The sequence below is a fragment of the Thalia democratica genome, chromosome 2 (assembly GCF_965202585.1).
Source record: "Thalia democratica chromosome 2, ktThaDemo2.hap1.1, whole genome shotgun sequence".
NCBI lineage: Eukaryota > Metazoa > Chordata > Thaliacea > Salpida > Salpidae > Thalia > Thalia democratica.
In genome coordinates, this window is record NC_139166.1 from 37,598,327 (window position 1) to 37,659,274 (window position 60,948).

Below are 60,948 nucleotides of genomic sequence, written 5' to 3' on the forward strand. Positions count from 1 at the left end.
TTAGTTTATTTAATTTTTTTTCTTGTACCTTATTTACTTTAATAAACCTCATTAATTTTCAGCTTAATTTTTTAAAAACTATTTCATACATCTTGCTTAAAAGTTTCTAAACTTTTTTTTTATTATAATTAACTGATATAAAAGTTTATTACTTTTCTCTTACGAGTTTAGGTTATAAACCAACTTTTATTAGACGGATTTTTAGGTAATTTAAATATAAACTTAGTTTTAGGGACAGATTTTAAGTCTGAGTAAAAAATAAAACGGTTGAAACTAAGCCGGTTCCAAGTAGTAACCTTTAGTTTAAAATTATTGAACAAAACTCATATAAAACAATTGTACTGCTTTGCATATATCACATTTGTTATTTAGTCTAAAGAAAACCAAAGTAAAAGTAATTTTGTAGTTCATTTGAAAGTAATGTGCCTTTATATGTACAGTACAAAAAGTTATTTTCTTAACTATTTTACTCATTTTTTTTTATTATTACATCATTATAGAAATGCTAGTATTTCCGGTTTATCATATACTAAGTGTTAAATAAAAGCTATATCTTTTAAAAACTTACTTGTCTCAAGTAACAGAAATGAAAAAGGATTCACCTATATCTAGACTTTTTAAGTCTAACAGGTCTATATTTGTTGATGCTGCAACAGAAGCAATGTTTTTTAGAAAATTTGAAAGTAAATGAGAATGACGCTTTTAATATGTATTTGAATAACATTTACAAAAATCGAACATGGACAAAAAAGCTAAAATATGATTATGTTAAATGTCTCAAGATTATATGGAAAAAAAACAAAGATAGTTTAACAAATGAAGTTAATCAGAAAAAAAAGAGAAAAAAATTCTGTAGCTGGCACCAAAGTAGTAGAAGAGATAAAGTATGTTAAAAATAATTCTATAATTATTAGAGAATGGGATTTAGTAGAACAAGAAAGTAATCTTAATAATACAAATGAAATGGACAAGTTTTCATACAAAAAAAGCTTTTGTAGAATAGAAAGCAACAATGATATTGAAATGGTAACTACTGAACTAGAGGAAATTAAAAAAAGCAAAACTAGTGATGATAATTCTTCAGAATATCAAAGCACTTCTGAATCTGAAAGTCTAACTATAACAAGCAAAAGTGAAATAGAGCAGGAAAATATAGAAAATTTATTTTTAAGCTTTAAAAATTTTAGGGCCATTGATAGTATAAAAAAATGGTCAGTTTCTAAAGATCAACTAAAAAAGTTTTCAATTTAAAAATTAATGATGTAAAGGAAGATTGGTGTAATATTGTTTTTGATAGTTTTATAGTTAAGCACAACCCGTATTGTGTTCTAGTTTTCAAATATAAACATGTAAAAGTAGAAAATTCAAGAAAAAAAAAGTTATTTTTTCGAGCAACGGCTCGTGGCAAACATTCGAGTTGCAAAACAAATTACACATTCACAATGAGAAAATTGTAAGTTTTTGTTTTTTGTTTTTTATTTTTTTAATACTTCATTAAGCAGTTGTATATTTGCACAGAAAAATTGATGGTAAAACCTACATTGAATGTGTTTACACCTACAAAGGAAAACATGGAACGACTAAGCTGTAAAAACGAATCAATTTTTTTTTACAAAACAAACTTGTTAAATAAAACAACTTAGTTAAATAACGACAAACCTTGAATGTTTAATATTTTTTAGATACAATGTGAAATATGTTAATAAATTCAAAGATAAAGATTTTTAAACATAAAATATATAGTTTTTATTTTTTTAAACTTGTTATGAATTAATAATACAACTATACATTTGTTCAAATAAATAGTACTAACTTATTCTTTTTAATCTTAGATTGAAAAAGTTGTATAAAACTTATTTTAAAACTTTTTATCAAACATAGATTAAAGAATTAAACTGATATATTTTTTAAATTTAGTAAACCACTCTAAAATTTATAAACTTATTTCAAAACCACAGATACAATCCATATTCTTGAAACATTTAAAGAAAATATAAAATACAAAAATCTTCATATTGTAAACAACAACGCTTGTAGATAAATAAAATTTACAGTAATATTTTAAAACAAGTTGAATCAAACTTTATATTTTACATAGTTGTCTGAAAACATCATTCAATGAGCTTTTTCTTGAAGTACTTATCTGGATCTCATTGTAACAAACTGAACTTCAGATTGATTGACTTTGTTAATAGCTTTGAGTGTCAATGGTATCAAGTGGGTGGTGTTACTTTCAAATGATAATTGCATAATTTTAACCTTAGAAAACTTAACTTTTAAACTGAGTTTTAAAAATCTGTGAAACAACTAAATTTGTTAAAATCCACACATAGTGTACCAAGTTTACAGTAGTAATACAATTTAAACTCAAAAACAATTTTCAAAATGTAAATCTAACTAGAAAATACAAATGTACTAATTTATTTTTTTGTAATTTTGTAAACTACTTAAAAATTGTTAATATAGAGATGAAAAAAAAACAGAGATAATGAAAAACCTTTTAAAGTTGGGAATAAAACCAAAAACTCTGAAAAAATCTTCATGTAATAAAGCAATATGCATAGAAATCAAAATTATTGTAAACAAATAATATAACAATACAATTAAAAAAGGTATTAACAACAGCTCTACCCTATGACCAACACTAATTCCAGGATTTTACTTTAGAATTTTTCTTCTTAATTTTTAAATAAGACTAACTTTTCAAGTTTTTCAATGTTTTTTTACAAAATTGGTTATAAAATAAAAAATTATTAAAACTAGCTAGCAAAATCTCATTCGAATCTAGAAAAACATCTGTTATGACATTATGACAAACCTAAAATGTCCTTAGTTTTTTATTGATAAAAAAAAACTATACTGAGTCAGCCTTAGTTCAAAAATAAAACTCTAAATATCCTAGAGTTATCCAGAATACATTAAGTGTGTGGCTACAATATACAATTTAAATCTATTAACTTTGCTAAAAAATGAAATAAAAATTTTAAGTAAGCATATATAAAATCTTTAAAACCAGTTTTAATTAAAAAAAAAAGTTCTAAAATACAATAAAAAAACTATAATTTGTTTATATTAATCTTGAAAAATAAAAACTTTTACTTACTAAGCATATATAAAATCTTTAAAATAAGTTTTAATTAAAAAATAAAGTTCTAAAATATTTATAAAAAATAATTTGTTTATATTACTCTAAACATTTTTTTATATTATTAAGTTTTTCAATTTTTCTTCTTGTTGCAAGCTATTTGTCTTATTGTGTTATTTTTCTGATTTAATAGATTCAACTCAGAGAGTCAATTTGATTTAAAACAAAAGTTAATTCTTCATGTTACTTTACTTTGAGGTTCATCTCTTCTAAAATTTATCTTTTCATCTTCTATCTGTATTTGCTCTTTTGAAAGACAAAAAAAAGTAAATTTCAAAAAATTTAAAGTTCTTTCTGACTCACCACAAATATTTCAGTAGTACAAGATCCTCTCTCACACTTACTTTTTTTTTTTTTTTCACATCATTTAAACCAAATCTACAAGCCTCGAAATGGATTTATTTACAACAGTTTGCTATTTGATAATAGATTTTTACACCAAGCTATTTGTATACAATTTAGATGTATTCAATTTGTTTAATATTTACGACACTAAAAGTGCTAGAGAGTTCATAAAAGTTAAATTATTTCTCAGGAGTGCAAAACTAAGTATAAACGAATACTTGAAGCTAAAGAAACAAGGTCTTAAAAACTGAATAATCGAAAAAAACGAGTTTTTTCGCACAAATTTTTACGTTTCTGTAGATTTGCAGAAACGTACCAAGCTACGTGCCTGATGTAAACCAGTATGAACAGTCTTGCAAAACGTGAACTTTTATCCTTTAAATATATACCAGTTTTTACGGGTTCACTAAGCATCACTGAGCACAAAATATGCAGTTAAGTACTATTTTTCGAAGTTCAACTTAAACTAATTAAAGACAATATGTAAATTAATAAGTCAATTGTGCAACAAAAAAGAAAAGAAAGTTAATTATAAAAGATTGTGAATTTTTGAACTAACTAAAGAAGGTATGCAAATAAATAAGCTACTAAATTAAAAAAGATAATAACTATAAAAAATATTAAACTTTTTAGTATAAATTTCAATTTGAAAAAACGATTATGTTTAATGTATATTTCTTACAAAATAATTAATTTACTTAATATTTCTATTTATTTTTGCTATGTTGTTTTAAATAAAATTAAACTTTTATGTTTTACTAATGGAAAAGTGTAAATTTAGTGATAATTTTTTTTAATCTTTTTTTTTTAATTAGTTTTAAATCAGAACGATTTAGCTTAATTTCTTAGAAACTGTGTTGATTTTTAAATAAAAATTTTGGTTATTTATAATAGTTTCACTTAGTAAACAAGAACGACTGAACCGAACCTTTAATTTATTTTGTAACTGGTTACTAAATTGATTGAAATTTAATTCAAATTATTTTATTTAAAAAGCATATACTTTTAATTTTTTACGATTATTTGTAAAGTAGATATCATCTAAAAAAAATTTGTGTTAGTTAGTAAATTTTATAATTTTTGTTCAGTTTTTACTTAACTTAAAACTACCTGACTAATAAAAACATTAATCTAATTATGTACTTAAAATTAATATTTCAAATAAAAAACTCTTAAGCATAAATACTTGAAATAATAAACAGATTAAGTATTTAAAAGGCTAGATAGATAAAAACATTTGTTCAGACTTAAGTAGTTTTTATTAAAATTGTATGTTATTAGAAATATTCTTCATAATAAAAGAATCCAACTTCATTCAATCGGTGATTATAAAATTAGATTCTAATAACTATTTGATACATATAATAAGTAGTTAGATTAAATGCTAAAAACTTATTTTTTTTGAGCATAGTAATATCATTTAATACATACTACTAGTACCACAAAACGTGGGTAAATTTTGATAAACACAATCTTACGAAAAACTTAAATATTATGTTTCAGTTTATTAAATCAACGAAGTTCCATTTAACAGAACTTAATTCATATTTTCTGTAATTAAGACCTTATATTTACTTATATAACAGACAATTAAACATTTAACCCAAAAGAGTAATCAAATATATAGCTTTATCAAAATAGTAAGTTAAGTAACAAAAACAAACTGAATTTTTTTTGTGGTTAATCAAACATAGAATTTATTTTTAATGTTTTTGGTTTACTAAACAGCTTCTTAGTTTGCGATGTTAAGGTTTGATGACAATAATCTATAAAGATGTAGAAAAAAAAAACTTATTATCTTTACATTCGTATTTATTTAGTATTAGCAGTAACTCACAAGGAGAAAAGTCCACTCTGCAGCATATACCCCTTACAATTAACTTCCCTAACTAATTATACCAATCTCAGCAACCAGTTTTTATTGGTATGCAACTTCTAGTGAACTAATTAATTGAGTTATGATTTAAATGTGAAGATAATAGTATAAAATAAGAACTGTTATAAACATAGAAATTATTACAAGATTTTATACTAGTTCCAATAGTATGTCTTAGATTAGGGGTGGGCAATGTTTTTCAATCAACGGGCCGGATCCGGAAAAATAAAGTCTTTTGCGGGCCGGAGATTTCGAACTAGTGATTTACTGGATCCAGCCGAAATATGACTTTTTAGATCCGAATCCGACTGGATACTAATTTTAAGTCGAGATCCGGATCCGGTCGGATTTTAATTTTTTTTAAAGTTTTGGATCCTGCCGGATTCTAATTTTATGGATACAGTTGATCACTTTTTTGAATCCTTTAAGTTCACAAAATTTTCTCAAGTCTGAAAACTTAAGTTATAGATTGAGAAGTGTCAGACGTTTAAATTATGTCTATAAATAGAATTGACATTGTAATTGACAAATATCGTACTTAAAAAACACTTTGCTTGGGGTAATTTGGCAAAACGATATTCAAACTAAGCTAGAACAACACAAAATATTAGGACACATTGGTGTATTTATTAGCACACATTAATTTATAAAGTCATTTTTAGGATGTTTTTAAAGTCAAATTCTTACAGTTTTGTTTTGTAAAAGTATTATAATAAGTTTTCTGAAAATTTTGTTTTATTGACCCTTCGCGGGTTTGTCACTTTGCTCATTTGCGGGCCATTCCCATTAAAGCTTAAAAAACGGTCAGGGACCGGTCATTTTCAATCTGCGGGCCGGATCTTAGATTAAGTTTATTGTATTTTATTTACAAGCAACAAAAATTGATTTATAACATATATCTTGAAATAATAGTTGTGTATAAAGCTTAAAAACAATAAATAACTCTGTTATCAAAGAGCAAAAATAATTAAAAATATAAACGCAAAACCTGTAATTCAAATAAATCACAATGGCCGAATGGACTAGTGCACCAGAGTAGATATTTCTTATTCTTCAGTTAATGGGTTCAAACCTGGACAGTGGTACATTTTTATCATAGTTTATTCTAATTACTTAACTTTTTATTTCAATTATGGCTACAAAATACTGTTGATTATGTGTTTTTAATTGTATGACTGTTTGAAAGTAGTTTTTTTTAATTAGTAAAAAAACTATTTACAACAAATCAGTTAGCATCAACCACAGAAAATGGATATTATTTTATTCTTTATATTAAAAAAGCAAACAAACAGCTGCCTTATAAAAATATTTTGTTCTACAGTTTTTGAACAATAGTTCTTTAACTTTTTTTTCTTAATTCTTTTTCTCAAAACAACATAACCATCTACTTTTATTTTAGGGTTACAAAATATTGTTGATTGTGTGATTGTAACTTTATGACTGTTGATCAAAGTTTAGTTTTTTGGGAAAAAGTAAATTTTTCAAAAATTTATTTCCAGGGTGAAATATAAAATTATTTCTTGTACATTACTTTGAATATTTTAGGATATTTTTAACTTCAAACTTTAGAATATTTTCATTTTCTTTTAGAAGTTTTTTGCTTTATAGTTGTTTGTTTTTAATTTATACTGCTTAATGGTATTTGCTACTTAAATTTTAACAGCTAATTGTAGAATCACTTTGGTGGCAGTGATATCATAATTGGATTGTTATTGTTGTTTTGTTCAAAACGTCGGCGGCACTTGCTTGGGGATTTGAGCTTCATGATTTTCCCAGAACCGTTCATTTCCAACCCGCGCACAATTCCCACCCGCACAATTCCCACCCGAATCAAATCCCACCTGATCATTTCCCACCCGATAATTTCCACCCAAATCAATTCCCACCCGATCATTTCCCATCCACATAATTCCTACCCGGTCAATTCCCACTATATTATCAAACCCGATTATATTTATTCTTTCACGAGTTAAGAATTTTAATACGTTTGGAACTCCCATTAAAATTTTTGTTTTTTGTATTTTTTAAATCATTTAAAATATGAAATTAGTAAGGTAAAAACGATTTTTTTATTTATGCTAAAATTGTTACTGTTGCTTATTTTATCATGTTATTAGTTTAATGTCAGCTTTGTTTGTTGTTAACTACGATAATTAAATAATTACGACTTGCGAGCAACGTCGTTACTTGTAAAATGCTATCATTGTTACTAAAGTTTAATCCAGATCAGGTTTAAATAATAATTAAGTTTTTAGTATCGGAACCATATTCTATCATGGTAACTAATTTATGTCCAATTATTTTTTTTGTACGAGTTTTAACTATCGTACACTCATGGACGATACTTGTCCAGTGGGACAAGACCTGTCACGGAGTGCAGAGCATTGCGGATCAATAGGCCGGGGCTCGACGCCTTGGTCTCGCAGTCGGTTACTGACTCGTCTTGTAAAGTTAAGCTCACTCTCATTACTATTACTGGCCATGATGGAAGTTATTTAGGGAATAGGGGTGCTAAAGCCACACTATTGAATTGACCTGATGATATTATTTAAACAGGGTATAGGGGTGCTAAGCCGCACTATTGAACCACCAGTATCAAATTGATATAATTAAGTTTGATAGAAAAATGTTAACAAGTGAGAGAGACTGCTTGCAAATTATTTACTAAAATCATAATGATTTACACTTATGGATAATGGTAGCAAAAACTAAAACTTATTTAATTATAGCAACAACCAAATATAAATTAACTAACGGTTGTTTAACTATAACAAATCTTCTAACTATAAATAAAAGTTGTCTTTTAAATATATAAGCATCTACTCAACTGTTAACATATATGTTAACCATAGTATTTAAATACATAATGTTAAACTATCAATAACGTTTTTCAGTCAAATATCTATAATTTTTTTTGTCTATTTCTTAAATAGTTTCTCACCTAATAACGTTGTTAGTTTAAATAAATTTAAAAACTATTTAACTCATTTAGTTTATCAAATGTTGTTAATACTTCATTATCTAATAGCAAAACATAAAAAAAAGACAATATTGGTCTATTATATAAAAGAACACGAGATAATTGAAGTTAAATGGCAAATTAAAGAACATGTAGTAATGTCACTTTATAGAGGTCGTGTTTGAATAGTTTAGTAAAGTCTAAGGTCTTTTTAATGAATAAAAATCAAAACTGGAATAATAATAATAAAAACACGTTATAAATATAACATGCTAAAAGATGTGATTGAATTGGCATGTATAACTTTAATAAATATGTAGCTAGAAGTAAAGTTGCAATATATAGTTGTAAATAACGCATAAGTTAATGAAAAGTCTTCTTTACAAACAAAGTTTCAAATGTTATAAGCCGTTTATGACACAATGAAAAGAAAGTAAAGCTTTTAATTATTAGCGCATATCACAAAAACAAACCTTTTTTACGATAAAATAAAATGTTTGCATTTTGTTATTGCATTTAGTTGTTAAAGCATTTTTAATACACGTTGATTTAACATTTACAATTTTGGAAAGAAAGCACAAGCGAAACAAGAAAATTATGAACAAACAGCTTTTTTGGTTAATAAACGAAACTTTCTTTTTCGTCTTTTTTCATGGTCGCACAGGCTCTAGGTAACCAGCCTAAACACACCCTTGCAGTTAGGTACAGCTTATTGAAAATGAAAACAATAAAAATTTGTTAAATTAATAATTTCTCTCATTATAAGTTATTATGAAAAAAATTTAGTTGTTAAACGTTATTAAAGAAAACTTTTTTGGTCGAAATATATGAGGTAACATGAAATTTTAAACTTAAAAAGAATGGAAATTGACTGAAACTTATAATCAATCTTTCTTCTAAACTTTACATGTACAAAAATTAAACAGATTAGAATTTATGCATAAAACTATTGATCTGAACTAACCGTATAACATATATAAAGGTTGATAATTATTTTATTTGAAATATTTATGAACTGGATTAAGTCGAATGAGAATTCATTCGAGTGATAATTTACCTGGATGGAATTGAACGTGAGGAAATTGATCGGTTGGGATTTTATTTGGTCGGTATTTGATTCGTTTTGAAATTGTGCGGGTTGAATTTGATTTGGTTGGGATTTGATCGGGTGGGATTTGATTTAGGTGGGAATTGATTGGGTTGGAATTGATCCGGGTGGGATTTGATCGGGTTGGAATTGATTCGGGTGGGAATTGATTCGGGTGGGAATTAAGCGGGTTGCAATCGTGTGGGTGGGAATTGAGCGCGAGTTGGAAATGTTAGTATACCGATTTTCCCACACTTTGTGGTTTTTAGTGTTGAGCTTTTAACCTTGTGAGTGTTTACCAAATGACGTGTCACCAGTTTTTTTTTCAAAAAAGGGTTAAGATTAGTTTTTATTTTGGTTGGTCAAAAACAAAAGTTTTGCATTTTTTTCTTTATAAGTAGATTTAGTTTTATTTTTTAATTAAAAGGTGATGTTTTTTTGATGAATTTAGGGATAGGGCAGATGGAATAACACATGATGAGCTTAAACTCACTCGCTTGACCTTTAGAAAACGTTTATAATTGCCGAAGAGAGAGTGAGTTCTTCTGATGTCTTTGTACCTTAAAAAAATTTGTTTTTGAACTTGGTTGTTATTACTGTAATGCTAAAACAATATTATTTTGTGCTCAGTAAACCATTAAACCTGCAATAAAATCTGGTGCATATTTAAAGAAAAAAAGTTCACGTAAAAATTGATAGATATTTAAAGGAAAAAAGTTCACGTTTGGCAAGACATTCGAAAAAACAAGGGTCACAAAACCAAGCCTTATAACACCCCTGCCTTGACGCTTTCACAAGTTGATGTATACGCTGCAATATCTACAAACAATTGACATAATTGCTTTATATTGTAAAATAAAAGTGATTAAATGTTTAAGTTTTATTAGTTTATGATAAACAAGTTTAATTTTACTTATGTATTTATAAAATATAAACTTTAGCCTAAAATTGTGGTTGAAAAAGACATAGAATATACTATAATGTTAGCTTGATATTGATTCAACATCATCCTAAGTAAAAAATAATTTAAAGTGATTGTATCGTGCTAATAAATTGCAGATTTTTTATAGAGCGTTAACTCAGCTCGATTAGCATTTTTTGCAATTAAAAAAAAAGACCAAACTTTAGGTTCAATTATATTTCTTATCTTTAAAGCTAATTGAGATTGTTTTTTTATTATTCTAAAAAACAGTCCTTTGTCTTTGATTTCAAGAAAAAATCCATTGGATTTGGATTTGAATTTTTAAGTAAGGCCGCTTAGACAAAATATATAATTTTTTTAATAATTTTATTTCAACATTCTTACTTTGCTGTGTTCTCAGGGTTGTTTTTTTTTAAATGTTTTAATAATATATACAAATATGCCCGATAGTAAAATTCAAAAACCTTCAAATCAAAAAAATTTCACATCGACTTTCATGTGGAACAAAAAAAAAAACTGAAAGGCATACTAGAACAAGAATCAGTACATACATTCTACAACAAATAACTTTTAAGTTGTACGTTAGTTTGAGCTTGTAAGACATAAAGTTATTATAATAAAAATGTATAACAGTATTTACATTGGAATCTTGGTAAAAATTTATTAAAAATAAATATTTATTTAATCTATTGCTTAAAACTGCTCTAACACACGATACGGGGCAAATACTGACAAACTAATAAATACCTTAAACTATTTTTTAGACTAAACTTTAATTTTATGTTAAAATACTAATAAAAACTAATAGTTTTAGATTAAGTCTAAAAAAGTTGTAACGTGCATTAACATATAAGTTTAAGCAAATTTTAAAGCTGTAATGATAAATTAAACGTTCAAAAAAAATCTACTATTACTATATTATCAAACTAGCTAAAAAAAGATAAAAATATCAAACTGTTGTTTCACTTTACCAAAAAAAAAGTTTTCAATTTGAAATATTTTTTAGAGACTTTTGAAATTTGTACAATTAAGCTTAAAAGATTATAGCTTAACATAATTTCAAATATTCTAGTTCGTGCGTTTTTTTGTGCGTCTATGTATTTTGGGTAGCTGTCAAATTTGCTCGAGCGTACAAAATTGCATGAGGGGACAAAATTGCACGAGTGTACAAAACTGTAAGAAGACAATTTTGCACAAAGGGTCACTTTTGCACGAAGACACTTTTGCAGTAGCAGACATTTTTGCACAGAGACATTTTTGCACGGATTGAGTTTTATTTTTTAATTCTAATTTCTTTTTATATGTAATTATAATTGTTTTTCATATTTTTTTTTACTATAACTGTTACCCCTAACCCTTACCCTCGGTCGTTAACTTATTCTGATTTTTTTATTTTATTATTATTTTTTTTTATATACACTTTTTTCATTTTTTATTTTTACTATCACTGTTACCCCTAACCCTTACCCTCGGTCGGTAGCTTTAAAAAAAAAAATTTCAAATAATATTTCTATTAATTATTTTTTTATTACTATTACTGTTACCCCTAACCTTTACCCTCGATTGGTAGCTTTATTCTTTATTTTAGTTTTTTTTCTGTTTTTTTTTTCACTTTCGTTCAAAAATGTAACTCGTGCAAAACTGTCTTCGTGCAATTTTGTTCCCTCGTGCAGTTTTGTGCCCTCTTGTAAATTTGTCTTCGTGCAAAAGTATCTTCGTGCAATTTTGTGCATTCTTGCAATTTTGTTCTCGTTCAAACTAACCCCTGGCGCAATTAAGTAACTTTGTGCAATTTTGTCTTAGTGCAATTTAGACCTGTTCCCATGTATTTTATGTTGTACTTTTGACTTTTAACCAAGTCAAAGTCTTTTTTTTTTTGATTTCTATAAAAAAAAAATAATTAAATCAGCAAAAATTTTATGATTTTTTAAAAAGTTTTACTTAAAAATAAACTTAAATTAGCAATAAAAACATCTTTAAGTTTAGTTTCAGAATGAGCTTATTTTGATTTCTCTACATTTTGTACTGAATTATAAATTTTATTAACGATATAATACTTTTTTGAAAATCCGTAGATCTGTTCTTAAATTTATTTGAGAGCAGTGAAACGCCGTTAGTCGGAATAAAGTTTTAACACAAAAACATCTGTGGTAGTTTTAGATTTATGAAATTTAAATTAAACTTAGTTAAATTTATTTTAAACATAGTTAATATATTGATAAAGTTTTAAACTGTGCAAAATAGATGACTTGTTAAAAAGTGACTTCATGCAAAAAGTGATACTCGTCAAAAAGTGACGCTTTGTGCAAAAAAGAAACCCTTGTGAAAATGACGCCGTGCAAAAAATATCCTTGCAAAAGTGACGAATAACTTCGGTGGGAATTAATCGGATGGGATTTGATTCGGGAGGGAAATGATTCGGGTTGGATTTGATCGGGTAGTAATTGTGCGGGTGGGAATTGTGCGCTGGTGGAAAATATTAGTATACCGTGAATATCAGTAAGAGTTTTTTCTGCTTAGATGTAACAAAAAAAGGAGTCTTAATATTATAAAAAACTTTGAATTAAACAAGGTAAATAGTTATGATAATATCTCAGTTAAAGTTTTTTTAAAATTATCAATTTTGTCTCTATATTTATAAGTGTATTGATCAATGAAGCTCATTGTAAAAATTAATGTCAAAATAGTTTAAAGTTAGCAAAAATAACTCCAATATTAAAATCAGGATCTAAAATATTACCAGGTAGTTATAGGCTAATTTTAATAGTATTCAAATTAAATAAACTAATTGAAAATGTAATATAAAACCGTTTATAAAGTTTTTTAACTGAAAATAGTACTTCAAACAGTTGACAGTTTGGTTTCCGAGAGGGTTATTCTACCACCATGGCTTTATCTGAATTTGTAGAAGGGGTATTGAACAGGTTTGATCAGGGAGAAGCAATATGTGCAGTATTACTTGATTTAAGAAAAGCACTTGACATTGTTATAGAAAGATTTTACAATTTATTTTGCTTTTTTGTTTATGTTATATACTATATTTTGATAAACAGGATTTTACAAAACAAATTAGGATGTTATGGCGTAACAGGGTAAATGCAATTGTTAATTAAATCATACTTAGCTGAATGGAAAAAGTATGTTAATTTTTGTGGATGTGAATCAACATGAGAAAAACTTACGTAGGAGTAACACAAGGTTCAGTCTTAGGACTTCTTTTGTGTCTTATACTCATTAATGACCTACAAAACAATACTAGCTTAAAAGTTTTAAATTTCGCAGATGATAACTTACTATACAGAATATTAAAAAAAACACATATTTACAAGACAGTGACAAACATAATTTTCAACTTGAAAAGTCTTAAGTTGGCTTGAAAAGAATCTTAAATTAGATATAGACAAAACTAGACGTATACTATTTCATGTTGTTTTGTTAGAAAAATATATGTTTTGAAGTAGACAAATAGGTCTGAAAATAGGTATAACAGTTGTAAAAGTAGTAAAATGTTACAAGTACTTAGGAGTAAAAATAGATAACTATTTAAGCTGGGCAGAACACGCTAAAATCATAAAAAGTAAATTATCAAAGGCAATTGGTGTTCTTTATAAAAAAAGGATACTTTTTAAATGAAATATCTTTATACTTAATTTTTAATCAACTTTTTATGAGTCATATAAGTTATGGTCTGTTATACTGGGGCAGAACTGATAAAACAAAAGTTTATAAAATCAATTTAATCATAAATAAAGCGGTATACTATCAAAATCCACCCGCGTTCAAAATCTATCCGAATGTTTTTTACATTTTCTTTATTCACTATTTTTTTTATATATTTTTTGAATTTTGTAAATTTATTTTTCTCTATCACCCCTAACCCTAATCCTCGTTCGGTAAGCGGTTCTCGAATTTGATTGGGTGGATTTTGAACGCGGGTGAACTTTGATCGCAGGTGGACTTTGAACGTGTCCCAAATAAAGCACACATGTGCATTCTCTATAAAAATTACAACGAGAGAGTAAGTAATTCAAAAATAACAAAAAAAGTATTAAATGTTGAAAATTTGTTCAAATACGTGTTAGAAATTTTTATGTTCAAATTTATAAATAATTTTTTAATTATTCAAAATATAAATTATTAATAGTTAAAATTAGCATATTAATTAAATCAAAAACGACTATTTTCGGTTTATTTTATAATTAAAACATGAGATTTTAAACCGTAAGTTGTTATATTAACGTAACGTTGCTGTTTTTGTTAAAAACTGTTTAAAAATTATTGAAATTAAAAAAGAATATATTACTTTTGACGGTTTTGAATTTATATGCTTTGATTTAATTCTCAACGGATTAAAGTTAAGATTTCTATGTATTTATATCCCTCCAAATCTTTCTAAATCTATAAAAATTGTAATAGACATGATTGACCTAATTAAACATTTCACACCAAAAAATGTTTCTTTCTATATTATTGGTGACTTTAATTTTTCAAATATTGATTGAAGTATTCCAATTATTAATGTTAATAAGAGCATGAAATCAGCTACTGTGATACTTTACCCAGATTTTTACAGAGCGGATTTTAAGTGTATTAACGAATATTTGTTAAGTATAGATTGAAAATTTATTTATAATAAATCAGAAAATTTACAGAAGTTTATGATAAATTTGTTAACATTATTAATCTTGCAATCAAAAAATGTGCACCCTTGAAGAAAAAAAATAGAAAGAGAAAAACATATCCTTCTAATTTAAAAAAGCTACTAATAGTAAAGCAAAAGCTATACAATAAATGCAAGTTAGATCAGCAGATTACTAAAAAATACAAGCTAGTTTCAAAAGCATACGAAAAAGCTGTAAAAAATTTTGACAAACAACATGAAAAAAGCTTTTGTCAAAATACAAATTCAAAAAAATTTTACTCTTTTGTAAAATCAAAGCTAAATCTATCACCTTCTTTTCCTCTTTTACTTAATGAAAATAATTTGCCAATAATTTCTGACTTTGATAAAACCTCTTGTTTTAACATATCATTCCAAAAAGCATTTAGTAAAGATTATGAAGATGAACATTTAAAACTTATTGATAAAAGTTGTCCTGAAATGCAGGATTTTTTTATTAGTAATAATGAAAAAATCGAGTCTGTAAATCATCTAAAAGATAAAATACTTAGAACAGCAGATAATATACCTTCATTATTTTTTAGAACGAACTATTTGCTCTAATTTTTCCAATCTCGTTAATTTTTAATTGCTTTTTAGCTTTATCTTTCATACCAAAACAATATTGTAACTTGTTTTAAATTAAACAATTTAAAGTTTCCGACTTAAATGTCTTTCAGGAGATTTTTATCCAATATTTATTTTAACAGTTTATTACTAACAAAACAATGTTTTACTCATATACTTGCATATATGAGATCCTCAGTTGTTGTAAATAGGTCTGAAAAAATTTTTGAACAAAATAAATGGAAGTGAAACAAAATTAAAAGCTAATGGTTTAATAACAAAAGTATATCTTAAATATACTAAACTTGAGTAAAATTTTTTTTAAATACTTATGTTACGCTTTTAAGAATTTTGTTGGTAAGATAGAGTAGAAAAATAAAATTATACTGTTATATACGTTAAAATAGTTAAACATGACTCACACATACATACAGATATAGAATACAAAACACAACATTTGCAATTGATAGTGTTATAAACAGACTGTTGAAACGTAAAGTCAAAATTTATAACTTAGATTTATGACGTAACTATATTGTTGTTTAAATTGGCGCACAATTTGAATTACAGTACACTACCGCTTAAGTACGCAAATTGAACCCGACCAAAAAGTGCGTACTTAGCACGGGTAGTGCGTACTTTTTAAAGACATAGTATAAACAAATTTAAGTCTAAAACAAATTTAAGTCTACTGTATTCTAAGATTTAATATTATTATTTTTAATCTATCAGGGTAAGACGTACAAGAAATATTGTAGTGATTGAAGATTAATCTGGTATATTTTCTTTGAACACATTCTATATGATCAATATCCTTTTACAAGTATGGAGACCAGATTCTTTATAAATAACCTAGAGAACTTTTTTTTCAAGATTAACTTGTACAGTTGTGGAATAATCTTTTTTATAAACAAAACATCTACATGTACCTACAAGCTTTTAAAACATAGAACTTATTAAAATACTATTTCAACTTTAATTATTTTTAAGTTAACCTATTTAAAAAAAAAGCATAGCGTAAAAATATTTTAGTAAGCTCTCACTTTACGTCTTATAACTTACGTTTAAATATAATTTACAACTCTACAAATATACTTGATTTTTCATTTATTTGAAGTGTAAAACAATAATAAACAAAGAATCTGAGGCTTCATGAAGTTTAATTTCTTTGGCAATGATATTTTTGTCAAATAATAAATAATTTATGTTTAGTACACAAAAACTAACTATATAACTTGTACAGCTGTTTCTTACAAAACTACGTACGTACTGCATATATTAACAGTTAAAAATTGGAATTTCAATTTTTTTAAAGGAAACGTTAAGTTTGTCTTTAAAGGAACTATAGTACACTTAAAGATCAGTCTAGTTTGCATGTTTACTGAGTGAGCAAAAAATAAGCTTTTATTCATGCTATTTTTAATTTAATTATTAAAACTTAACTTTTTGTTAAATTCTTAAGATGTTTGGGTAAGGTGGGTTAAGCGATAAGAATTTAACCGAAAAATAAGGAGATGCTGACTCAGCAAATATTCAAACCAGTCTGACTTTAAGTGTACTTTCCGTCTTTAAATTATCATTACAACATAACTAGTTTTAAATTTATTGAAAAGAGTAAATATTTTTATATGCTTATAAAAATATTTTTTCATCTATCATAAAAAAGAATCATTTTAATCCTAGTATAACTAAACTCACAAGTTTGCTAAAAGTTTAGTATGAAAAGCAAGATAACATTTAATCAGTAACTTATAAAATCATATCAATGTTTGTAGTAATACTTAGCAAAACTAATTTGTATCACAAAAAATTCAAATTGAATATAATCCTGTTGAAAAGAAAACTTTATTAACATTGCATTTTACGTTGTGTATAAAATTTTGAGGAGTAAATAAATAAAATGTTGGTCATAAACTTGCGGTTAAAATATAAAATAACTGCTTTTAAAAGATTAATAGAACTTGAAATATACACACTAAAATGGTAATGTTTTAAAACGATAAAAAATGTTTCTATAAAAAGATATCTGAAATCTATTAAAAAAAGAGTAGATAATGTATATTTCAATATATGGATTATTTAAATATAGATCTGTTAAATACAAAACTTGAGCAAAGATGTCATAAAAACTCAAGACCTTCATATTTATGAGTTTCGGAAATAATTGTATCAGGAAGCAAAACTTTTCCATTAATTTTAAATACAGTAATAAAAGATTTCGTAGTCCCCTTATACTCAAGAGTTTTTAGCGCAATAATTACTTCATCATTTAATTCAGGTATAAACTTAAATGACGAAAAACCTCGCTTCCTATCAGTCAAATCACCTAAAAAAAATTGTTATAAAATTGCAAAAACTTATTGTAAAAAAAATCCTTAGTCAGTTACAGAGTTTCCCAAAGTAAGTAAAAAAATTAATTGCCTAATTAATTATAAAAAGGGCGATATATTTTCTAAATATCATTACAAAAATGAGTTTGCGGAAACCCTGGTCTATACGAATATTTGACTGCATTGTTTTCACTTACTAATAACAGAATAAGTCAGGTTTTCAATAAACATAAAGATTGGCGACTAGATGTATTAATAAATAATAAACATTTATTCAAAACAAAACACTTTTATTAAACAAACTAACCTATATGTTCATACTGCACAACTTCGAAATTCTCAGAGCACTTAAACAATAAATTAGTACCCCTTTCTTCATCGACAATGTCATTGTACTGTTCTGTTGATGCCCTTCTAGGAAGAAAAAACCAAGAGTTGTGCAAATCACTCCACGCTCCACTTTCGTGTATTATGTAACCTATACATTAATCAGATTACTTTAGAAAGTTGAAAAAAATATTTAGGTATTACTTTAGTTTTTTATTTACGTAAATAATTATGCTACCAGTTACTTTTTACCGACTTTAAAATTTAAAGTTTTTTTTTATATAGGAACTAAGTTTTAGAGTTTTACAGGTTAATTATTGAAGACGCAAACTTTTTGACCGATCTTTTAAAAATTTTAAAAGTTTAACTTTTATAAAATGAAGAAAAAAAAATTGGAAGGCACGTTTATTAAATTAATAAAGTAAGGTAAGTTTTTTTTTTTAATTCTACAAAAATATCTTTTAAAGTTTACAAAAATTTAGATCTTTAGCTAAAAAAAGTTTTTTGTGAAATTCTAAATTTCCAAAAAGATTGCGGTTCATAAATTTGGATTCTGATGTTTTTTAGAAAAATTACTACATCTCAAATTCTAATTAAACTTTTTATGTTCTATAAAAGTTCACTTATACTTTAACTTTATGTTTATGTATTTTAAGCTTTTATTTAACAGCCAATGTTGATTTTGTAAAAAAAAATTTGACACTACCTATGCGCTTTATTTATTATAGTGAAAAAATAGCTATAAATTTTTTAAAATTAGAAACTGTTTAATCTAATTTTTCAAATTTACCTGGATCAGGAAAACCAGCCACTTCTTGCATTTTCATATATAATTCTGTCCAGTTTTTATGTTCAATTTTTCCCTTAAAAAAAGTTTAACTTAAAAATGTGAATAAAACTTCCTCAATTAAATGATTCAAAAACATTGCGTTTAGGCTAGGTTACATAGTATGTTTACGGTACCGATACAGATAAATAACAAGATTATGAAGTACATTATATTAACAAAATTTGAAAAGTTTATTATATACTAGTTTTATTCTGTATATGAGGCTAATAATTTTGACAAAACATAATAACGCTTATAAAAGTTATTATCTACAATTTGAAAAACAACTACTACCAATATATATCGTCGGCTTTAATTAATTATGAAAATAAGTTAAGAAGAAGTTGAAAATTCCAAAAAATCACATAGCTTATTTTTGTAAATAAATGCTAAAATAATGTAAAAACAGGGAAAGTGAAAAAATTTCTAGCAAACAATTTCAATATTTTGATTTTCTGTAAACTAATGAACCAAACTCTTGTAAAACAGATAAAATATTTTTCAGATTTACGAAACGCATGCGAAATCCATGGAAAATTGTATTTCACAGTTCAGAAAAACAAATGAGCAAATAACTGATTTAATAATTTTACAAGTAAAAAAAAATTGAAATAACTTATTAAAGCTTAAATCAACAGTTTAAAACCACCTGAGTACGGATATAATAGTAAATTGACATATAATCAGGGTTGCCACTGATTTTTGGAAAATTTTGTCCAGGTTTTTTAAGTTTCTTCCAGGTGTTTAAAAGTATACGTTTTTGGGTCTATTTTTAGTTTAAAATTAAGTTCAAGGTAAAATACTGTGTTAAATAGTATAACAACATTGAAAAGATACTGTAAAGCTACTTAAAATTTGTTTTTAAATTAAATAATTTTTGACAAAAACAATTTTTTTTGTGATAGATTTCTTTCAAACCATAATTTTACTACTTCAGATGTAAAAACTGGGAACGGGTCTAAATTGCACGAAGACTAAATTGCACGAAGACGATTTTGCACCAAGGGTTAATTTTGCACGAGAGTAAAAAAATTGAAAAAAGTAAAAACTAACTTAATAAAAAAAAAAAAAAAAAAAAAAAAAATTACTTACCGAGGGTAACAGTGATAGTAAAAAAAAAAACTACCGACCGAGGGTAAGGGACAACAGTGATAGGAAAAAAATTATCGACCGAGGGTAAGTGTTAGGGGTAACAATGATAGTAAAAATAAACTAAAATAAAAAAATTAATTAATCTAAACTAAAAATGAAAAACAATTTAACTCGTGTAAAATTGTCTTCGTACAAAATTGTATGCTCGTGCAAAAGTGTCTTTGTGAAATTTTGTCCCCTCGTGCAATTTAGACAGCTACCCGTAAAAACTATATATAATTCTAAGTTTTTCCAGGCTTTAGTGATTTTCCTTCAAAATTCCAGGGTTTTCCTTTTTTTTTCAAAATTTCAGGTTTTTTTGAGCTTAAATTGTCAAATTCCAGGATTCTAGGTTTTGTGGCAACCTGTATAATACATGGTAGCTGGTTTCACAAATAATAGTTACATTGACGGATATTTCCACTACTGCTAAAGTTGGCCACACTTTAAAACAAAACAATCTAGCTAAGTCATTAAACATTAGCTTAAGTATTCGATTTATCTAAAAAAATATTATTGTAACTCTGTGGGTGTTTACTTTTAACCTTAGATCTCTAACAACTTACTCATTATTGTACAATTACCAAGTGCAAGACTGACAGTATATGAATAACTCTGCAAGCTAGCAAGAAAAATTAATTATGTTAAAAGTGTAACATGCTTTACAAACCAAAAACTTATGGTCATTTTAAATATTTAATTGCAAGGTGTTAAGAGTAAATATGAGTATTTGATGTATATATAACGGGCACGAATAACAAACTTGATTGAAATATAAGTAATCTTAATTTTTATAACGTACATTGGGATCGATTATTTTTACAAACTGAGGATTGTGATGAAGTACTTGACCGCTTGGTGTTGTCCAAACTTTTCCAATTCCCCCAATCACCATATTTTCACCTTTTTTTACCATCCATTCGCCTTTGAAACCTAAATCAAAATTAATTTTAATACTTAGCACAAACAAGCAAAACTAATATTCAAATAAAGGAATAACACTTTATTTAGTTTTATTTCAAAAACATTTTAGTTCAGTTCATAAAATATGTAGAAGTTAAAGAAAAAAAAAAAATTAAACATACAAAACTTAAATATATAACAACTATTCATCAGAAGTATAAAATTATAAAAATAAAACAGTTAGTTATAAATCTTCAGCGATTTGAATAATTTACATAAAATCATAAAACTTGAAGTTAAGACAAAAGCTGCTATCAAATCACTTATAGCAACACTTAGTGTTAATTGTTTTTTGTTATGTCAAAACGACTTCAAAATGTATCTTATTTATAGATTGTAATTTTATAATAAACAATTTTTTTTACTAGTTGAAAAAGAATCTGATACCAATATTTTCTGCCAAAATTAGGCAAATACTCAAAATATTTTTTTTTATATGATAGCACAACTACAATTAATATGTGCATACTTTTTTTAAACTTAATGTGAAAAGTTGACATAATTTTAATTAGCTTTTAAATTATACAATTTTTTAATCTACTTATATTTCATTAAACAAAAAGAAGAGGCAAAATGCTTTTATTTTAAGAGAGGATATAAATTATATAACAAATTTAAACAGTACTCTTTCTTTATTACACTAACACATGTTTCTGTGTATTAACAAGTTCTACTATAATAAAATAACATATATTCTTATTTTTAATAAACACATATACATAATACACCTACTTAAGCTTCTGTTCTTTTCTACAGTATTTATTATTTTACAGAGCTCCGCTGAAGTATGTTAACTTGTTAAGACACAGAAACATGTCTTAGTGTAATAAAGAAAGAGTACTGTTTAAATTTGTTATTTTTTATACATTTCAGTGGACTTGTTTCGCTAGGATCTTTATTAGCAAACGCTTAAATTTATATTTTGAATAGTTGTAATATATATATGTGTATCTACTATAATAACAAAATTTTTCGGACGGACTATGCAGAAGTTAGGAGTTGGAATGTCGTAAAACGTTTTACTAGAACTTGTACTCCCTGCGATACTGAAAGCGATCAAAAAACTTTGCAAAACCTTTTACTGCTTTTAGTTATCTAGGTAACTGAGTATCGAAAGCTACAAAAAGTTCAAAAAGTTCAACAGCGTTAAAAATTATTGTCCAGTTTACCTAAATTATCTTACCTTGGCAATATTTCTAAGGGCTGTGCAGGCGTTTGGCTCAGTTCGTGTAAGATAAAGGTGGTCAACGTACAACCCGCTAACAAAAATATTTTACTTGCGACGTATATTTAGATGAGAAAGAACTTGAGCAAAAAAAGGCTTTTTTATAAAATTTATTTTGAAAATATTTATTTTACTTCTTTCTTTGTAATGCTATTAAACAACTATTTAAATTCAACTTTGCTTAAAAAGCCACTTTGATATTACTTACCTAGAAAATTTTTAAAAACTAAATAGCTAATAGATACATTTTTGCTTAAAGTCCGGCCCGCGCCGACTACAAAGACTACCCACCCCTGGTATAAGATCTATATATTGTACACTAATCGATCAGTTGAATATACAAAAAAGTAACTACAATTAAAGAAAGAAGTGTAATATAATTAATATTAAAAGTTATAACTGTGGTACTCACTACGTGGAAAAAAGAAGGATGAAGACTTTTCTCCTTTGTTGTAACTTTTTTTAGCTACATATTCTGGAAGCATGGTATACACAAGTTTTAAAAATTAGCTTATGACAAAAACTATTTTTTACTATATCAGTGGTCTTCACGGTAATTAAGATCTGTATATTTAAGATGATAATTTGTTTTCTTATATAACAAGAAAGCATGTTATTTCCTGAAGTATATTTTACAATGCTGTTAACTAAGTTAATGAAAGGTTAAAGAGTTTTAGTTTATCAAAATGAAGATAATTGCTTGCTATTAGCTAAATTCAGATACATAGGGTGCTCACAGAACTAGGTATACATAAAAATAAAGACAGTATATATGGTAAAATTTTGAAAATAAATGGAGTAATAACATAACTAGTATTATTTTTTTAAAGAACTAATTCTCATTCCTTTGTCGTCTTATTTGGTCTCTAAAAAAATGCTTTAAGCTTTCAATCAGTCTCATACTGACGAGAGAGCTCCAATTATCGCAATCATCTAATTTTTACCACCCTTAAATTGCAACATTTATGCTCTCAAGGTCGCGCTTTCAAACGTCTGTGCCTTGGCGACTGAGTTTTGCTAAATACCAGCTCGTAACACAGAGGAGCCTTTGGGATGCGCTCGTCGCTTATTCTCAAAACATAAGCTAGTCAGCTAACCCTGAGGGTGGTAATAGCAGTATTTCTCAACACTTTTTCTTTACTTATCTTCTGTTCTCACCTAATTCTAAGAATACAAATTAGGTATTTTTGGTGAAAAGTACTAATTTGGTTCATTTGCACACCTGACAGGTTAATCTATATAGTAAGCTAAATAAAGCAGTTAGTTTTTATAATAGATTTAGAGTATTTAGATATACATCTGAAGTTTTTAGATTCATTTTCACTAACTCATAAAAACTATTAGCAAACTACGTCCGTGATGCATTGTATTAGTACTTTATCTGTAATACCAATTATAAAAATTAACTAACCTTTTATTTCATGACCGTTACCATCAGATAAAACTACCCACGGGAAAATTTTATTTTCATCTTCAATTTCATACACAATCCCTGTGCGATCATCAATTGTATACAAATGTCCATTAAATACTAAAAGTTCCGACAACTCCATTCCACGATTACTACAAAAAAAACATTTCTAATACACTAAAATATGAAACAGACTAAAAATAGTAACCTACTATTTAAGACAGGTTAAGCACCAATCAATATTTTAATGTTGTTAATTAAAACAATTTGTGCAAAACAACCTTGTGATTATTATTTTAACTAAAATTTATTCAAATTGATTGTGAGTGAGCTATAATACTAATTTGATATTTTCAACATTATTTAGCTGCCAAAAAAGTACTATATACAGGGTTGCAAATGTTTAGGAAAAATATTTCAGGTTGTCTAAATTTATTTTAGCTTTTTTTAAAAACAAGTTTTTAGGTCCATTTTTAGTAAAGTATTAAATTTAAGATAAAAAATAGTCCCAAATAATATAACAATATTGTAAAGATACTGTAAAGCTACTTAATACTTAATGATTTTTTATATGATAGATTTTTCAATTCTAATCAAAATTTAATTACTTTAAAGTAAAAATTCTAGGTATTTTCGTGATTTTTGTTCAAAATTCTAAAAATTTCTAAATTGTCAAATTCCAGTTTTTTTGGTAACCTTGTATATAATTGTATGAAAATACTACGAACCAGGACAATTTTGGTGAATTTGATCAGGCTTATCAATCAGCTGACTCCTGATTTAGGATTTAAGGTACTAACTTTAACAAAAGGAAACAGGCTAATAAAAATAAGCTATATTAAAAGCATTAAACTTTATAAACTTTTTTTTTTTTGTAAATAACTAAAATATTTGTCTAACATATTTAAATTTTTGTTTGAAAACAATAAACTATACTTTTTTTGAACATAAAAAATATATATTACTAGGTGGTCAATTTATTTCACGTGATAATTAAATAACACATCTTTACAAAGTATGAATAGTATTAGTGCATAAGGGTCCAACTTGATTTTTACAAGGTGATCTTTTTTTGTAAAGTTTTATCAAAACTTTCAGATAATATTTTCCACTTAATAAAATTCAAAGTAACTTTTGAGACAATAGGGATCAAAAAGCTCGTGAAGAAGGCGCAAACCAAAACGACAGAAAAAAATCACTAAAAATGAATCTATTTTTAATTTTCTAATAAACTTTTTTAAGTTTTAAAAGTTACTACAAACTAAATAATTCACTTAAAAAAAGCTTTTAGTTAAAAAATAAAATTAAAAAACATTTTTTTGTTTTTATTACCTATAAGTTTTATTTTTACTTTTTTCTTGTAAAATTAACCCGTTTATAAAAAAAAGTTTATTTTCCTATTGTAGATAATAATCGAACAAAAAATAAATGCAATATGTAAATCTACATAGAAATCTTCAAAATTTTCAACTAAATTCGGCTAGATTTTGAATTGGAAATGAGATCCAAACTTTGGTCAAATTTCTGGTCATATACTTAAATACTGTAACTATTAGTTGAATAAAGTATTTGTGAACAATAAAAAGTACCTGTTTTAAAACTTGTTTTATTAAGATTAAATTATTTATGTTTAAAAAGTTTTTAATAACTAACAGTATAGTTTTTTATTACAGTTTGGCTTGTCTAATTTATCAGTAATAAAAGTAACTACAGATGTTTATAAATATTTAATAAAAAGCGATAAAATATTTAATATCATTAGCAATACAAAAACTGTAAAAAAAATGGATAATTTTAAGCTAGCAACTAAAAACAAAAGCAAAAGTGACTCTCCTAGAAAATCTTAAACCTATAAATTAGTTTTAAAATTTTAAGAATAATATAAAATTTATCTTGTTTTAACTTTTACAGTTAAAATAGAATTTATTAAAATAATTAATTCTTTGCTGAGCTTATAAGTTTGTCTATTATAATGTTGTGATAAATTTTTCAAGCAATAAAAATAAGGGTTAAACGACAATTTAAATTCTTTAAAAATGTTTAAGAGGCCATATCTTAAAAAGAAATAATTGTTTGATAAAAAGAAAAAGCGGTTGTAGTTCTAATTGATAAGATTATGACAATCAAGGTTGCCACTGGTTTTTGGAAAAATTTCTTCAGGTTTTCAAAATTTCCTCAAGGTTATTAAAAGTATACATTTTTTGGTCTATTTTTAGTTTAAAGTTAAGTTTAAGGAAAGAAGATGTGTTAAATAGTATAAAAACATTAAAAAGATACTGTAAAGCTACTTCAAATGTGTTTTTCAATAAAAAAGTTTTTGATGATGGCAAAACATTTTTTATCTATATGGTAGATTTTTTGTGTCAAACCAAAATTTTCTTACTTAACATGTTAAAATTGTTTAAATTTCCAGGTTTTTATTTTTTTCAAAATTTCAGGTTTTTTAGCCTAAATTTTCAAATTCCAGATTTTTAAGTTTTTTGGCAACCCTGGAACAGTAAAAAATAAAACTATAACCAGAGTTACCGCTAAATTTTGAGAATTTTTTTTTAGGTTTTCTGAATTTCTTCCAGGATTTTGAAAGTACACGTTTTTGGGTCTATTTTTAGTTTAAAGTTAAGTTTAAAACTATGTTAAGTAGTAAAACAACATTGAAAAGCCACTGTAAAGCTACTTTAAATGTGTTTTTTAATAAAAAATTTTTTGATGATGGCAATTTTATTATTTATATTAGACTTTTCATTTCAAATCAAAATTTTACTACTTATTATGTACAAATTGTTTAAAATTCCAGGCAGCCCTGTATAAAAAAGTATCTATTCAACGATAAACTTGGAATTACTGTATTTGAAAACTTATTCATATCTAAAAAAGGGGAACGGGTCTAAATTGCACGAAGCCAAATTTGCACAAGGAAACAAAATTGCACGAAGACAATTTTTCACCAAGGGTCAATTTTGCACGGTAGTAAAAAAGTACAGAAAAAAAAAGTTACTGACCGAGGGTAAAGGGTAACAGTGATAGCACAAAAAATAAAACAAAAATTGTATTAATTAAAAAACAAAAAAAAAAGCTATCGACCAAGGGTAAGGGGTAACAATGATAGCAAAAAAAAAGTTTAATTTAGATAAATAAAATATAAATTACCGACTGGGGGTAAGGGTTAGGGGTAACAGTGATAAAAAATAAACTAATAAATAAAAAAACTAATTAAAATTAGTAAAATAATAAATTAAATAAAAATTAACCCGTGCAAAAGTGACCCTTCGTGCAAAAGTATCTTGGTGCAATTTTATTTTTGTGCAACTTTGTACGCTCATGCAAATTGAACAGCTACCCCTAAAAAAGTACTAAACATTTTGCAAGAATTAAATAAATATTTGTAGGTAGAGGGTTGCCAAAGTTTTTTTGAAATTTTTCTGCAGGTTTTAAAAGTAAATTTTTTTAGTCTATTTTTAGCATAAAATTAAATCTAATGTCCTAAACGGTATATAAAAGTAATAAAAATATACTATTATGCTACTTTAAGGCCATAGGGGGGTAAACCATGTTTTTTACAAGATGATCTTATTTTACAGAGTTTTTTCTAAGTTTCAAGATGCTTTTCGTCGTTTTAAAAAATTCAAATTATTTTTTGAGATATGACCAGCCAAAGTCGGGCCGCATAATAGGTTCCCTATGGGGAGGAAAAACTAAAACTGCGAAAAAAGACTATTTTATTTAAAATCTATCTCCTCCTACATTTTTCAAGCAATCTTCTTCAAACTTTCACATTCTAATCTTTATACAACAACAAAAAAACATTACTTTGGAATTCAAAAAAAATTTTGTAAAAATACATTTAAAAAAAAAAAAAAAACACTTTTTTTATAATTTTTGTGATAAATTTTTTTTTTTTTTTAAATATTAAAATTCATAAATAACTTTTTTTTCTTATATAATAAGGAACATTTCCTAAAAATATGAAGAAGATTGCTTGAAAAATGAAGAAGAAGATAGATTTTTAATGAATTTTTACATTTCTGAGAAAATTGATCCCAAAGATTTGCGGTGCATACGTTTGTATCGGAAACTTTTTACAAAAAATAAAATATCTCAAAAGTTAAATGATATTTTTGAATTCTATAAAAACTGGCTTGTAGTTTGTATTTAAAGCTTTCATATAAAAACCAAAGTAATTTTTTGTAAAAAAAGCGGTTTGCCCCCCTATGGCCTTAAATGTGTTCTATATTTTAAAAAATTTAAATAATATAAAAAATGTCATGTTATATGAAAGAGTTTCGTTATTTTACACGTAAAAATTGTTTAAAACTCAAGGTTTTTACCAAAGATTCTCAAATTTTAGTTTTTTTGTCAACTCTGAGGTATTAATTAGACCTAGATACGTTTTTTTTTTAAATATATACAAATTTTTGAGTTGTGGCCCTTAACTTTTTTTTTGAATTGTCGAAATTTGAATAGCCGTGCTCCCGTTAGTTAAGTCTAAGAAAAAATGTCAACTATAAAAGTTTAATATTTTTATTTAAATAAACTTATATTACAAGCACAAAACACAAAACCCATTTGAAAATTTTGAAAACAATGAAATTGGATTGTCATCGGTGTTTAACCAAGTTATAGTTGCTTTTTCCATAGTTGGGTTGTAGTGTAAAGATGCAACTCGCAATAAACTTTTCCAGGTATTTTTTTTGTCAGCAACTGTAAGTTTTCTTTTTATTATTTTATTAACAAAACATATTTTACTGCCAATAAAAATTACTATTCTGAAATTTTATTGAATTTTTTTGGACTGATTGTGTCAGTCAGAGATAGCACATAAATTCAGGCTTAAATAAACTTGAAATTACATTATTTTATTCATAACACTATATCAGAGTTTCCAAACCAGGGGTGCGAGGCAGCATTCCATTGGTTGCGAGATGGCTTTTAAATTTTGTTTGCTAAATAAGGACATTCTTCTTTAACTTCAGCGACTGTAAACCGATCTTTTTTACTTAACAAAACATAACTATCGGTTTTTAAAGCTAACAAGCAATTCAAACCATATAAAACGGAGTTTTGGATGAAGAGCAAAAAAGGTCTTAAGTTGTTTTAAAGCTAATTTTGAAGACAACATTATATATTCTTGAACTCTGGATGAAGAACAAAATAAAGGCCTAAGTGTTTGTAAAGCTAATTTTAAAACTTACACTAGCTATTACGTACTTTACATGTACTGCAAGGGGTCAAGCACAAATTAAAATATTTTAGGAGTGCGAGACATCAAAAAGGTTGGGAAACTACTGTACTATATGAATGTTTTATAAACTTATAATAAATTTTTTTTAAAGCATTTCAATTACCCTTAAGTTAACAAACTAGTTTAAAAAATATTCTTCATCTACTACAAGTATAATTGTGTTATACAACAGTAAGTTGTTTATACACAAGTTATAGTATGAAAATAACTATTGTAATTAAATCTAACATATCACTATACATGTCATTAACTTTTGAATCAATAAACAAACAAAAATCTCATATTAAATAAAAACTTATTATAAGTGATAATTTTTAAAAAATGAAACTTCTTTTTGAATATTTTTTAAACTTACTTATTAAAACATAGTACAAAAAGTCATTTTTAAGACACTGGAAATTTATATTCTTTTTTTATATATTAGTATTGCTTGAAGTATAAACTTTAAATTATTCTTTATTAGCTTTAGTAAACTATTAACAAACTTACTGGTTTCACTACTTACTGCTAAAGCTAATAATAAGGATTTTGTAAGACTATGATTTTGATTTAATTTGATTTCACTGTTAAATCTATTTTAACTTAGTGTAAATGCTATAAGTCAGACTATATAGAATATTTAAACTATTTCTGAGATTATACATATTTGTAAAAGTACAAACGTAGGGACCAAAACTTTTTCATTGTTAACTTTTTCTCTCAACTAAAACAATCACTAAAAATATTTCCTTTTTTTTTTAAAGCTAATAAATTCAAATTTTCAGGAAACACTAATTACAAAGTTATTAAAAAAAATTTTAATAAAGATTTTACGATAACAAAAAATTAAAACTTAACAATATAAAAAACGAAAAGGGATGGATTTTCGAAATAAAAACATTATTTTAATTAAAAATATCCTTTACTAGAAATATTAAAAAACCTTTATTTAGGAAGATATACTTTAAGTGAAATAAATTTTTTAATTGAAGTTTTAGTTAGCGTTTTCTATCAGGAACCTAGTGAACTTACCAACTTTGATCTCTTGTTTCTTAATTTTTATTATACTTTGTTAAACGGTTAAAAGTGTCTGAAAAATAACACAACATTCTGAAAAATATAACAAAAAACAAGGTTTACCCTCTATAACTAAAATAAATACTATAAAAAAATATTTATTATTATCAAAAACTACATAAGTAAACTTGCCTTTGGACTCTTCGTCCATATCTGTTATAACGCCAAATCTATATTCAATTCCATACTTGGTGTGTCTAGGTTTTGAAAAGGGATAAGTTGAGTTGTAAACATAGTTCTTACAATCTACAAAAAAAATGTTTTTAAAATACATTATCAGGCTAAAAATTAAAAAAAATCAGAATAACCCTTTTCTTTCAAGTTATTCAACGATTTTTAAATGTAATTTTTTCTTTTGTTTTATAATTTAAACTGCATACAATATAAATATACAATTTAAATAAACTAACTATAATAAAAAATTATTAAACTAAATTATAGTGTGAAGTAGTTATAGCCATAAAAACACCATTACCATTTTCAAGTATGTAATCTTTATTAAATTTGAAATAGCACAACTTAAATTAAATGTCATCTACTGTGCAAGTAAAAATAGTGCAAAACTTGACCACAATTTTTATTTAAAAGATTGCGCAAATATTAACTTATCTAAGGTTTGATACATATATTTTAAGATAATATTAAAATAAGAAAAAAACAATTTATGATTATTGTTTAGTGCAACTGTCAGTATTATTTTACATATACACAGGGTTACAACTGGTTTATGAGAAATTTCTTCCAGATTTTTGGGTCTATATTAGTTTTAAGTTAACTTTAAGGTAAAAAACTATGTCAAATAGTATAACAACATTGAAAAAATACTGTAAAACTACTTTTGATATGTTCCTTAATGAAAAAAAATGTTGATGATAACATAACTTTTTTAATCTATATGATAGATTTTTCGTTTCAAATCAAAATTATAAAAAGTTTTTTTTTTTTCAAAATTTCTCAAATTCCGTGTTTTTTGTCTAAATTGTCAAATTTTTGGTTTTTCCAGAATTCCAGGTTTTTTGGCAAGCTTGTATACAGTAATCAGCCAAATAGGTATGCACTTTAAACACAACGCAAACGTGCGTCACAACCAGTAAGCACAACCAGTACGTACCTAATAAATTTTGGTTTTTGATTACCATCATTAAGCATAATACAAACATGCTAAAAGCCAGTAAAGTTTACTAAAGACTATTGCCCAAAACAATAACTTTTACCATAAAACAAAACATATTTGATACTAGAAGTCTTGAATCTTATTTAATATATGTATTTACATATAAGTAATTATTTGTGCATTTATATTTAAATTTATATTAACTTAATTTGTTACATGGTTTTTATAACTCACATTTTTTTTTATCTATCTTGTGTCTTATATATATCTTGTACCTTATACAAATTATTATAATTATTAAACTAACTATTAATTTTTAATAAACAAAGATTAATGAAAGTATTGACCAAGCTTTTATTAATATCTGTTTATTTAAAAAAGCTAGTTTAGGGTTATAAAATATTACTCCTGCTTAGTTATAATTAACCAATTTTTCATTTAACTGGTTATCTTGGTAGAAAACACAAAATGGTCCGATGCTCTTAGGAGAAAAGACTGTGGTTTTTATAGTCAATATTAAATTTAAAAAAAGAGTGCTTAAGAATTTTAAAAGTCGACTTTTTACTTATTTTGTTTGGAATGTACTTATTTTGTTTGCAATGTACTTATCATAGTTACTACAATCTTAGGTCACTTAGGCTAACCAGGACAATTCAGGGTATTCTTACAATCCGCGTACAAATCCCACCATTTTTATTCCTTATTTACTTTTAAAATGTTTTATGATTTTTACTTTCACTTTTACCCTTAACCATTGGTAGGTAATCGGTTTTCGGATTTGATTGGGTGGGAATAGTGCGCAAGTGGAAATGATCGCGTGTTCGAACTGAGCGGTTTCCCAATTCAGGCTAGTTTTAAATTTAAAAAAAAAGCCAGCCTATTTTGATTTGATTTTAGAACATAGCATTTTTTGGCTAAAAAGTGCGTACCTAGTTGGCAGGTTACTGTACTTGGTTTTGCATATCTTTACTTGACTAGTAGACGCTTAGCTCGTAGTCATACTTAATATTATAAAGTAAGTGTTTTTATCATATTTCATGCATTCTTACGCTCAAATACTATAACATCTACTTATACCTGATTTAGCCTGACACGCACGAACACTGGTTTTTAGCAAATTTTCGCCAGGTTTTCAAAACTTATTCCAGGTTTTTAAAATTACACGTTTTATGGACTATTTTTATTTTAGAATCTAGTTGATGGTAAAAAACTATGTTAAATAGTATAACAACTTTTAAAAGATATTTTCAAACTTCTTTAAATGAGTATTTAATAAAAAAAATTCGATAACTACAAAAAAAATTATCTAAACAATATATCTTTTGTGTCAAACCAAAATTATACTACTCAACATGTAAAAATTGTTTAAAATTCCAGGTTTTAAAATGATTTTAGTTCAAAATTTCAGGTTTTTTTTTTCAAAATTTTTCAAATTTCAGGTTTATTTAGCTTAAATAGTCAAATTCCAGGTTTTCCAGGTTTTTTGGCAACCCTGTAACTAACTATCAGTTCACTACAAAAACTATACCAGGGTTTGGCAGATTTGTTTTTGTCAACTTTTACTTTATAGAATAGATATGTAAATCATCAAGTAGTAAGAAGTTTACATTAAATTAACACTCATAACCTAAATAAAAACTGACTTAATTAAAATAATAATTTAGTACGTTATAATCGATCAAAAAAAACAGCGATTGCTTGCACACGGGTTGTGTAGTTTGTCTGCCCATTCTTAATATGGTACTGTTAGTAACAATCACTTTTATTAGTTACATGAGCATTAAATCTCTTAAAAGACTCTTTAAGGAGCCATATCTCAAAGGAAAACTAGAAGTTAAAAAAAAATGACCAAAAAAATAAATTAGAAAAGTAATTTTTAAGGGCATAGGGTAAATCATCTTTATTATAACTTAGTCTTATTTTATTGAGTTTTAACAAAGCTACAAGTTGCTTTTTACAGATTTTTAAAACTCAAAAAAAAATTTTGAGATATAGCCGGTCAAAATTGGAGACTACAATACGCTCCTTATGGGAGGCGCAAACTAAAACAGCAAATAACTATAAATCACTAAAAATATATCTCCTTCTACGTTTTTTGAGACAACTACCTCAAATTTTTAGTAAATGTTCCTTGCAATATTTAAAAAAGGCTATAAAATGAAAATTTTATAATAAAAACAAAAAAAAAAAGTTTTTTTGTTTATTCTTTATATAAATTTTTTTTTTAATATTTTTAAAACTCCTTGCCACATAATTTTCTAAATATTTCAAGGAACATTTCGTAAAAGTTTTCGGTAGTTATCTCAAAAAACGTAGTAGAAGATAAATTTTAAATGAAATAGCCTATTTACGCAGTTTTAGTTTGCACCTCCCATAAAGAACCTATTGTTGCCTCTGACTTTGACCGGCTATAACTCAAAAATTATTTTGAATTTTTTTAATTTGTAAAAAGCATCTTGTAGCTAAGTTAAAACTATATAAAATAAGATCACGTTGTTGAAAAACTGACTTACTTTCCTATGCCTTTAAAAAATTACCTCTCTAATTTTTATATTTCTAGTACTTTTTTTTCAACTTCTAGTTTTTCCTTGAAATATTCTATATACAGGGTTCGTGCGCGAATTTTTTTTCATTTAGCCTGACTGAGAACAATTTAGCCTGACATTTTTTCAAAGTAAGGAAAATCTCCTTTAGAAGTCATTTTAGGTATTGGCAGGTCTTGATTAGTACTATTGTAGTCTCCGACTTCAACCAGCTTTATTTTGAAAATATTTTTAGCTTTAAAAATCTACAAAAAGCAACTCATAGCTTAGTTACAATTCAATAAAATAAGACTAAATTGTGAAAAAGGTGATTGACCTCTCTATGCCCTTAACATAACAAATTCAGTGATAAGTTTTAAAATAAGTGTTATATCTAATCTATTACTAAAGTAAAAATTTAATACATATTACTAAACACAATTGTTCAGTTTAATTAAGCACTAAGTAAAAACATTATAACCAGAAAATTTATAATAAAACGACGTGTATTGTCGTGTTTTATTAAAATATAAAATGAAACGCTTACACGAATATTAAAATAAGTAAAACATGTTTATTTTTGACTAATTCTTAATATTGATACATAATTATAAATCCTAAACTCTAAATAAATATAGTGATTGTTGACGTCGTTTCAGATTTAAAAAGCTTATACTTAAATAAAAAAAACCTTTAATGTTTTGTTCTTGTAAAGAAAAAAGAATCGTAACTAAAATTTGTACTCCCACAAAACTTAGTACTTATATCTTAAAGCTAAGTTTTAGTGTTGTAAATATATCTAATAACTTTAAACAAACAGTAAAATATATGAATAAACTGCAAAGAGTTTTAATCTAAAAAGTATTTGGTATAAAGCCTTTAATTTAGAAATTAAAACAGTTCAACCAACTAAGCTCTGAAAAACATAGCTGATGTAAACAAATTCAAACAAACAGCTAAGTTGTGGAACTAAACTGTAATGTTTAAACTGTATTTTACTTATAAATTTTCATAATTATGACGTATATAATCTACTCAAAACAAAATAATGAAGATTCTTAAAAATTTTTTAGAGATTCAACAAAAGGTCTTAAGCATTTATTTTTAGAAATACTGACTGATTTTGTCTTTAATAACTAAATCTTTATATAGAAATAAATTCACATTTTAATTTGATCTTTAAAAGTTTTCTCAATCTTTTTTAATTAAAAATTTTCAAACATTTAAACTCCGAAAAACTGAGATTCTCAAATTTTTGAATAAAAAAAAAGTGAATTAGCCTGACGTTTTTCAACTTAAAAAAAAAAAACTGATTTAGCTTGACTTAGCCTGATTTAGCCTGACGCGCACGAACCCTGTATATAAATAAACAAGTGTTTTTAAGTTTTAGTGACTTTTTTTACTCTAGGTCTAAGTAGGAATTTATTAATAAAATTCAAGACGTCAATCGGGCATAACATACTTTTGCAGTTTGTTACATGACATAGCTGTTTTATTAGCTAGGTTATATCTAAAATTATGCTTTTGCACTTTATATTTAAAAGTTACTTAATTTCTCCTAATGTTTGTTCAAATTCCATTATCTCAATAGGCCTATGGAAGTTGTAGAACAATTTGTATAAGTTTTTAAGATGTAACTGAAAACTAACCGACTATTAAACAGTAAAGATTAGTCAACAATAATACAACATTTACGTCAGACTTACAATGTAGTTTATAGACCGTAATATAAAGATTTTTGTATTTCAATATTACATTTATAAAGATTTATTTCTTTAAAAATACTTTCGTTAAAATTATTCTAGATACATAAGTTACAAGAAAATATATATTTTTTTCAAATAATATGACAACAATTGTAAAATAACTTCGTACTTAAGCCCGCTTGGTTAGATCTCAACAGGTTTCACGCGACTATGCCTGCCTGATGAGTGCTAATTAGGACGAAACCGGTCGTTGGTTGTCTTGGATGTTTTTGTTGTTGATCTTGCAGTAAAGTTTATTAATTATGATAATATTGGAAAATGATGTTAGTGGCAGACAACACAAAAATTTTAGCCATTTTAATTCAATTTAAAAAGTCTTTAGATGTAATTTACCATTGGCTAACAAAAAAATTAATTCTTAGTAAATGACAGGTTCTAAGTACTAAATATATACGTCTAGCTCTAATTTTAAACTTGTATTTAACAATATAAGCTTTTGTTTGAAGATCTTAGAATTTTAGTGATGAAAATTTAAAATGAAACCATAACACTAATTATGTTTACCAAATTTTATCAACTATATTATTTCAAGTTTCATATTTACTGAAAATACCATTCTTAGAAAGTTATATTTCATATGCATTCGTTTTAAGTTTGAATACAACAAGTAAATCTAGTTTCCCTACTTAAAAAAATATATAAACCATAACACTAACTATGTTTACCAAACTTTATCAACTATATTATTTCAAGTTTTATATCTACTGAAAATACCATTCTTAAAAAGTTGTATTTCATATACATTCGTTCTAAGTTTGAATACAACAAGTAAATCTAGTCTCCCTACTTAAAAAATATATATCAACCATCTAAAACCTCTTCAAAAAAAAACTGAATAGCCTCTAACCGCTGCAAAATTTCGTATATCTTTTATATTGAAGACTGAAAAAACTTAAAATTTGTTCTTTAGAATACAAAACACTTAGAATTTTTCTTAATGCTTTATAAAAAAAACTAACTAGCATTAATTTATTATCAAAATTTGAACCTTATCAAAATATATAGTTACTTCGAAAAAAAACAAATATTGCATGCAGTCATATTTACAATGATGTTTGTCAAATATTTACTTTTTTATCGTTAAGGTTTAATGTGGAATTAGCTTTCAAACAATACTGATCTTTGCAAAAATGCTGCACAACTTTGATTTAAATTAACTTGATTAAAATAAAATTTGTATTATTAGAAATTATCCGTAATTTAACTAGTTTTTTACTTTTAAAAAATTAATTTTATATTTAGAATTTTTTCATTCTATAGTTAGCAGCGCCTTTTCTCGATAAAAAATAAACAAATCTTAATGTTTTCAATAGATATTTATTTGAACTGTTATGTTAATGTGCTTTAGGTTTTAAGTTTTGTGGTTAGTCAATGCATTTAAATTTTTGATGTTTTTTTACATTTATCTGTACCTTAATTCTGATAATGTTCATTTTAACTGTATTGATTTTGCTGAATGAAGATAGACAAAAGAAAACACTAAAAGAGTGAGACAAAAATTAAGTTTAACTTTATCAGGGTTGCCACTTGTTTTTTCAAATTTTTTTCAAGGTTTTCGAAATTTCTTCCAGGTTTTTAAAAATACACTTTTGGGTTTATTTTTAGCTTTAAGTTAATTTATATTTAAGAAACTGTTTTAAATAGTATAAAAAATATTGAAAAGATACTGTAAAGTTACTTTAAATGTGTTTTTTAATACAGGGTTGCCACTCGTTTTTTCAAAAATTTTTCCAGGTTTTCCAAATTTCTTCCAGGTTTTTACAAGTAAACATTTTTGGGTCTATTTTTAGTTTTAAGTTAATTTCTATAAAAGAAACTGTGTTAATAGTACAAAAACATTTAAAAGATGCTTTAAAGTTACTTTAATTGTGTTTTGTAATAAAATATTTTTTGATGATGACAAAAAATCTTAATTATATGATAGATTTTTTGTGTCAGATCAAAATTTTACAACTGAAAATGTTAAAATTATTAAAAATTCCAGGCTTTTCCAGGTTTTTTTTTTTTATTTCTCAAATTCCAGGTTTTTCCAGGTAAAGTGGCAACCCTGCTTTATTAAAAATACTTTATTAATTTTACTAATTTTATAAAAAATATCATTTTTAAAAATTACGAAAACTTCTTCATTTGAACTCATTATTTTTGCTTGAAGTACTTTTAAGCTGTTCTCAGCAAGCAAACAAAATTATAATTGTTAGAATGACTATAAATTATTTCAACATAAATCAACTCAAATAAATTTAGATAAAAGAGAATTTTTAAATAAAATTTAAATAAATTAAACTTCAAAAAAAGTTTATTTTGAATTTTGTATTGCAAAAATCTGGGTAAAAATATATTTTGTATAAAATATAAATTCACAATGGAAGGAGAGTTAAACCTATATTATTAAATTAAAATTTGAATCAGTTTGGATTACAGTTATATGTCATAAAACTTTTTTATTTAAAAGTTTATAACAAAAAAGTTATAAAATTTTACTTTTGTAGTTTTATCTTTAAACAACTAAAAAAATTACAAATATCACTAATTTTTGTTTAATTTTATTTTTTTATAAACATGAAAAAGTAGTGAAAATATGGTAATGTTAAGCTTTTTGTATGGAATTAAAAGTCTTTTTTATATTAAATTATGTGAACTTAATGATTAATTTGAGGTTTATTAAAAAAGGACAAAATAGCAAATTGTTTTAACATACCAGTTTGAAGCTTTGATTCTGAAGGCATATACTTTGATTCAATTTCAAGATCATGACTCTCAGTTTGTGTATGTAGAAAAAAAATACTCAAAGTCATTATAAGAAGAAATACTAAACCAAAAATGAGTTTTTTATCCTTCCGATTCATTAAACTTTTTCTTCGTCCAACTATAAATTTTTTAGATAACTTATAATTCATAGACTTTGATCCACAAACAACGTAACTTAAGTTTTTCTTTTAAGATCAGGGTTGCAACTCTTTGAGTCAAAAAATCTTCCCTGAGTGACCAGAAACTTCCCTGACTAACCTTAAACTTCCCTGAGTTTTTTTTTCAAATCCTTCAAACTTTTATTATTAATAAAAAAATTACAATGTTGATTCTAAGAATATTGAAGAACTACCCGCAAGGCTAAAAAATTTCTAAATAAGCACTTGAAAATAATTAAATTAACTTTTTTGAACAAAATATTGAAGCTGTATTAACTAAATCTCATTTTAGATCTAGAAAAAATTTCCCTGAGATTTTTTAAAAAATCTTAAAATTTCCCTGAAATTTTTAGAAAAAACCAAAACTGCCCTGAGTTTTCCTGAGTTAAAAAAAAAGAATCAAAATTCCCTGAGATTTTCAATAACTTGAAAATTCCATGAGTTTCCCTGAATTTCCTGAGTGTGTGGCAACCCTGAAAGATAATAAATGCTTGATAAATAGTTAGAACAAATTAAGGGCATGGGGGGTCCACCTTGATTTTTACAAGTTGATCTTATTTTATAGAGTTTTATCTGAACTATCAGACATTTTTAACTGCTTAAAAAAATATCAAGTATTTTTTGAGATATGAGCAGTCAAAGTTGGTGACCTCAATAGGTTCTTAATGGAAAGCGCAAACTAAAAACGCAAAAAAAAGACCATTATCTAATTATTATAAATATATACAAATATTAACTTTTTTTCCTAAATAAATGGGATAAGTGAGAGGCTATCCACACGAAAATGTAGGTGCCAGTATATAATATTAAGGGCATTAGGGGGGTCTAAACTTTTTTTTACTAAAAATAACATTGGATCTTATGTGAAAGCTTGAAGTACAAACTACAAGCCAGTATTTAAAGAACTAAAATATCTTTTTTAATTTTTGAGATATTGTAATTTTTATAAAAAGTTTCCGATACAAATGTATGGACCATAAATTTTTTGGAGTCAACTTTCTCAAAATTTAAAAAAATCACTATAAATGTATCTTATTATTCATTTTTTGATCTAGAGACCTCAAACTTTCAGAAAACTTTCCTTTAATAGTTTTAAAGACTCAGAATATTAGAATTTCAAAAATATTATTAAAAAAATTTGAGACAAAAAAAAAAACAAAAAAAAGGTGGTTTTTTTCTTTAATAAAAATTTTATGTGTCAAAATTAAAAAATTCCTGCATTCAATCTTTTTAAAATTTAATAATGGACTTTCAGTGAAAACTTGAAAAAGATTGCTTAAAAAATGAAGAAGGAGATAGATTTTTACTGAAACAGTCTTTTATTTTGCCTTTTTAGTTTGCGCCTTTTATTAGGAACCTATTGAGGTCACCGACTTTGACTGCTCATATCTCAAAAAATACTGAATTTTTTCAAGCGGTTAAAAATGTCTGATAGCTCAGATAAAACTCTATAAAATAAGATCAACTTGTAAAAATCAAGATGGACCCCCCTATGCCTTAATTCGTTTTAATAAAAAAAATTAAGGTTTTTTTTTATATCTGTTTCCCTAATTCAATAAATAGGATATTTTATCAGCAGGGTTCGTGCGCGAAATTCCTTTTCATTTAGCCTGACAGAGACCTATTTAGCCTGACATTTTTTCAAAGTAGAAAAAATCACCTTCAGAAGGCATTTTGGGTATTGGGGGGTCTTAATTAGCAAATTAACGCAATAAAAGTATTCACAAAACTACTTTTAAAGAAAATAAAAATTTAAATGAACTATTTTTAAACATCTATCAATCGCTTACCCAGCAACTTGAATATTTTTAACTGGCCATTATAATTTTCGCTTCAATGAATTCATACCTTTATAAAATTTTGGGGCTTAGTTACATCCACCACTTATCACCCATATACAGGGTTCGTGTCAACTAGTACTTGAATTCGTCAATTATAAGTTACATGACTGGACCAGAAGCTTTTATTAAAACAGAAATGTGACTTAACAAACTGCTTAGAGTATTAATCTAAAAAATATTTGGTATAAAGCCTTTATATTAGAAATTAAAACAGTTTAACCAACTAAGCTCTGAAAAACAAAGCTCATGTAAATAAATTCAGACAAACAGCTAAGTTGTTGAACTAAACTGTAATGTTTAAAATGTATTTTTTATGAATTTTTATAATTATGACGTATATAATCTACTAAAAATAAAATAATGAAGATTCTTAAAATTATTTTAGAGGTTCAACAAAAGGTTTTAAGCACTTATTTTTACAAATACTGACTGATTTTGTCTTTAATAACTAAATCTTTATTTAGAAATAAATTCACATCTCAATTTGATCTTAATTAAAAAAATTTCATGCATTTGAACTGACAAAAACTGAGATTCTCAAATTTTTAAACATAAAAACTGATTTAGCCTGACGTTTTTCAACTTTTTTCAAAAAAACTGATTTAGCCTGACGCGCACGAACCCTGTATCAGTCAGTTAATTAAACAGATAATAACATAAAACTACCCTCCAAAATACATTTAGGTCTTAAAGATAGAAATGAAGACTTAAATAATAACTTGAAAATTTTAGCAAGGCTAGAACTAAGGGCATATGGGGAGGGGTAAGTCACTTTTTTTCACTTGTTGATTTTATTTTAAATATTTTCAACTTAGCTAACAGTTGCTTTTTACTATTTCTTATAACAACAATCACTTTTTTGAGAAATGAGGGGAGAAAGTTGGAGATTTTAATAGGACCCGTAATGAGAGGGCTAAGTAAATTAGGCAAAAAAAGACTATCTCATTAAAAATTTATCATCTTCTACTATTTTTAACCAATCTTAGTGTGTATATTTTTGAACTGATTAATTTAATAAGTAAGAATGCTTAAAAGTTTAAAAATTTAAAAGTGCGTTTTGACTTATGTTTTAAGTTAACTCCTTAAGTCATATATATGAAACAGCTACCTGAGGCAAAAGTTTATTTTGTTATACTTAACTTATAATTGACACCTACGTAAAGTGAAGAGCATCTATTACCATTCACTTCACAAAACAAGGAAGTATATATATTTCATGTTTTAGGCAAAAAAAATTCTACATGTAAAAACTTACACAAAAACACATTCCTCTAAACCTAGGTTTCCCAAAGTGGGCAATATCGCCCCCCTGGGGACGATTTCAGTAAGTTGGGGGGCGAATTTTAGTAAAGGGGCAAAAGGGGGGGGGGCAATAACTGGTAAGGGGGCAAATGGGGGGCGATTTTAGAATTTTGGGCATTCATAAAATTTTTACTTTTATTCTTGTTATTTTACTAATTTTAGCTTGCCATCAAATATTTGACCCTGAGGTAAAACTTAAACAAAAAAAAGTCCATTTTATTTAGTAAAGCATATATTTTATTCAGAAGATGTAGATAAGAATGCAGAGTTTTTCAATCACAAACATGTTCAAGAAATCTACAGAAAGTATTGAAAATGGACAATTAGCTTCTTATTATCTGTCTCTCATAGTTGTCTAACAAGGACTGCCTCACACCATTGGAGAAAAAACGTTTATTCCTGTCTTTAAAACCGTTCTGGAAAAATTCAGTCATTATAAAAACACCAGTACAGATTTACGTTCTATTCCTTTAAGCAACAACACTGTGAAAAAACGTATATATGAAATCTCAGAATGTGTAGAAAAAAATTTAGTTCGAAAGATGTGCAATATTTTTTTTTGATGCAGGTTGAGGAGTTCACTTTGCTGGAGAATAAATGTTTTTTTTTTGTTAGCGTGCGTTTAATAGTTGATGATACAACATACGAAGAACTAGCGTTCTCCCAATTAATGAAAACGTATAGCACAGGAAGGGTTGTGTTTGAAAAATTAAAAAATATTTTGAAGTAAATAAAATACCTTCAAAACATCTTATAGGAATTGCAACCCTTCCTGTGCTTTAAAGGAAACTTTCTCAGACTTACAAACTGACTTTGAACTTTAAGTAAATTTTTCCAAAAAACGATGTGAAAGCTTTTGAACTCAACAAAACTAAGCCAAAAGTATCCAATCATTCTGGAAAAAGCATTTGGGAGGAAGTTATATTGTTGTTTATAGCTTTTCCTTCTAGCTATGTTGCTGATAAAGCTTTTAGTTAAATTATCAACATCTTGAGCAAAAGATCTAATCTAGATATTTGTAAAGGAGTGACCTGAGGCTTCATTTGACTGACTTGTTTATTTTGTGTTTCAGTGGATTTTACGTTAATACATAACATTATTGCATTATAACATATTGAAATTAGCCATTTTGTAAAAAAAATGATAAGGCATTTTTGAATTTGCACTTTTCAATTTTGTTTAAAATGTGCGAACTCAAGCGGAAGTCTACTGTATTTTATAAGTGGTTTATTTTCTAAAGTTATTAATTGTCATGATTTGAATTGGTTAATTTTTTAGTTTATATTTGTCGTTTTACATTACACTAAAAGTTTTTATAGCATAGTGGAAAAAATATTTTTTTGAAAGATATTTATTTGACAAATTTTTGTTATTACTTGTTTAATCTGTATAAATAAAAAAATCTTGATAACCATTAAAGTTTTTATTTCAAAAAAGAGTATAGATTTGAGGTTTCTATTTGAAATGACTATAACTATTTCAACTAGTTTTATTTTCTAACTAGATTTATTATTGTTAAAAAATCTATATATTAAGGAATTTTAAACTATTAGTACAACCGGTTTTTGTTTTATCTTATTTTAAAATACTTTGACTATTAAAATGTGTTGTTAATTTTAATAGCTCAACCCTAGCTTTTAATTTTTCACTATTTTCCTCTGTTAAATTATTATAGGTTGAAAGCTAGAAAACAAATTCATATCGAACAGAATTAAATAAGCCATCGAAAAGACTGTTACACTTACAAAAAATTTTTTATCTAATAAAAAAAATTTTAATTGATTACTTTCTGTTCACAAAATTAACTGTAAAACTTTAATTTTATTTTTTTAGATTTAAATAAAGAAAATGAAATACTGTTAGGATCAAGGTTTAGTTTTTTAAAGGTTATTCAAAGTCAAATACTGTTTCATGGTATTCTACTAGTAAAATATAGTTTAAAAATTTTAAAATTAAATTTTTAACTTTACAACCAACTTGCTTATAATATCTTTTAGCATTAAAATTAATAATTTTACTGCATTAACAAAAGCTATTGATAAGATCACTTTTCATATGAGATAATCAATCAGTCGGTCATACTTCCTAAAACTAGATCAGCAATGATGTTTTAATATTTATTTCATTATGTGTAAAATAAGCTGTTCATTATTTTGTAGTTTTTTAATCTATTCTAAAAGTAATTTTAGAATATGCCTATTTATAAAATAATTTTAGTATATTGTGCGACCTAAACAGTTTACTAAGCATTCACTTCTAAATGTACGTAATTTGTTATATAACAGATTATTATAATGTCAGGTTTTAGTTAAGATTTTAGACTGGTAACGTACCATCCAGATCAGGTCAAATTTCGGCCCGTTGTTAAGTAACTTTAAAACTATTTGTACAAAACAAATAAAATTTATTTTTTTGATACTTAACATTTGGAAATAACGCTTCCAATTTGGTTTTCAGTTCACAATAGTACTTCCTAGATCACAATAAAAGTAAATCAATTTATTACAATTTTACTCGAGTTTTTAAGTTTTCTTAAATATTAGTTTTTGAAATTATGCAGCCCGCAAGTATTTTTTTAACAAGTTGACACTAGAAAGATTTTTTTTGGTAAAAATCACTTGCTGACTACAAAAGTTGTCCACAACTAACCTAAAGGTTTCATTAGTTTCAAAACAATTATATTTAAACAGAATTGATTAAAGATTACACAAGCCTTTATAATGATTAAGTATTTTAATACACTTTACTGGGCTTATAAGAAAATAACTGTAAAATATTTTTTCAAGCCCTGTAAATTACTTTGAACACAGCTAAAAAGTGCGTGCATAATAAGTTTCAGACTAAATTACATTTCAAATACAACTTTTTTGGCTCAAAAGTTACTCAAGAGAAAAAAAATACTTTATAAAACCATGGGGGAAATTTTTTTTTTAATTTCTGAAAAGGGGGTGATTTAGTAAATGAGTTTGGGAAACCCTGCTCTAAACGATTTGAAGAAATTTTCATGGAGGGACTTATTGATTTTTTCCAAAAACAAAAAAAAAAATTTAAGAAAATCAAAAAAAAGCCTCTGTAAAACTTTCTTCAATTTATCTTAAATTGTACAGAATGTAGGTTTGTGACAATTACTACATGTAGAAAAACTTCCAACAAAAACCTTTAAAGTCGAACTTTTAAAGTCCCATACACAGGGTTGCCTCTCTTTGAATCAAAAAACTGTCCTGAGTGACCTTAAATTGTCTTGAGTCATCCCTAGTTTTTAAAATCCTTAAAAAAAAAATTTAACTTATGAAAACTAACATAAACCAAGTTCTTCAAGAAAATTGGTTTAAAAATAAAAAATAGTGCTAGTAAACAATTAAATCTTACTCAAAATCTATAAAAAAAATGTCCTCAGATCATTTAAAAATACACAACTATCCTGAGTAAGCACGAGTTGAAAAAATTATCAGAATGTCTTAAGTTTGGCAACCTGCATTAGTTCACATTGGAGTTGTTTTAAGAAAAATTGAATCTGATTTGTGGTTGACAGGGTATACTATATTCCACTCAAAAAACAAACAAAACTTCTAAAAAGGAAATAAAAAGAAAAATAATTTATTCCAACTCGCCTTTTTCCCAAACTATAGCTACCAAAAGAGGCAAGTAACTCTTAAATTTAGTAAAGCAACACTTTTACACAAACTATCCATACAAAAAAAAATGACAGGAACACATTAAAAATATCTCAAAGCTGCATAGAAAACTTCAATCAAAGAATCTCAAGTAGAATAGCAAAATATTTAATTGCCTAAACCTCAAACAGCAAGAAAAAGCCTGCAACTGCAGGAAAAAAAATGCCACTAAATAATAACTGCTTAGCAAGCAACCTAATTTACCAAGCTACAATAATAACAAATAGCATAACAAAATTTTACGTGGGTTCAACTAAAGCAACATTCAAAGATAGATACAGTAATCATAAGGCAAAATCATGGTTGCCACAGATCAAACTAAGAAAAAATTTCCGACTTTTCCTGACTTTGTACTAAAATTTTCCTGACATTTCTAAATTAAACTCTTAATTTAAACTTATTCTAAAATACATAATCTAACACTTGAAACTATATAAAGCTTTCAATTTTATTCTAATACAGGGTAAAACAACGGTTTTTTGCTGAATTTAATCATCAAACTTCCATTACATCACTTGAACCATCTGTGTATTTTTGATGTATTTGCAATAAACAGCTTTATCTGCAAAATACTTGTATTATTACCTTACAAACACAGCTTGTCTGAAAAAAGGCACAATTTTTTAGCATTTCCTAACATAAATGTAACTAAATAAACGAAACGACATACAAGGAACTTTTACAATAAAAACCTTACATTAATAACGAACTTTCACAACTAAAATCTTCAAACAATAACTAACTTTTACAATTAAAACCTTAATACAAAGAAGAACTTAATCAAACACTGTTTTTTTATTATATGTACAAAAATTTATTTTTTCGTTTGTTTATTAGCACTTCAACCTATTCATCTAATGAAGATATGGTTTCCTTCATCTGGTCCCCTCTCTCTTATAACTTATTTCAAAAATGTAAACTACTTAGAAAAAACTATATAGAAGTAAAGTATACACTTACATAAAATACTAAACTAACTACTTAATTAAAAAGAACTCAATCATTTACATAATCAAAAACACTTTGAATCAAAAATTATGCTAGATAAACTTTTGTGTATATATCAGTTTCACTATGGAATTGTCCTTGCAACAGATCATCAATACTAAAAATCTTATAAAAACTGCTTGTTAAAGTAGGGTAGTTGTTCAATGTGTTAATAAAAAAGTTTTGCAGTTTTATAAAGGATATTTTATTAATTTATACCAGATGAAGGCATTGGAAATTAAGGGCATAGGGGGGTAAACACCCTTTTTTGGTTTTTTGTCTTATTTTATATAGTTTTTAATAAACTAAAAAATGCTTTTTACAGATTTAAAAAATTCAAAGTAGTTTTTGAGATATAGCTGGTCAAAGTCGGAGGCAACAATAGGATCCTTATGGGAGGCACAAACTAAAACGGCAAATAACTAGAAATCACTAAAAATCTATCTTCTCCTACGTTTTTTGAGATAACTACCTCAAATTTTCAGGAAATGTTCCTTGCAATATTCAGAAAATTATGTCAGAACAGAATTTAAAACAATTAAAAAATAAAAAATTTATTACAAAAAAATTAAAAAAAACTGTTTTTTTTTGTTTTTTTTTTATATAAAATTTTTATTTTTTAATTTTTTTAAATTCTGTTCCGACATAATTTTCTAAATATTGCAAGGAACATTTCCTGAAAATTTGAGGTAGTTATCTCAAAAAACGTAGGAGAAGATAGATTTTTAGTGATTTCTAGTTATTTGCCAATTTAATTCGCTGAAGATGAATTTAAAGTAGTGATCCACCCTAACCTGATTGAACCTAGCCTTATAATGCGTTTTAAGATCCAGATCTGACAGACAATAGTTTGAAAAATACCAGGATCCAGCCAGATACTATATTGAAAAAATTCTGTTCTGGCCGGATCCTATCCTAATGTTATGGATAAGGAAGATCACTAAAGGGTGGTTTAAGAAGAGTCTTAAACAGGGTTGCCACTTGTTTTCTCAAAAACTTTTCCAGGTTTACCAAATTTCTTCCAGGTTTTTAAAAGTACACATTTTTAGGTCTATTTATAGTTTAGAGTTAAGTTAAAGGTATGAAACTGTCAAATAGTATAAAAACATTAAAAAGATAGTGTAAAGCTGCTTTAAATATGTTTAAAAAAAAAACTTTTGATAATGACAATTTTTTTTTTTTATATGATAGATTTTTTGAGTTCAATCAAAATTTTTACTACTAAACATGTGAAAATTGTTAAAATTCCAGGTTTTTTCAAAAACTCTCAAATTCCAGGTTTTTTTTTGGCTAAATTGTCAAATTCCAGATTTTTCAAGGTTTTTCCAGGTAAAGTGGCAACCCTGTTTAAAGTTTACACTAAAAATTTCATGAATGTTTTAAAAGTTATACTTGAGATTACAGGTAATTTTTGAAAGTTATATTAGTGATTACAAGAAGCAGAAAAATCTTTATTTATTATTATTTTTTATTATTTGGTTTTATTTATTATATGTTTGTTTTAATTTATTGCATCACTATGCTTTTTAACTCACTATTATCATTTATTTTTGTTCTGTTATGCACAGTCATGCATAGTTGATCCTGACTATTAGAATCAGGGTCATGTTAAACTTATGGTTAGTGTCAAGGTTAGGGTTAAAGCAACAGCTAGGGTCAGGATGAATACGTGCAAAGTGAAGGCTTGTACAAAATTTACTTTGTATAAAAGTGACACCCACCCCAAACATTTAAATAATAAATAGTATAATATATAGACTTAAAAAATTTGGTAAAACAGTTACAAGGACATTTAATTAAAGTTAGATAAAGAAAAACTAATGTTCCTAAACTATAACCAAGACCAAATCATTCTGCTCACACCTAATCAACAAACTACTAGTGCTTGGCTTTAAAAAAATTGGTAACATTTTTATTAAATTTGACGGTAATCTGATTTATTCTTGAATTTTGGCCATAGGAGGGTCCAACATTTTTTTTTACAAAAATTAACTTAGGCTTTTATATGAAAGCTTTAGCTACAAACTACAAGCCAGTTTTTATAGAACTCTAAAATATCATTTAACTTTTGAGATATTTAATTTATTGTAAAAATTTTCTGATATAAACGTATGGACCGTAAAATTTTTTGGGGTCAATTTTCTTGGAAATTTTAAAATTCACTAAAAATCTATCTCCTCTTTCATTTTTCAAGCAATCTTCTTCAAATTTTCAGGAAATGTTCCTTATAATAAAAGGAAAAAAAGTTACTTTAGAATTTTAGTAATTTAAAAAAGTACAAATTTTATCACAAAAGTTTAAAAAAAGGTGTTTTTTTTTTCAAAAAAAATATATTTTTACAAATTTTTTGTTTCATTCTAAAGTAACGTTTTTTTGTTGTTGTATAAAGATTAGACTGTGAAAGTTTGAAGAAGATTGCTTGAAAAATGTAGGAGGCGATAGATTTTAAATAAAATAGTCTTTTTTTGCTGTTTTAGTTTTCCCTTCCTATAGGGAACCTATTATGCGGCCCGACTTTGACTGGTCATATCTCAAAAAAAAATTTGAATTTTTTAAAACGATAAAAAGCATCTTGAAGCTTAGAAAAGACTCTATAAATTAAGATCAATTTGTAAAAAACATAGTTTACCCCCCCCCCCCCCTATGGCCTTAAATTTTTTTTAGTTCTGATTGAAATGTTATAAGAAAGTTTTGTTCTTAAAGTTTTTCGGAATTTGCTCCAAAACTTTACATCCAAGATAAGATAAAGAAGTGGAACCATAAAGACAACTTATTTTAGGAAAAAAGTTATTTGTTGCTGAAAATCTTGTTGAATGATTGTGAATTTTATTTGTAATTGAAAAGTAAGGCTTGAAAATAACTGGTAATATGCCTCTTTTAAATTTGTGCAAAATAGCTAGTAATTCATACTTGAAGATATTTTCCAATATCTAACATTTATTTATTTCTTGATAACTTTATACTACTGCTTACACTTTTCATTAAAACTTTTAAAATGAATGCATTTATTGCTCTATTTATAAGTTTATTAATTTCAGTTATTTTTGTTCTACTTGCCTTACCCAAAGCAACAAAATATATCTCTCATGACATTATTAGAAGTGAATTAAAGATTTAAAACAAAGAATTTTGGTTTTAATAACAAGTTTTATATAAAATTTTTACTATTTTTAATAATATTTTCTATAATGCTTCAACATGTTGACTTCAACTAAGATTACTATTAATTGTGACACCCAAATATTAATATTTATTTACCTTTGTTATGGTTTAATAATAAAAAAAGAATTAATCTGTAATTTTCCAATTTTCTTCTTTTTTGAAGGTGTTTTTCTTAAATAAGTATATAACAAGACCAGAGATGTTAAAATGCTAAAAGTTACTATGGTAATTCAGCAATGAAGTGTTTTATTTTTGGATTGTTTTAAGTTAGTAATTTCACGCTTGAGTAAACAAAGCAGAGCTTTTTAACATGTCTGAACAAGACTTTCTTCCTGAAAAGTTTAAGACTTGTAGGATTGTGTTTTTTGTAAATTATTAAGGGCATAGGGGGGATAAATCTACTTTTTCATAATTTAGTCTAATTTAATTGAGTTATAACTAAGCTACAAGTTGCTATTTACAGATTTTTAAACTCAAAAAAAAATTTGAGATATAGCTGGTCAAAGACAAAGACTATAATAGGTTCCTTATGGAGGCCAAACTAAAATGGCAAATAACTTAGAATCAATAAAAAAATCTATCTCTTTCTCAATTTTTAGAGATAAATACCTCAAATTTTCAAGAAATGTTTCTTGCAATATTTAAAAAATTCTGTTGCAAGGAGTTTTAAAAAAAAAAAATAATATTTTTAACAAAAAAACAAATAAAAAACTGTTTTTGGTTTATTTTTAATATATATCCTTTATTTTATTTTTTAAAATCCTTGCCACAGAATTTTCTAAATATTGCATTGCAAGGAACATTTTGTAACAATTTGAGGTAGTTATCTCAAAAAACGTAGGAGGAGATAGATTGTTAGTGAAATAGTCTATTTTTGCAGTTTTAGCTTGCGCCTCCCATAAGGAGCCTATTGTTGCCTGGTGTAGGTTTAAGTTGTTTACAATATAAATTGGATTAGATAAAGGTTCTACAAGTGGAAGTTTACATCTTTTTTTTTCTGTCTGTTGCTCATTCATGGTTGCTACAGATCAAACTCAGTTTACTGAGTTTAACTGAGTTTGTTCTGTTCAGATCTTGTTGACTCAGTTTAACTGAGAAAAATTTCCTGACTTTTTATTAAAATTTTCCTGACTGTTCTAAATCAAACTCTTAATTTAGACTTATTCTAAAATCCATGATCAAACATCTATCAATCTATCTGTGAACTTAAACTAGTAGTCTCTTTCTTCATTTCCTTTAACTGGTCAATTAAAACTTGATTTTCATATACCAACATGCTGTCTTTGCTCTTTAATTACTTACTTTCATTCATAACAATTTCCAATTTTGTATTCATGAAGTTCACTGCTTTATTTATATTTTTTACTGATTTCAATTTATATTGATATGTTCAACAATTTTTAACAAACTATCTTTTTCACTTGCAATTTTTTCCTCAGTATGATTTTCAATTATTTCATCAAAGCTTTCTTCATTAATTAATCTAACTAATTTAAATTTACCTTATTCAAATATGATAAGTAAAAGCACAGAGTAAAAAAAACATTTGTCTCATTCTTACCTCTGAAACAACAAAAAGTTTGTAAGGTCTAGCAACTTACTTAATCTATATTTTTATTTTGTCCTATTATAGTTAATAACTAAATGCCTAGCAACAAACAAGAGAAAACATCAACTATTTTAAACAAAAATACTCTTCATTTGGCAAACAATCACAAGGTCAAAACCTTATAAGTGATTTCTTATTTAATCTGAAGATCAAAAATCAAAAACTTACAGTTTTTAATACTGTTTTTATTTAATTTGTTTTATTTGTAAAGCCACTTTAACATTTACTATGCAGAGCTATTTCATTTTTTAATGATTTACAGTAGGGGTGATCAGTTTTTTTATTTAGCAAGCAATATTTACTAAAAATATTATTTTTTATTATTGTAAATATCATCAGTCTTAAACTCTACCACTTGCAACACAAACATTTTCTGGGACAAGTAGGTGTGTTACATCATATGTAATTTTACCAGCCCCATTAATATTTATCTCTAAGTATCCAAACATAAAACAAACAAAAACTATCTTTTAAACTAATAAAAACCCTTGGTGACACACACGCCATTTGGAGAACACTCAGAAGGCTAAAATCTCAAAACTAAAAACCAAATGTGAGGGAATCATGAAGCACAAATCCCCACCTGTGCTACAAAAAACCTCCACCATAGTGAACTCCCAATTAGTTGTTGAGAAAATGCAGTAAACTAGTATCATAATGATTACATTAGCACTAAATAATTGTCTTAAAACTTAATAACTAACTATTTTACTGAAATTTTACAGAAAATAATATATATTAAAAACTATTAAGAAAAAATGTAGTTTCTGAAACTTTTACTGGTAGAATTAATTTTAGTCTAATAAAAGTAAGAAGATAAAAAAAGATTTTTGAGAACTAGACTTGAGGGAAAAAGTCTTTGCAGCCCTTATCTTAAATTAATATAATTAAAAACCTAATATTAGCATGACTAAATTAAATGTAATGAACTAAGCATCATTTTTATATTAAAATCAAACTTTAAGTAGATTATAAAATGTTTTTAATTATTATTAAATAACATTGCTTAATTCTAATTATTTCCAGCACCTGTTTTGTTTCCAAACCCTTATTTACAGAAAAATATATAACTGCACCTAACCAGTTTCAATTTTACTCCTCCATGGATCAATAACACTCTCTTTAAATGGCTTGTAGCCTTGACTTATTGACTGGCTAGACTTGAACATAGATTTGCTTTGAGCTCTTAAAATTTTGTCTTAGATCTATAGGAAATATAAAGTTGTTGAAAAACCTGTTTGATTTGTTTACATCATGAATAAAAATAAACTCCAATTCTTATTTTCAACACAATCAGCATGATTTTAATCTGATGAGCATTCACAGTAAATATTTATAATAAGTTTTATCAAATAATCAACTAAAAATGTTTTATTACAATAAAAATTTATTAAATAATAATTTATTGAGCTGAATAGAAATCAGCGCTCAAAATATTTGGTCAATAGACCTGTTGTATAGACCTGTTGTACCTTTCCGTCATCAAGCTACACACTAAAAAGATCAGATTATTTTTAGTTCACTGCAATTTTTACTGCTTATGTTTTTTCATTGTCAGTTTATTTTTGACTACCTTTTTATTATGTTAAAAAAACATTCTCGTTAAAAAAATTAGAAAAAATAACAGAAGCGATAAAACAACAGCATTACTACTAGTTTGCTTAACGTTTTGTAAAAGCTTTGTTTGGTGCTCTCACAGACACATCTGGAAGAGTACAATCACAGATGATGTTAGTGATAGAGCAGCACTTAAACTTCATTACGCCAAAAAAAAAAAAAACATCAAAAAAAGGTTTAAAAGAAGCTTTTTCAATTATCTTTGTAGACACCACTAATAATTATTCAGACTTAGATTTTTTGGAAAGTTAATGGATCAATAAACTCGAAGCAACAATAAATATAAACAAAACTATATTACCACTTTACAGATAATTGACTAGAATACTATTATTTAACATGTTTTAATGTTTGTAAAGTTTTTGACTATACATTTCTAAATATCTTAACAAGTTGAGGTAATACACACTACTACTTTTATCGACTTATTTATTATGATTATTTACTCTATTTATTTTTGATTTTTTAAACTTTAACCAATAATAAGCTCGATTACTGTTTTTATTCTCTTTTTACAATTTAAAGTATTATAAAACATTAAATCAAACACATCAAAGTTTAACAATTTAATTTAATTTAGTCCTTTGTCTTTGATTTTATTTCATATATTTTTTTTTACTTTTTATTTCATTTAGTTTTTGCGAGTTTAAACTAGAGATACTAATAAGATTTACTATTTGAAAAACTTTTCAAATTTTTAAAGCCAGGCATTTTTAAAACAAAGTTTACTCTAAAACTTGATTTATAATTACGTCATAATACACTTTTTTTAAACTTTTTATATGCAAGAAAACTTTGAATTAATTCAGTTTTAATTGCCTACTGAAGAAGAAAATTTGAAAGTACTTTTGGCAATATAACTAGTACTGATAAATTTGTAGATTTTTTTGTAAAATAAAAAAGATTTTTTTATTTAAAACGATTTTGATAAACACAAAAAAAACACGAAGAACAACACACAACCAAGGGAAGATTTGAGATATTTAAAACTATAATATTTTTGCTGTACAGTCAAATCGGAAAGAAGTGCAAACACTTACGAAAATGAGCAAATATTCAGTTGGTCAGGAAATTTAGACAAAATTGAAGCTTTCTTTGCTGAAAAAAATTAATCTGCTGAAGAAGTTGAAGAAGCTTGTTTTGGTGGGACTCAACGGGAAAAAATACTTACATCTTGCCAGGTTTGCAAAAGGGTATTTTTTGGCACCACCATCTTCTGTTTATTCTGAAATCTTAATTCAGAAGCTGGTAACCTGTACGAACGAAAGCGGAATAAATTTCTTTCAAAAACTGGCGAAAAACTTTTATTTCTTCATCACAACTTGAAAAACAAGAACAGGTTTCTTTGAAGCTTAATTGCGTTGAAATGATTAAACTTTATTTACTAAATTACTTACTTTTGTATATGTAAACAGCTGCTAATGAAGTTATTGTAAGTAAAAGTCTAATGTAAAGCCTATCAGGAAAAATTTCGTTATTTGTTTAAAGCATTGTAAGATTTATTTTTCTTTTACGTGATAGAATTACAAAATTAAAAATTATTCGTAGAAGTAGCTTGAAAATTAACATTCAAACTGAGATTTCGTATAGATAGATTTTTTGTTTATTTGCAACGTTCTTTTTCCAAGTTTTCAAATAAAACATTTAGACAATATCATTGTGTTGTTTTTTACAAAATAGTTTTATTAATTTTTTTTTACTAAATAATGGTATTAAAATAATTAAATTTTGTAACTTTGTTCTTTATTGAAACTTCATAAATCTTAAAATATTTAGAATCCGAATCTTAAATTAAAAAATAGAACCGTGACCGGCCTGATCTTAATTTATAAAAAAGTTCCGAAACCGGATCTTAAATAAAGGATCCGGTAGATCACTACTCCCGAGTAAAATGTCCAGCCCGCAAAGATCAATATAAAATTTTCTTATAAAACTTTCTATCTTATTTCTACAAAACAAAACTTTAAGAGTTTGCCTTAGAAAACATGTTAAAAAATTCAATTTAATATCTACTGATAAAAACAACATTTTGTCCTAATATTTTGGCGTCTGATTGTAATGTAACGGTGTTTCCCCTAATATTTGCTGATTCAGCAAAAAAAAAAAAAAAAGTTTAAATAAAAAAAAAAATCATACCCTTATCCCTAACACATCTCACCCAAACCTATTAAAAATTTATCAAAAAATTGATATTAAATAACTAAAAATACAAGTTTCTGACTCCGCAAATATTAGGGAAAACACCATTACATTACAACAAGACTTATATTTTAAGTTGGTTTAACTTAGTTGAAAAATATTTTTGTAAAATTACCCCTAGCAAAATGTTTGTTTACATCTGATATTTTACATACTTCCTTTGTCAATTACCATAATGCTCTCCAAGCTACTTGCGTTTCTATTTTTATTTTAAACTGCCTCTGTAGCAGGTTCGGCAGTCTCGACAGAAGCCAAATTCGCAATAGTTTCGGGGCATTTTGAAATTTGGTTGGGTGATTTAGGAATTAAAAACCTTTTCATAGCTATATACAATTTAAGATTCAATAATCTTTTCAATCTTCCTTTTAAAGACATTTTATTAACAAATTTTAAGTAAATATAGACTAACAAAACCTATGTACTTCATTCAACAATAAATTTACACACACAATAACATAGCGTTACAGTTAAATACTTTAGAAGGCTTCTTGTAGTTCACGGCTTCTAGTTGGGCTGTAAGAGATGGTTGCTCGTACAATATACTGGTTCAGGACGGTGGCACTTATGCTTCCTCGTTTACACAGGCAAAAATTTCAACAGTTTTCTATTGAAAATTTTATGGTACGGGTGCATTAGGCCAAAGTTTCGATTAACAATTTCCATGAAAATTTCGTGCTCGTACATGCCAAACATGAAGAGCCAAATAATGTCACATATTCGCAAAATGTTAGAAGATAAGGCAGAGGAACGAAAGCAATGCAACTTTAGAGATAAATGCATGGTGGATGGAAATTGTTTATTAACGAACTTTATCTGTAGAGCTACGGTGATAACATCAGAGAAAAGTAAGCAGTATGTTGGTTCGCCAGGTTTATCATTTAAAAGTAGGTACACACGGCATACATGTTCTTTTAACAACAGTAAATACAGGCTAAAAACTACACTTTTCAAATATATTTGGGATTTGAAAGATCGAAATAACGATTTAGTATAAAGTGTGAAATTTTAACTCGAACAAAAAACAAATATATATATACTCTGAATTTAATTATAATAGCTGAGAAAGTGAATTGCTCAACATTAAAGAAGATGCTGGAAAAATTGACTGAAGTCCAAAAAAAATCAATTAATGCACTTCTTAATTAAATGCAGAAACTAAGGGAAATTTAGCAAATCAGGTAGATGAGAAAATCATTTGTTTTTTTAAACAATCAATTTGAACATACAAAAAAAGAGAATGAAAACATTAGAAAGTAGGTAAATATTTTTAAGTTAGATAATGAGAGATAAAATGTTCAACTGAAGGAGATCAGTAGTCAGGGTTGCTACTCGTTTTTTCAAAATTTCCTCCAGGTTTTAAAAGTACACATTTTTGGGTCTATTTTTAGTTTAAAGTTAAGTTTAAGGTAAAAAACTGTGTAAAATAGTAAAAAATTTTGTAAAGGTACTGTAAAGCTATTTCAAATGTGTTTTTTAATAAAAACAATATTTGATTATGACAAAAACTTTCATCTATATGGTAGATTTTTTATTTATAGATTTATATTATTTACACAGATATGTTTAGTTATCTACATGAACTTTTGACAAGCGTAGATCGAAAAATTTAAGTTTTTTGCTAATTTCAAAGTAATTTGCAAAATGAATATATGTTCCAATTTTTATTTAAAGTTAGTACTGAAAAAAAGTTATTTAGTAAAAACTATATGGTGAATAAACTAATTAGCCTAGTCCACTTAAATACCTACATAATAAACGATAAAACGAAAGAACAAATCTAGTTAAGTGATTAACCGACTTATTACTAATTTTATATGAAAACATTTAAATTCATGTTATGTTGTCAAAAATTTCGTAAAAACTATTTATAGTATGTGTAAGAACACAAAAAATATCTAAATTAAAATTTAATTCTTTCATTTACTAGTTTGTTACTAAAGCAAGTTTATATAAAAATAGTTTGTATATTATTTATAAACTAAGTAATTTTGTTTTAGAAGATAGTAATAAATTATTGAACATTTGTGTTAGGAAACATAACTGTTATCATCAAAATATTAGACTTCTTTAGACTTAGTAGTTAGAAAAATATCATAAAAAGAAAACTTTTTGACAAAATCAAAGAATTATGAGATAGTTTTTTATTGTTTTCAATAAATTTTAGTAAGTAGTTTACAATAACTGTAGGTAGTGTTTTAATAAGGTGGTTTATGAATTATGACAGCTGTTTACAAGTCTTTGTAAACTAGTTTACAGTGTAATGAATAGATAAAAGAGGGTTCGTTTTACCCATAATATTTGTATAAAGATCAAAAAAACATCTCCCTAAGATCAGTCTTTCTAGATATCAATTTATTTGCATGAAACAATTAAAGCGTAATGTATAGGAAAAAAAACAGTTAGTTTGGAAGTCTTAACCAGCTTTTCTTACAAAAGTTTGACATCTAGATCAGTAGTTATCAAACTATTTACATTATTAAAAGTAAAACTTAGTTTAATTTCTTTTAAAGCTATTTTTTATAAACATTATTAAGTTCTAAAACATTTAGTAGTAAAACGTATATGAAAATATTAGTTAGTAGTTTTTGTAAAAATATTTTGTCTACATTAATACCTATTTTTTACCATTAATTTGCTCTTAATAAATTAAATATTTTTATAAAGTAAATAATGTACATAGCTATTTTAATGTTTCTGATGTAACTTTTTTTAGCTAATGTTCTACGTCCTAGACAGTATAATAGACTGTATCCTTGGTGTATGACTCGGTTACCTAAAGTTGTTCATACACCAAGTAATTAGACCATTATTTTTAAGCGTTTGTTTTTTGTTGTTCAATAAAAAACGTATATGTTAATCAACAAAAACATTTAATAACTAATGAACTAAAATGTCTAATGTAAATCCATTTTAAAATTTAAATGTAAAAGATAGTTATGTTATAAAACGCATGATTGTATATTTTATTAATTTAATGTATGATAAGTACGCTAAAATTTAAAGAGAAAAATTATTAATGATTTTTAACAAAAGTTATAACAATATATTCAGAAGTTTAATGGAAAAACATAAAATGATGCTCAAAAAAATTTTTTGGTTCAAAGATCTGGAAGCACAAAAAAAACCTCTCGGTCATTTAAACTTAATTCAGTATGTACCAGGGGCGTAGCGTGGGGAGGGACACTGGCGTATGCATGCCACCTGAAAAAAAAGAAAAAAAGAAAAAAAGCATGTGTTATCTTTATCCTTTATTAATTTAATTTCCTGCTTATTTTGTTTTTTTTCAACTATTTTAATGTAGTATTTTAAAAGTTAAACAAGTTTTTAAATACTAAATATACAGATTCGGTGCGTAAATAACATTATGTACTGGCTTTGATGAAAAACTCCACAAGAATTTCTTTTTAATTCATAAACTTCATAAGAATTTAGATTTACAAAGTGCACAGCTTTTGTAGTGCACCGTAGTAGTATAACAGTTATGAATTATTTTTTCACAAGGAAAAATGCTAAAATTTTGTAAAAAACCATCAAGCTAAACCTATCCTATGATAATAATGATTTAAGAATAAACAAATTAAAAAAAAAAGTAGTAAATAACTACTAAAAAATCAAAAATAAACTAACAATAAAAATAAATAATACTAAAATAAAAAAACGATATAATAAATATTAAAAAGCAAAATATATTTATAAATAAAAACAATAATAATAAATAAAATAAAACAAATAATAAATAAACAGCTCATACTGTGATTACAGTATAAACCTCACTATAGAAAAAGTTTTATTTTGATTTCAGTAACTTTATAATTTTAAGTAAAAGTAATTTCTCATTATTTGACTAAATAATGAACAAATTAAAGATTGTAACTCTATCAACCATTAGAGTTAAAAAATCATCAATTTTTGTAGCAAATTATTTAAAAATTTCTTAAGTCAAATTATGAAAAATTTTAAGCAACTTGAAGAAAACAGATCTTTTTCGAATAAATTTCAACCTAAAGCACAAAATTGATTAATTTTAAATTAAATTAAAAAAAGTATTTTAAAAAATCTTTTTTCTACGAACAGTTTGTAACATCTCAAAAATACCATTTACAAAAAGTCTTAAATAATTTGATTTTAAGATAAAGGAAAAGTAATATTTTTTGTATACTTTTTAAAACTCAGGAAAAATTGAGCTTTACAAATTTATACTTTAAACTTTTTGTTTTGTATCAGAAATTTTTAGTAAACTTTTTAAAACTCCACAAACTTAAGATAATTCTGGATATTATGAAGATTTAGAATAATTTAGAATGACTCAGTACGGCTCAGGATAACTCAGTATGTTTAAAGCTTTATTTTTTTAAACTCAGACTGAAACAGGATAGCTTTGTTTTTATAATAGAACTCAAGATAGTTTTAAGATTTTTACAGTTTTCAGAAAAGTTTTTTTAAAGATTATGGATGAGATCTAGTTAATTTAGTTTCATTTTTTGTTGTTTTATAACTAATTTCGTTGAAGAGCTCAGTTTTTGTTAGCTTTGAAAAAATTAATAGCAGCAACATCTCAATACTACCCATAATTTTAATGACATCACGTCAAGTTATAGGCAGATTTGAATGCAGCAGTTCTACCCATAAAATAGTGCCCATTAAACTCTACTCCTAAAAAGTCCTATCGTTTTAAATTTACTAGAATCTTTACGTCATAGTTATTATGTATATAAAATTTAAATTCGATTGAATGAATAACTTTGCTGTAATCGCACAGAAAAGTTTTTTTTTTCAAATTTAGTTAGTTTTCAATTTACAAGAATCCATATAAAAACCGTACTTTTTAATTTTTGCATTCTTTATTTTGATTTTTGAACAAACATATAAAATATTGCACTTTTTATTTTGCAATGTGAGCAACATTTGAAATATTGCACTTTTTGTTCTGCACTTTGAGTGAAATTTGTTTTGTAGCGGTATATTTAAAAATGGGATAAAAGACTATTTTTCTTAAAACTTATTTTCTCCTACGTTTTTGAGATAATTACCTAAAACGGTTAGGAAATGTACCTTGTCATATTAAAAAAGTTCTGTATAAACTAATTAAATAAAAAATATCCAAAAAGTTATCAGTTATTTTTTAATAATTTTTTTTTAAAACTTTGTTTATACATAAATTTCTAAATATGGCAAGGAACATTTCCTAACCGTTTCAGGTAATTATCTCAAAAAACGTTGGAGAATATGAAATTTTAGTGAAATATTCTTTGTTCCCCTTATTAAATGTACCTGCATAAAGCAAAATTTTCAAAAATAACTTGCTCCAACAGCCTTAAAGCTAGAAAGCTTTTTTTTTTGCGCTGTCTATTTATGTGATTTACCAACGTCAAAAAATTTTACTAGCGCGAAATTCTTAAACTTTCATTTTGAGGGGCAACAGATGCACCCTCCTCTACATCCCCTCCAGATCATATAAGCCAATAACCAAGAGGGGATTTAAACAAGTAATAAATATCACTTACTAAGATGAAACTAAATTAGACAAATTAACAAAATTAAATTTACTTAAACTAAAAAAGGCTTTAAACAAGAAATCTTTAAAAAATCTTTCTTAATTCAGTTAAGCGTGCGGTTGGTGTTGTACACAACACGTAGCAAATCGCTATTAAAGGTGGATTTTATAGCTAATGAAGCTTGCTCCGCCTTCCTTATATGGGTGAAAACTCAATAATACTGGCTAAGCAAGCTTCATAGCTATAGGCGAGAGCAGCAAGTCACGTAAAAGCTAAAATGGTTTATTTTTAATGACGGTGGTAAGCCAAAAGATGAACAATCATCTATCCATGATAACCTCCTCAAAAACCCTAGTTGTGCTGAGAACTACCTAGATAGTAGGTTCAAAATTCTATCCAGAGCGAGAAACTCCTACGATCTCTCAGTTCTAGTATCTTTCTTTATTAGAACTCGCGAGCCCAAAATTTGCAAACAAAGAGATTTTTACAATTTAAAACTTTATAAAGAGAGTGTTTTTAGTATTATTTTTGTCGCTTTTTGTAATGTACTTTTTTTTAAATTTAGTTTCAAGTAAAATTTCTACTATCTTAAATGTTTTTGTTTTAGAAACTTTGTCTAATAAATAACTTCAAGTTAGCAAAGTATAACTTAACTCTAACTTAAACCTTTTAAATAGACTTT

At 26.0% G+C, this 60,948-nt stretch overlaps 1 protein-coding gene across 1 annotated transcript; it reads right to left on the reverse strand.

Moving 5' to 3' along the window:
• Positions 1-16,657: 16,657 nt before the first annotated feature.
• Positions 16,658-52,420, reverse strand: LOC145849605 (apyrase-like). The gene is made up of 10 exons (XM_082954576.1): positions 52,406-52,420; positions 52,037-52,160; positions 38,173-38,340; positions 30,205-30,318; positions 28,337-28,475; positions 23,778-23,929; positions 20,981-21,111; positions 19,009-19,081; positions 18,199-18,369; positions 16,658-17,887 (listed from the first exon to the last, which is right to left on the reverse strand). The coding sequence occupies exons 2-10, from the start codon at positions 52,122-52,124 to the stop codon at positions 17,682-17,684; spliced, it is 1,242 nt and encodes a 413-aa protein (XP_082810702.1). The 5' UTR covers positions 52,125-52,160; positions 52,406-52,420; the 3' UTR covers positions 16,658-17,681.
• Between the last annotated feature and the right edge of the window lie 8,528 nt (positions 52,421-60,948).

Bases quoted from the DNA above. Each gene is read 5' to 3' on its own strand.
- LOC145849605 (XM_082954576.1), bottom strand. From the start codon at position 52,124: ATGTTCAAGTCTAGCCAGTCAATAAGTCAAGGCTACAAGCCATTTAAA. The intron at 28,476-30,204 runs GCAAGTTTACTT...GAAAACTTACAG, and splicing joins TATGGACGAAGAGTCCAAAG to TTGCTGACAAAAAAAATACC. The intron at 19,082-20,980 runs GTACGTTATAAA...ACTTTTTTTAAG, and splicing joins TAAAAATAATCGATCCCAAT to GGAAAAATTGAACATAAAAA.